General features: G+C 44.5%; 1 protein-coding gene and 1 non-coding gene across 2 annotated transcripts in view; one reads left to right on the forward strand and one right to left on the reverse strand.

Moving 5' to 3' along the window:
• ARC (activity regulated cytoskeleton associated protein) overlaps positions 1-599 on the forward strand; it is a 6,108-nt gene extending 5,509 nt beyond the window's left edge. Inside the window, exon 3 of the mRNA XM_005516875.2 lies at positions 1-599. This exon is cut by the window's left edge and continues 1,170 nt beyond it. The gene's annotated coding sequence lies outside the window, so the exon portion shown is untranslated.
• A 46,837-nt stretch (positions 600-47,436) lies between these two features.
• On the reverse strand, positions 47,437-47,520 carry TRNAL-CAG (transfer RNA leucine (anticodon CAG)). Its single transcript has one exon. It is a non-coding gene; the product is annotated as a tRNA-Leu (tRNA).
• Between the last annotated feature and the right edge of the window lie 15,537 nt (positions 47,521-63,057).

Here is a 63,057-nt window from a genome sequence, read left to right on the forward strand (position 1 = left end):
GTGCTACTTGGTCATTTGGTCCTGAGGTTTTTACATTTTCAGCTGGCTTTTTGGAGTGTGCAGAACTGAATCTCCTGGACTGATTTGATTTCAATTGTTGCTCCCAGCAAACTGGAGCTTTACTTGTAGCACCCTGGTTTTTATTACCAGCCTCTCCAGGAAGGACTGGTAGTTTATTTTCCTGGGGCAGAGTCACATGAATGAGAAGCGTGGATGTATTGTACCTCTGGAACTTTAGCAGATTTCAGCCACTGCATTTTTTCCTCCCTAGGCGATTTTACATTTACTGATGAAAACTACTTTAGAGTTTTTATTTTTACTAGAGATATTATTAATTCAAATGACCTTGTACAAGAGGCAAACACGTCGAGTCACTGCAGGTTGTAGGGGTTGAAGCCAAAAGGTCTTTGTAAGCCGACATCACCTGCCCTGGATCTGACTGGATCAGGCAGTTTATTCCTCATGTGTCATGTTGGAGTTACAAGATCACACCGAGCCACTAGAGCCTGTCAGTAGAATAGTGCTACACTCGATTTGCTATTGTAGCAAAGCCTTTTGTAGATTTATACAATAAAACTTTGAAATATCTGCTTCAGTTGCTTCCTGCCTCGTTCTCTGGTCTTTCTTCCTTGGTCTGTGGGTGACTCAAGTATCTGCTGCCCTCTGAAAACTTGGGGTTGTTGGGGTTACCTGGCTTATGAAAATCTTCCTTCTCAGCAAAAGCACGTGGTTGACACGACAGTTAAATGCACTGAGTTGTTCAGACCCTAAATCTGAGTCAGATGTAGCCCATGAGGTTGGGAGAAGTGGTCCTTTGTGGGATTTGGATCTTGTTGGGTACAGCTGAGAGAAGGACCTTTGAAATGAGGACAATCACATTCCCACCCATGTCTGAGAAGTTCACAGAAGAGCTGAGGCAAGACAGGACAAGGTAAAGAAACTAAACCTCAGTCAGCTCTATTTGACAGCCAGAGAGCCTTTGTGAGTGGGAAGCACCCACACCCAGCAGCGTCCCAGGAGCTGGGATTTGTTATCTGTTGCATTCTCAATTCCTTGGGTTTGTTACCTCTAAAACATCCCCAGGTTAACCAGGCTGGAGTCGGGGAGCACAACAGGGAGAGGAGCTCAGGGTGTTTTAAACCGAAATGTTTGTTTTTAGCAATAGATTGATTCCTGGCCCCTAAGGTGTTCAGTCCAGGGATAAAGCAGTCTGTCTCTGCAAATCCTTTTCCAGAAGAATCTTTGCATTCAGGTGGATTTAGCTACATTCCCTGCTCCATCCCTGGCCTTTCTCCAATGAAGGAAAATAGTCCAGGGTGGGATGCAACTGGCAATGTGGACCATCCACTTGGATGGGTCAGCTGGAGAAACAAAAGGAGTAATTCCATTTACTTCAGGGATTAAATGCCCAATGGACCTCCCAGAGATCCTTTTTGAGCTCAAATTGGAGAGGCAGAGATGATCTGAAGGCCAAAGATGCCTCAGGGAGAGCTGCTGACCTTGGAGTCTCCAGCTCTTTGCAGCTCATTCAACCACAAACTCTTGGCAAGAGTGTGAAGGAAATTTTAATGGTGCAGTTTGGTTCCACAACTGAACTTTGTGCCCTTAAGTGCCAGAATCAGCCAAAAAGTGGGAAAAAAAAAAAATTGAGGGGACAGACCAGTGACAAAAGTTCATCCAGTGTCACCCCAACCTGTGACAGGGTAGAGAAGCTACAGGTGAGCAGGTTTAGACTTCTCATGGTCTATGGACATGGCCAAAAATGCCATGAACAACATGATCCTTGCAGAACAAAACAGCAAGAGCTGCACCAGCCCTGCCAGAGTTCAAAAGTGTTTGGACAACACTCTCAGGCACCTGATGGGATTTTTGGGGTGTTCTGTGCAGGGCCAGGAGCTGGATTTGCTGATCCTTGTGGGTCCCTTCCAGTTCAGGAAATTTGAGGGTACTGAGCTCAGCTGGAGGTGCTGAGCTCTTCCAGCAGAGGGGGGCAGAACTCCACTGTACACTGTGGGAATTAAAACCAGGAAAAACACTAAAGAGGGGAAAATTTGTCCTTGTCATCATCCATCCCCACACGGCCCGTTCCCACAGGACACAAGATCAGGGGTTGCTTCCTTGAGGGAGGTCTGAGAGAATGAGGAAAGAGAGGTTGTGTGGAGAAGGGATGAGGACTGATGGCCAAAACTACGCTGGAGGAACATGGACAGGATGGGGATGGGATGTGGGGAAGGAAGGTGAGGCTGGAAAATGCCTGCCTCTACCAGGTAAACTCATAAGATTTCCAATTTTGTCCCAGAGTCTTCCAGGTTTGACTGTAATCATTATTATTTCTTTTCTTTCTGACAGTTTCAGGTGAAAATCCCTAGACAGTCATTGGACCTGCTCTCATTAATTAATGAAAAAATGCCTTATTACTGCTCCTGGCTCTCGGAGTAGGGCATCACTTGGAGTAGATGCAGCCCGGTGATGGATTAACTGCCTCAAACTATTGAAATCCCCTTCAAGATCAGAATGGGAACCATCCCTGTGTTTTCTGGGACAAGATGCAAAATGCAGAGGTATTCACAAACAGCCTCGAGCTGCACCAGGAGTGGGTTCAGATATTAGGAAATGATTCCTCACTGGAAGGATGGTCAGGCATCGGAACACTGGAATCACCATCCCTAGGAGTGCCCAAAAGCCTTGTGGATGTGGCACTGGGGGACAGGGTTTATCTGGCCACACTAGCCTAATGGTTGGACTCAAAGGTTTTTCTTCTCAAAACTCAAAAGGTTTTTTTCTCAAAGGTCTTTTCCAACTGTAGTGATTCCATGATTCCATAAATAGTGGAGAAGGCACGTGAGAAAATGAGAAATGAGAAAACATGAGAAAAACATCATTAATTCTTGATAATTTTTTGATAATTTTTGTTTTCTTCTTTCTTTCTTGTGACTAGACTGATGGGCTCCTTAATTTGCTTATTCAGGACAGCTTAAAGGAGCCAAGATGGACCTATTGCACATACAAATTATTTTATAGAATCATAGAATGGTTTGAGTTGGAAGGGATCTTAAAGATTATCCAGTTTCACGCCCCTGCCATGGGCAGGGCCACCTTCCACTAGACCAGATTGCTTTGTTTCCTTTTTTTTCCTTTATTTTTAGCCTCTTTTAGTCTTTTATCTCCTGTTTTAATCAAAGAGATTGCACCATCCGGTGATGTAAATCACATTTATTGACTTTCCAGGCAGGCCTTGTGTGTGTGTGTGCACAGCCCAACTGCTCCCCTGGATCTCCTTTTTCCACGTAATTAAGGGAGGCTGTGAAATTTCCATTATTGACACAACGGGCTCTAATGGCTTCACTTATCACATCCAAACTGCTCTGGTGAGCGCTGGGTGCTCCCTCCCATCATGGAGCGGGACTTTGTCCCAGACCTGCTCCTGCAGCACTCGTTTGTACCAAGGATGAGCTGCAGGCAGGTTTTGTGTTTTTACAGCTGATTTTTAATCATTAGGAATTGAAAGGAGGGTTGCTGTGTACATCCGGCTCGATTCTTGACACACTTTGTGGTGATTTTTATGGAAGACACGGCCACTTTCATTGCTTTTTTAGGATATATTTAGGGAATTTTAGGATCTTGTTAAATGAAAGTGAGCTGGCAGTGTCGGTGTGGCTTTCAGTCATTTCATCTTGGATGTTTATCAGCTTTCAGCTGGTGAATTCATATGCTCCTAGAAGGAGCTGGAGTGGGAATTTTACAAGGGCATGGCATGGTAGGACAAGGGGAATGACCCTTAAGATGAAGGAATTTAAATTTAGATGGGACATTGGGAAAAATTCTTCCATGTGAAGGTGGGGAGGCCCTGGAATGGAATTCCCAATAGCTGGAAGTGTCCAAGACCATTTGGACAGGGATTTGAGCAACCTGGTCCAGTGGAAGGTGTCCCTGCCCGTGGAAGAGGCTGGAATGAGGTGATCTCTCAGGTCAATTCCAGCCCAATCCATTTTCCAATCCTATGGATTTATATCCTGCCAAACCAGGGATTCCCAAGCTCACTAAAAGCCTTCATGTTTCTGGTACGGAGTTGATGAATTATTCCATCCCTCCCACATGTGTTCAGACAACACTACATTTAAAAAAATTGAAATAATGTAGAAAATCAGATTTTGTTTAGTCCTGAATCTTACAGAACCACTTGGTGGCATAAAGTGTTTTGTATTTTTCTGAAGTAATCGAATCTTGACATTTTCAAAATGAGCTTTTTGACTTCTTTCTGAAAAACACCACTTAAAAACTGACTTCAACTTGAATTAAAAAAAAAAAGAAAGAAAGAAAGAAAAAAGTAAGGAAAAGGTTAGAAAGCTCAAAAAAGAAGTGGAATTTACTGTTTTGGGACTTTGAGGCTTGTGCTGAGTTGGTGCAAGAAGAAATGTCTTTTTCCATCTTCATTTTAATTGACTGAAACATCAGGAGAGTTTCTCATCTGACCTGACTTTGCCCAATTTTGCCCTCTCCTGATTTGATTATTCAAATCAAATATATAAACTCAGATATTTCCCTTGGTGCAGGATTTCCACTCTCTGTGCTCTTCTGCTGTAGGAATTTCAGGGACTTGGGATATTCTGAGTGTCACTGTAATGGTGTGAAACCCTTCCTCACCCAGAACACATTTTCACAACAGGGTCAAGGGATAATCCCTCTTTGTGACCAGGATTACAAAACCTGTGTTACACACTTGGAAAATTGCAAATCCAGGGGAGGGCCCAAATTCACTGACAAATTTGACAGCAGGAAAAAAGCCAAACTTCAGGTTTTTACCTTAAATAACAGCCTTAAAATCTGTCCTAGGTTTGGGCAGTGATGTCAGGGCGGTGCTTGAGGAAGTCTGTGCTGATCACAGAATCCCAGAATGGCCTGAGTTGGAAAGAACCTCCAAAATCACCTCATTCCATGGGCAGGAACACCTTCCACCATCCCAGGGTGCTCCAAGCCCTGTTCAGCCTGGCCTTGGACACTTCCAGGGATCCAGGGGCAGCCACAGCTTCTCTGGGAAACCTGTGCCAGGGCCTCACCACCTTCACAGAGAATAATTCTTCCCAACATCCCTTCTAAATCTACCCTCTGGCAATTTAAAGCCATTCCCCTTGTTCTGTCCCTCCAGCTGCTTCTTCAAAGTCCCTCTCCAGCTCTCCTGGAGCTCCTTCAGGCCCTGGAAGGCCGCAGTAAGGTGACCTTGGTGGTGGCCCCAGCAGTTCTGGGTTAAAATGTTGGATTCAATGATCTTGGAGGTCTTTTCCCACCTAAACAATTCCATGATTCTCCAATCACAGAAAGACCATCAGCTCTTTAGTGCAACCTGCACTCCCTGCAGTCCTAGAGTCACTGGGGACATTCCAGATGGTGTTTCCTGGTTTTCCAGAGGAGGCAGAGGCTGAGGCTGAAGAGAGGGATTTGCTCAATATCCAAGGGTGAAGGCAGGAAGGAAAAGTGCCTGCAGACCCCTCTGTTGTGTGTAGGACCCCCACCAATATCCTGTTTTCAGAGCTCACACCTACCTCGTTCAGAGCTTCCCCATTTCCTGGTGTGGAAAGTGAGGGACACGGCTGAACTGCGAGTGCTGGAAGCAGAGGACAGGGTGGCCTTTCCCAGAAAACAGCTCCACTGCTTCTCTGTGCTTCTCAGTTTCCTCAAAAATCACCATTTTTTCCCCTCATGTTCAGCAAAGGTTCCTAAATCTCCTTTCAGTCAAGTAAAGGAGACACCAATTCATTATGTCCCAAAGATTTTTGTCCCCGAGGACTCCCCTACACAGAGAGTTCCAGGAAAGCAAATCCAAACTGAACCAAGGCATGGCTGTGTTGGAAATTACTTGGAAGGCTTTCAGACCTGTGTCTTCAATCTATTTCAGAATTAAAGTGACCTGAATGCAGCGTGGTTCACTTGCCTTCGGCTTGATCAGAAAGGCGTGTCTGGGAATGAATTAAGCTTGGCTGAATTAATGACACCTTTGATCCTCATTAAGTTTGGACACCCAGACGTTTAGGCCAGCCTAAATTCTTCCACCATAAAAGCCAGTGCTGAAGGCTGAGGCAAGGCTGGAAATCTGCACAGAAACTGCTGGAAAAACATCCAGGCTGAGATAATATTTTTTGCTAAAACCTGTCACCAGCAAATTCTGCTCTGTGGCACAATGGACATTTTTCTGGGAACCACAGAATGGTTGGAGAGACCTGAGGTAGTGGAGGTGCCCCTGGCAGGGTTTGGAATGAGATCATCCTGAAGGTCCCTCCCAACCCAAATTATTCTGTGATTCTGTAATACTGAGAGGGCAGGCATCTTGTCTTTCCCACTGATCCATGGGTGCCTGTCCAGAACAAGACCTCTCAAATATTCCCAGACTTTGCTGAGCAGCAGGACATTGCCTCCATCACAGTCATTCCAAATGAAATTCAAGTTAAACCTCACTTCAGCACAGACTGATGCAGCTTCACACAATGTCTGCACAACCTCAGCAACTGGAATGCTAGAGAAATGCCACGAAAATCCAGGAAATGTTGCTTCCTCTACACCTTTCCTACAGTAGGAACAGCTGCTAAATGTCTTATATTAATTTAATTAATATAATATTTAATATATTAAATATTAATATAAAATTAATATTTTATTTAATTTAATTTAAATGTCACATAGAACCTAGCAAAATCATGCAAAAATCTACATTTTTCCTCACAATCTTCACTGGATTTTTTATTTATTTTCTTTAAGTCAGGTTAGATAAAGAGGGTGATGTTGCCTCCTAGATCAAGACATCAAGAGGATGAAAAACAGGGATATCAATACAACTGATTTCTCATGGAACCACCACAGGAAGTCTGGGATGTTTTTCACCCATGTCAGCAGAAATCACTGCATCCTCTCTAGAAAAAGACAGGAGCTGTGCTGGCTAAAATCTGCAGTGTGACACAGGGCCCAGGAGAAAGGAAATCAAACAGGGCAAGTCTGCCTGCTGAGGTTATTTTGAATTCCTTTGACCCAGTGAACTCAGGCAGAGCTGCCTCTCCAGGAACTGGACATAATTAGGGCCTGTTTTCCAAAATCAGCATCCCATGGATGTGATATCAGTTCTGTTTGCCATCCAAGAAAGAAAAAGCTCCATTCATTGGACACAAGCCATACCAAACTCTCCAATGTGTTCAAGGCACAGAAGAAAAATCAAAATTTCTGCCCCTTTCCACACTGATGTGGCTTTAGGCATCCACCTTTTTCTGCTTTTGTGAAAGATTCTCCCCACAGCTCACAAAGTCATTGCTTAATCTGGATTTCCTTGAAATGCTGACTATCAGAAGAAATGAAGGAGTTTTGTTTTCCCTTCCTGCTCAGACATTTGTCTGCAGCTTTACCTGTTTGCTGAAATCTGGGTGTGATCACAGAGTCCAAAGCTGCCAATCCAGCACCTTTGCCAGGGCATGAGAAAAGTTTAGAGGGGAAAAAAATAAAAAGCAATAATGAATTATTCTCAAAATAAATAAAATAAGGAAGTCCTGAAATGCTCTGCCATGAAGGAGTTTAATAAACATTCAGAGCTTGTTCCTGCGTTGCTGAGGCTTTACCTCTCAGAAAGTACATGTCAATCAGGATTTTCTCTGCTGGAACCCAAATCTCTATGGAAACCAAAAGGAGGTGACGGTGCCTATGGAGAGGTTTTCTGCATAGATTCCCATCCTCACAGTTTACATTTGCTGGAGATTTTATTGCCACTGCAGTTCTGGAAAAGATAAATGTTTTATCTTCCTTGGGATGCAGATTCTGACATTGTTCCCTCTCCTTCCTTCTCCCTCCTTCAGCCTCAGTCAATGAATCCTTAGGTTTAACTTATTTACTGCCACATTAGGAAAGATTAAATTATTGAAGTAGGTGAAAAACGAATCTGATCCAATGGATGCCTTCCACAGAGGATGTCAGGATCTAATGAGGATTTTCAGCCTCACAGGATGGATTTGAACATGGAGGTGTAAGCAGCTGGGATATTTTGGGAGTAGACAGGGGCTCCACTGCAGCACAAGTGTTTGTGGGAGAATGTGATATAAAGAAGTTTTTCAACTCAAAAAGTATCAGATCCTGACTTCATTCAGCCCTGACTTCTTGGAAACACAGCCCCAAATTTTCCTGTCAGGCAGCTGATCTCAGAACCCTCCAGCATCTCATCCTGAGCATCCCAGAAGAGCATCCTGCTCACAGATCCTTTTCTTGCCAGAAGCCAAGCCAGGAAACAAAGCCCTCAGAGCTGCTCTGTGGGTGGGTGTTTTCCCTTTCTCTTTTCTTGCTCAGTTTCCAGCTCTTGAGCGAGAAAAAAGAGAAATTGGTGAGTTATTCGACATCTGAGGAGCTGAAGGGGTGAATTCACCACTGGAAAAAAGTTCAGGAGTTGTTCTGTGCCTGCCATGGTGGAGCCTGGGGTTTGAAATGGAGTTTGGCTGTGCACGGGGTGGAAAGATTGGAGACAGATCTTCAAATCTAAGAGCTCCCACGCAGAGAATATGAGGAGGGCAGAGCTGGGGGTTGCCAAGGGAGCATGGAGGGGACAGAGTGAAGGGTCAAGGGACAGATAATAAATATTTTCAAAATAAATAAAATAAGGAAGCCCTGAAATGCTCTGCCATGAAGGAGGATATATCTAGATGGATATAAAAAGCACCGTGACGTGGCCGTGACGACCGTGCAGTGAAAGTGGAGGTGAGAAACCACGAGGAGCTTGGCCCTGCTCCTCACAGAGTCATTAAATCTCTGCCAAAAACCAACTGCAAATCAACGGGAGCTGGGGGCAAATCAACGGGAGCTGGGGTAGGGGTTTAATAAATGTCCCTGTAGGAGATACTGGGAATGGTCTGAACAGCTCTGAATCCTGCTGCTTGTTGGGCCGTAAATATGATCCACAAGCTGTCCCCTGCTGGTGAAGATTTCCCTGCAGCTCATCCCCTGCCATGGGAAGGGAAGTGGCCACCCACCCATTGCTGTGTTACTGCCTGAAAGTGCCAGAGGTTTTCATGGAATCAGAATTGGAAGGGACCTTGGAGACCATCTTGCTCCAAGCTTTCTGCCATGGGGCATCTTCCACTAGACCGAAACCTCATCCAACCTGGCCTTGGACACCTCCAGGGATGGAGCAGTCACAGCTTCTCTGGGCAACCTGTGCCAGGGCCTCAGCACCTTCCCAGGGAACAATTCCTTCCCGGTATGACATCTATCCCTGCCCTCTGATAGTGAGAAGCCATTCCCTGTGCCTTGTCCCACAATCCCTTGTCCAAAATCCCTCTCCAGCTCTTCTGGAGCCCCTTCAGGCCTTTAAAGGGCCTTTAAGATGTCCCAGGATCTGTTCCCCAAGTGGAACATCCCAGCTCTCCCAGCCTGGCTCCAGAGCAGAGGGGCTCCAGCTCTCTGAACATCTCCATGGCCTCCTCTGGACTTGCTCCAACAGATTTTGTTCTGGCATATTCAATGGCATTGCAGAGGGAATTCCAGGAAACTCCATTTCGTCCAGGAATGATATTGTCCCGCTGCTTTATAGGAACATCATTTATGGCACTCTGCAACTCACAAATCATGTCCTAAACTATTTTTAGAGCTCTTCAAGTGGTGGAGACCTCACATTTTCTTAATGTAGCTCCTTTTTTCCACTGTCTGGAGAGAGCAAGGCCCCTTCCTGCTTGCAGAAGCCTTTTCTGTGCTGGAAGTTTCATAATATGGGAAATTAGGTTGTAGAAATTGGTGTAAAGTTTCTCCAGATTCCTTCCTGTGACTGACACTCTCAGATCCAGGAGGTTCATTTTGGCTCCTTCCCCTTTCACTGATTAGATTGTCCATGCAACCACAAAACAAGGCTGCTGTTCTGATCCAGCGTGTTTTCTTCATGTTGATGTTAATAAACATATAAAATACTTTCTGCACCAGGAGTTTCTCCTTGCACACCCCTTTTTTGTCTGATCTGTCCTCCCACTCATCAGTGTTATTTCTGATGCAGTAATTCCCTGTTTTACACTTTAGAAATGTCTCTGCTCCGCTTGGACCTGTCCTGTGTCTCCTCAGTAGGTGCTTGCCCAGACAGAGCTGCTGCCACGGGCTTGCATTTTGCTGATGGAATATCTGACATCACCATCCATGATTTTGGAGGGTGTTTGTCTATACCCTACAATTAAATCTCTCCGTTGTCATAATTTACACCCTTTTGGGACCTCAGAGATTGAGCTTTTCCCTTTCGAAATCTGAATTTCAATGAGACGATTCCATCAGTGCAAGGACCACCCCTGAAGAGAATTCCCCAGCTCCCACCTGCATCTCTTTCCTGGGAATATTCCTCTGTCCGTGCCTTTGCTGGGACTCTTTTCCGAACGCCCAAGCTGAGTTTTTTCCAACCGATACATTCTCAAACAGCAGCGCAGAGAGATTTCCGGTGGGGGTGAGCTCAGATCTGCGCTTAGGGAATGATCTGTACCCCGGGATGTGTGAAAAAATGCAGGAGCCAAGTTGTTCCTGAGGCAGGACGCTGCTGAGGGTGCAAGGGACATGAATGGCTTGGGGAGCTAAATGAGATCCGAGCGCTTCCATGGCTGCTGTTGCTACGGAGACGCTTCCTTGGCATCTGCATAACGAGCACTCCCCTGCCATTAACTCGGGGAGAAATGAGGCTCCCAGGTACCAAGTGATGAGGAGACAGAAAGACAGAGCCGGAATTTTAAGAGGGAAAACTCTCAGAGGCTTCAGCAACCAAACAAATTCAATGCTCCTCACACATGCGTGGATTGAGAAGGGGTTTCCACACCGGTGCTGTTCTTGTGTGATGGAGCCTCTGAGCCAAATGCAGAGTGAGGATGATGAAGAGAGATCTGAACCAATTTATTTTTATTTTTTTTTCCCTGCATACAGCAAATATATATAGGTCAGGAGATTATATTCTCTGCATTTGGGTGGGGTTTGTCTTTCCTGCTCTTCCCAGCAGGAATTCTATGCCATGAGCTATTTGGGGGGCTAAGAAAGAGGGAGCATAAAATTATCAAACACTTTGGGTTGGAAGAGATCTTAAAGATCATTCACCTGCCCTGCAAAGGGACACTTTCCACTAGACCAGGTTGCTCAGAGGCCCATCCAACCTGGCACTGATAGGAAAGGTTTCCACAAATTCATCCAGAACTTTACACACATCAAGAGAAAGATCCAGACTGTGTGAAATGGGCTTTGAATCCAGGCCCTGTCCCTTCAGCCCTCCAGAGAAGGGATAATTCCACATGTGCCACAGGTGTGGGGCTGGCTCAGGACTTCAGGACGTGCAGGACAGGAAAAGCTGGGGCAGCTGGAGGAGATGGAGCAACATGACTGCAGAGAATTTAGAAATTCAGACTTGGAATTGTCTCTCAAGGGGTTTTCAGACCTTGGAGAACCCATTTCTGTAAGACGTTTCCAAGAGGGTCCCAGGCTGGTGTCCCTTGGGTTGTCTTTTCCTGCTCTCCTGCTGTGCCTGGCCTTTGGGCCAGCTCCAGAATCTTCTGGAAAAGCAGCTGTCGTGGTTAACAGTCCATTCCATAGGTTTTTTTCCACTTATCTGGAGTGACATGCTGAGCATTTTAAAATGTCTCTAATAACTATGTCCAAAGCTGCCCTTGGAAGAGAGAATATTGAACTCCCTGATGTCTGTGTTTATCTTTTCCTTGGTTTGGGATTTTTCAAGGGAAAACAAGGCATTGTTCTGCAGTCCCAGTCTGCCTTAGCTCCCACTTTTAATCAAAGACATCCATTCTTTCACCTCTAATTATCTACAATAGTGGCTTAATTTGCATTGTGCCCTTTTCCTGAATTGACACCGTAAAAGCATTTTCTCATTATTTCCCTAACTTTCTTCCCTATCATTAATGCCGCCAGGATGACTCAGTTCTAGACAAGGATTTTTGTCTGAGAACCTCAGGTTTCCTGTCAGTCCCTGAACCTTTCAGCTGCCTGTTTGGCATGATTAAAGATGCTGCTTTGTTGACCTGTTAATCACACACTTTTCCCAGGGCTGGACTGCTGGGATGCCTTTCAAACTGGGAAAATGATGTTGAGAAGTCTCTGGCTGATCATTAACTGCTCACAGTGAAGCTTCCAGAGCTGTTTGTGTTCCTGTCACAGGTGCCCAGGCTGGCACTTCAACACTCCCACCCTCAAACTGCTCTTCTCCAAGACACAAAGTCATGGAATGGTTTGGGTTGAGAGAGACCTTAAAGAGTCTCTGATTATTCCATGCTCTGCCAAACCTTCCACTATCCCAGCGTGCTCCAAACCCTGTCCAGCCTGGCCTTGGACACTTCCAGGGATGGAGCAGCCACAGCTTCTCTGGGCAACCTGTGCCAGGGCCTCTCCACCCTCCCAGGGAACAATTCTTTCCCAATATCCCATCTATCCCTGCCCTCTGGCAGTGGGAAGCCATTCCCTGTGTCCTGTCTCTCCATGCCCTTGTCCAAAATCCCTCTCCAGCTCTCCTGGAGCCCCTTTAGGCTCTGGAAGGGGGTCTGAGCTCTCCCTGGAGCCTTCCCTTCTCCAGGTGAACATTCCCAGCTCTCCCAGCCTGGCTCCAGAGCACGGTGGATGTTTTCTTTGCCACACAACCCGAATCCAAGTGTGGCTGCAGCATAACAAACACTTATTTCTGACAGGGATTAAGAATTCTCTGGGATATTCTAAAACTCTTTCCCCCATCCCTTTAAAACAAACCACCTCAACTCTCCTGCTTGGAGTTTTACAGACTCCTAATAAAACCTTCCTAAATATCCTCCCAGGCTGGAGCTTCCCGTTCTGTCTCTGAGGTTTTTCTGTGCTGCAGGGGCTTTTATCTTGTCTGTTCCTTTGAAACTCCCCGTCTGCTGCCTGTTCCCAGCTCGCTCTCTGCCTCACATATGTGAAGCTTGAATACTTTCCCTCACAGCTCCTGCCTGTTTACTGCAGTATTAAAAAGAAATAACAAAAAAAAACCCCAAGCCAGGCAAAAATGATGATTAATGACCTCATGCAAAGACAGATCAGCCGTCCACAATGTGTATCAGCACCACGGCTGAGCCCTCACAGTTCTCTTTTTCTCTTCTTTTGTGTGAGTTGCCTTTTTCTGTTTTTATTTCTTAGATGGTTCTAGAGGTCTGTCATTATATTCTGAAACTCTCCCTCCCCCTGGGACAGATGGAGCTTATCAAAATGATAAAGGGGAAAAGAGGCAGCATTAGTTCAACTCTGCTAATAGAAAAAACATCTCTGGATGTAATTGGGAATGTGAACATGGGGCAGCTGGAGAGGGAAGGGGTAAACATACCAGGATACTCCTTCAGGGGGAAAAAGGGGCCTAGCCATAGCCATAAAAACTCTAAGGGTGACCTTTGTCCCCTCAGAGCCACTTACCAAAAAGGACAAAGCCAAAACCAGGCAGGGAGAGCCCCATGGATGTCCTCAAGTTGAACATTCCCCAACAAAAAGCCTCAGAGCAGCAACAACAGCTGACAATGGATGTCATCTGACAGCCTTGGCCACCATCAGGCCGGGATCCAGACCCAGCATTTCTGGTTTTTCTCCCAGTTTCTCCTTCTCCTTGAGTGGGCAGGAGAAAGAGCAGCGTGGGAGCAGATGGAGCTCCAGAGGGAACAGGCGAAGCTTCCCTGAGGACAAGGACACATATGGGCCACTGCAGCAGGAGCTGAGGGAAGAGCCTGAAGGGCTTCCTGCAGGAACCCCCAGGCAAATCCCTTTGTTCCCTGGCTCTCCATTTCCTCCCCTGGTCTTGTCTGCACGGGTTCTGTTGGGTGAAGAGGCACCTTTCATTGTTCAGCTCTTGATCCCACAGAGTCTCGATTCTGTTCTGGGCCATGGGATGGTCCTGGAACACCAAGAGCAGCTGTTCCTGTCCAGAAGCGGGAGGAATGGGATATCTTCCCAATATCCCATCTAACCCCGCTCTCTGATACTTTAAAGACTTCCCCCTTGTCCTGTTGCTCCATGACTTTGTCCCAAGTCCTTCTCAGCTCTCCTGGAGTCCCTTTAGGCACCAGAAGGGGCTCTAAAGTCTCCCTGGAGCTTTCTCATCTCCAGGCTGAACAGCCCCACCTTTCTCAAGCTTTGCTCACAGGAGAGGCGCTCCAGGCCTCAAATAATTCTTGTTGGTCTCCTCTGGAATCGCTCCAGTGTTGGCAGCCCAGGAGCCCACAGAAACCAGAGCTCAGTCAGCAATAGTTACAGAGCACAGGTTCGGACAGGAAATGGGGAAGAATTCTTCCCTGCGAGAGTGGGGAGGCCCTGGAATGGAATTCCCAGTGAAGCTGTGGCTGCCCCATCCCTGGAAGTGTCCAAGGCCAGCCTGGACCGGGCTTGGAGCAACCTGGAATGGTAAAAGGTATCCCTGTCCACGGCAAAGGTGGGACTGGATGATTTTTGAAGTCCCTTCCAACCCAAACAATTCCATGTTTCTCTTGGTTTTACGGTGACTTCGGTGGAGAAGACAAAAAACTTAGCAAGAAGCTCCTATATTGTCTTTTTTCCTAATTCATCCCCTCTGGAGAAAAATAAAAATTGCAGCACAAATAGGCCTGGCTCTGCCTGCAGATCTGGTTTAAATCAGGATGCAGTTTATAGATAATAAACCTTGTTCAGCAGCCAGGTCCAGCATGGTTAATAAGACATCAAATGGATCATTTTTTGAAATGGAATTTCAATCTCAGGCTGGAAAAAGGAAGGCCATGGGAGCTCTAAAATCAAGCAACAACCAGGAGGTGCAAAATCATCTGTTATAATCCAGAATATTATTTTTGCCTGAATCCTAAATGAAAATTGAGTCTCACTGGTGAATTCTGGTGTTACTCTGAGTTTTATGCAATTTTTTATGTTTATTCTCTGCCTCCTTCTTTCAGGAAAGTCATCCACAGAGCAGAGTGAAAAGGCACTTAACTTTGAATCCAAATGTTTTGGAGATAGCTGATATTCCCACTTAAGAAACTGAGTTTGGTTTTTGCAAATTTTAAAAACAAAAACAAAAACCAAAAAAAAAAAATCTGCCTAAGGGTAAGGTTTGTATTCAAGAAGAGAAAAGAGTGGGAATCTGGCCCTGGAGTTTTCCGCTGCATGTTTTTCTTGAGGAGGAAGAACAGTCAACGTGTAAATGCATTAATGAGATAAATAAGGACAGGAATTGTACAGGCTGTTCCAGGCTGGAGAGAGACATTCTCGAGGAGAGAAAAATACATTTTGTGCTAATAACTTGTGTATCAGTATCCAGCACACAGTTCCAGCTGGGATCATATATATAGGGAGGGATAGGGGTTGCTTGGAGAAGAAAAGTTAGTAAAAAAGTATTTATATATATTAATAGTAACAATAACAATAGTTTATTATAGCCACCTTAAATTTGTCATATCTCAGAAACAAAAAATAATTAAACAAAGTTCCCTCTGTTTCCAACCTGAATTGCAGATTTTTCCTCCCTAAAAAATGGTTTGATTATTTTCCTTTGTCATGTAAACTCCATAATTTTTTGCTAATTTACACCCCTGAGATTTCCAAAAATCCAGCTCGAAAACTGGATTTGATTTTTGATTTGGTAATTTGGTCATCGTCACTGGCACTTCATATAGTATTTTTTCACTCCAAACTGAGGAATGAACATGAGCTCAGCTGGCAGTTACACAAAAGAATCCCTGAACTCTGGTTTTCCCAGAAAAATGTTTTGTGCTGATTCCAGAGAATCAGTTGTTACCACCTTCCTGACTGGTAAATGCAGGACAACACAATATCCTGGGTATTTTAAGTGCCATTTGACACCTGAGTCGCTGCTGTTCTCCACTGACTTTAAAAGAATATTTATGAAAATAAATAGCCAAAGCTCACCTAAACCCTGTAATTCAATAAAGGTAAATTCCTACCCTGTAGGGCTGAATCAGGGTATTGGCATAACACGAAAAATCCCACACAAGCAACCAACAACACCAAAAAAACCCAAAAAACAAACCTCAAAGCACAGCAAAACAGAAGGAAAGGTGGTTTTGACTTTCATTTTAGGAACAAAGAGGTGTATTTGTTTCATCTGCATTAACAGGGGTCTTGCTTAAGTGCAGAGTCAATTTGAAGTGGTTCATCCAAAAGACTTTTACAGATCATGGGCTCCATATATGAACTGGTTTTACCCAACTCCAGGACACTGAAAAGCTGGAAAAGACTTTCCAACTTCATAAGAGCCTCTCCTGACTTCTGCAAACTGTGGCCTGATCTACTTCCTGGGACAGGTTATTAAATTCTCCCAGCAGTTCCTATATCTGCCCGACAGCCAGAGCTTCTGCAATATTTCTCTTTTAAATACTCCCAGCCTTTTCAGAAAGTCTCAGCTGACAGAAAAGGGAATCTATTCCCATGGTTATTTGGCCTAATAATCCAAGTTTGTACTGTATTTTTAGTTTGCTTATATTTATGCTTGGCTTCCAGGCCCTGGATTTGGATCTGATTTCATGCAACAAATGAAAAATCACCCAAACCATTGAGCTGTTCTGGGTCCTTCTGCTCCTCATGGATTTTACTCAAGTTATAGGTTCACAGAATCATTTAGGTTGGAAAAGATGTCTAAGATCATCGAGTCCCACCACTAACCCATGTCCCCAAGTGCCACATTCTCCAAGTCTTCTAAATCCCTCTGGGGCTGGTGACTCCACGCTTCCCTGGGCAGCCTATTCCAGCATTTGACAAACCTCTCAAAGAGGAATTTTTTCCTAGGATCCAGCCTCAATCTCCCTGGCATAACTTGAGGTCATTTCCTCTTATTCAGACTAGCATTAAATTACAGATAATTGTCCCATGTCCCACACCACCTTGGAGTGGAAAGGGACCTTCTTTATATCCAATTATTCCTTGTCAATTTGAAGCCATTCCCCCTTGCCACTCCAGGCCCCTGTAAATAAATCTCTCCATCTCCCTTATAGGCTCTGTTCAGGTACTGAAAGGCCACACAGGTCACTCCAAAGCCTTCTCTTCTCCAGGCTGCACAATCCCAATTCTCTCATTTTAAACTCCCAGCAGAGCTGCTCCATCCCTCTGATCAATTTGGCAGCAGTTTGTGCCTCCAGTTTCTAATGGGATAATGCAAGTGGGATGCCACTCCCGAGCTGGATCCCTCCCTCACCAAATGGGATGTGAAGGAGCCTCTCCTGGATGCTCCACAGCCCAAGCCCTGCAGAGCCTGACACCACCTGAGCTTTGCTTTTTAATTTCTTTGTGTGATCTCTGTCAGCTCGGGGCATCCTGGGTGTGCTCAGCTGAATCGCGGCTCTTCCCCAGAGCTGCTCCCCTCGGTACCAGCCCTGCCACCTCTTATTAACACCTTCCCAAAGGTAATCCAGGCAGACACCCCATCCCAGTGCAGCCCAACATGGGTCATTTCCGTGGAACAGCAGCATTCATTAGGAATGAGCACTGGAAAAATCCGCAGCGGGCGGACGATAGAGGAGTAAATGGGGAGAGACTTCAGAGCACACCTCATGAATCTCTAATGGGTTTGCTTGCCAAAAGGAATGACAGCTTTGATGGAATCGTGCTTTTTTTTTTTATTTTTTTTCTCCTCCCATTGGAACAGCGAGTCCCAGACTCTGAGCACAGCACAGCTCCTTCCACGGGCTCTGAAATGGAGATGAAAGCAAATTGCTAATCAATTGTGGGTTAGCAAAGGCGCCGTGCTGAGAGGCAGCTCAGGTGGCACCAGGCTCTGATGTTCCTCTGGACTTTCCAGACTGAAAGTTTGTCTTTTAAAGAGGCAGCAAGAAATGGGAGCTGGCTCTTCACTCTGCCTGTGAGAGCCCACCTGGAGCGTTGTGTCCAGTTCTGGGTCCCTGTCAGAAGGATGTGGAGCTGCTGGAGTGAGTCCAGAGGAGGCCACAGAGATTCTCCAAGATCTAGAGCCCCTCTGCTCTGGAACCAGGCTGGGAGAGCTGGGAATGTCCATCCTGGAGAAGGGAAGGCTCCAGGGAGAGTTTAGAGCCCCTTCCAGTGCTTAAAGGGACTCCAAGAGAGCTGGACAGGGAATTTAGGAAAGGGTCTGGAGTGCTAGGATGAAGATGAATAATTTTGAACTGATGGTTTAGATGAGATATTGGGAAAAAATCCTTCCATGTGAGGGTGGGGAGGCCCTGGCACAGGTTTCCCAGAGAAGCTGTGGCTGCTCCATCCCTGGAAGTGTCCAAGGCTGGATTGGACAGGGCTTGGAGCAGCCTGGGGTTGTAGAAGGTGTCCCTGCCCATGGCAGGGGATTGAATGAGATGATCTTGAAGGCATTCCCCCATTCCAAACCATTCCATGATCCTCTGATTCTGACAGGGACCCCACAGCTACTTGTGGAGGAAGTTCTTTTCTTTCCAGCTATAGCCAAGCTTGAGACCAAAGTTCCGGTGTTGCTTTTAAAAAGTGATAAGGAAAGGAGAAATTACATATTTATAAAGTCTAAGAGTTGCTGTGGATAATTCTGTATACTTTAAACTTACACACTGGAAAGTTTCAAGGAAACTTCTCCTGCCCTGAAGAGGCAAGGGTCCAAAACTAACCAGGCTAATGAGGCCAAGCCAATAAAGACATGGAAAAATTGAAATTCTTTATCTGTGATTTATTGGGGTCACGCCATCCCATCGGGTCCTTGTGGAGTCCCCTAGTTGGGACTTCCTTTAAAAGGATTTTAGATCCTTTTGGGATTGTTTGCTGGGCAGTTGGGCTCTGGGTTGCAGGCCTGTAGGAGCTGGAGGGTTTGTAGCCTTTTTTTTGCAGGAGGTTAGGGTAGAGGATTTGTTTAGGCAGCTGATGAGTGTCTGGGGACATTTTAAAGTGTCCCCGTGGCCTGAAAAGGGACCTGGTTACCCAACAACTCTGAAAGGGCTTTATCAGGCAGCAACAACCCAAGCAATTAACACCACTGCTTCTCATTAAAATGAGCCCCTTGAATGCAATTAAAGGCTGCATCAGCTCCTGCAGCAAGGCCAAGGGGCTGCCAGGGTGTCAGCTGCCCTGGATGCCCATTCCAAACCCTTGATTAAATCTCCAGCAGGCATTTTTCAACTCTCTCCCAACCATCCTTCCCAAACCCAGGATTTTGCTTTTTATTCCTGATTTTCCTATGCTGAAGACAATGCTCAGAGCAGTTTCTCTCTCTTTGCTTTTGAAGGACACCATGCCTGAATTCCTGACCTCCAAGATATTCTCCTGCCTCCCACTGCATTGTTGACTCACCAGAATGTCAGGATCTCACTGCTTTTCAGGTATGCAGGACACCCACACTTGCACTATTTGCTGTTTTTAGTGCTAACACCACGAGATAGACTCTAGGAAATGATAATTTCTGTCTTCAGATTTGGACAGAGCTAAAATCTCCTCCTGGGTCTGCACCAGGTGCCTACACAGAGGAACAGAGCATTCTTTTTTTCATGTTTGCAGATTGCTTTGAGTTGTCTGAATGTAAAACATGTCTTGGGAAGAAAAGAGGCAGCCTTGGATGAATTTAACTACTTGGCAATAGGGAGAAAATGAGTGACCTACAGCAAACGCTGTCATCCCCAAGTTCAGCACCTGTGAGTGATGAATTTGTGATTCAGCCCTAATCAATGTACAGAAAGGTGATGTAGGACTCTAGTGCTCAGCAAGACACAGGGGGCAAACCCAGGCATTCCCAAACATGATTCATCCCTCAGCATCAGCTGGTTGCTTTTGGGATGAGAGGAGTTACCCTCTGGAAATGCAAATGGAGCTCAGGGTGGCTGTCACAGACGGCTCCATTTCAGGAATCTCATTCCATGTGTACAGAGGCACAACAGGGCCTGGCCAGAGCCAAATGCTGCTGTGAAATCTGTAGTAATATCTACATTAATAAAGGGAGCTGCTTCTGGGTGCAAGCTGTTTGTTGGCTTCTCTGGGTGCTAAACTGATTTCTCAGTCCCGTGGCTGCTCCAGCTTGCATTCCCAGTGTTTATCTCCAAAGCAGCCTTCATGGAAAGCCTGGGAGAAGATGCAAGGTGATCTGCACACAAAATTATAGAATCACAGAATATTCTGTGTTGGGAGAGATCCACAAGGACCATCAAGGCCATCTCCTGACCCTGCACAGGACATCCCCAAGAATCCCACCCTCTGGCTAAGTGTTGTCCCGATGCTTTTTGAGGCTTGGTGCTGTGACCACTTCCCTGGGGAACCTGTTCCAGGGGTTAACCACACTCTGGGTGAAGAATCCAAGCTAAACCTCCTCTGATACAACTTCAGGCCTCTCCCTTGAATCCTGCACTGGTCACCAGAAAGAAAAGATCAGAGCCTGCCCCTCCTCTTTCCTTCATGAGGAGGCTGCAGACCACAATGAGGTCTCACTTCAGCCCCCTCTTCCTCAGCTGAACAAAGTGACCTCAGAGATTTTCCTGTGGCTTCCCCTCCAGACCCTTCACCATCTTCATGGCCCTGCTGTGGTCACTTTCTAGTTCCTTTATATTCCTTAAATTAATTTACAGGCATTGTTTAGAGCCTGCTTTGAGAAAGTTCTTCAGGGCTTTGCAAGACTTTTCCAGAGCAGTGGGCACCACCAAACTCTCACTCCAAAGGCTCTCATCCATGTTTGTGGATATAAGGATCTTACTCCTTGTAACAAAAAGGCCACACTACTCACTGCTGCCAAGAACCCAAAGATTCACAACTCCCATTTGCAGTGGGTGTTTTTTCCCCCTCAGTTTCATATGATTCAGAACTTTTTGATGGCACTGTCCTCAGTCTTTGCACTGGCTCAGTGGGGTGGGTCTGGCTGTGGGTCCTCATCTGCAGGACACCAGTGTGAAGAGCATCCTGTCGGGGTGGGACATCGGTGGCTAGGTTCTTGTCCCCAGGACTGAGACTGACGAGAGAGAGGCTGTTTCCTTGTGTTCAGGCTTAGTTGTTCATTCTTTCCTTATCTATACTACAAATATACAGAGTACCAGGAGCTACATACACTAAGATAGAGAGGTGCAAAATGGAGAACAAAGAACCTCTCCAAGGTCTTTTATGTGTCTATTTGTCCAATAATCAAATGCCAAGTTACTTTTCCTAGTGACCCAATGACCCAACACGTCTGTGCTGCACTGCAGATTTCTTTATCCAATCTCTCATTATTACCCAAAAACCCTTAGAAGAAGAAGATGAAGAAGGACAAAGGGACAATGCCCTAAATCCTCCATATTGTCTCTTCATCTCTCATATCACTTAAACGTTAAACTCTTTCTCACCCAGTGACTTAAGAAATCTCTATCTAACCTACACACTCACATTCCCAGTTTCTCCACTTTAAAAGCTGTCTCCATGGTGTTATGCTGAACTCAGTGCTCTCTTGGGTGTCAGAGCCAGGCACCACGAATAAGAGCCTATTTTCTGTACCTCTGACCCCAACAGCATCCCTGGACCAGCATTTGTGCCAAGGCTGTGCCAACAACAGGTATGGCTGGGTAGCACCGTGTGAGCACAACTGTTCCTCCACAGGAGGTGAAGACATGGCCATCTCAGGCCAGCTTGTGTCATATAATCCTGGAATGGTTTGGGTTGGAAGGGACCTGAAAGATCAGCGCGTTCCAACCCTCTGCCATGGGCAGGGACAGTTTTAATTAGACCAGGTTGCTCCCAAGCTCCATCCAACCTGGTCTTGGACACTTCCAGGGCAGCCACAGCTTCTCTGGGCACCCTGTGCCAGGGCCTCACCACCCTCCCAGGGAAGAATTTCTTCCCAGTATCCCGTGTAAACCTATCCTCCTCCAGCCTAAAGCCAGTACCCCTTTCTTCCCATGTGAGCTTGCTCCTTGAACTGAGCCATCCCCCCTGTTTTTTGCTTTCTCGTGCCTCTGAAACCTTGAACTCCTGTTTATTTACAATCAGCTGCTCTGTTTAACTGCAGCACTGCTGTTTCTTCTCTGCTGTGCTCCAGGATTCGTTTCCTGGCATGGAACAATCCATTCTTTCCATCCACTGTTCCCTCTGCCGAAGGTATTTCCCTTTACCTCTCCCTCTGCTTCCCCGTGGTGTTTCTTTCACTGGAGATCAGCCCCAATCACTCGGGCTGGTGGATCTGCAGCCTGGACTTTACTGAATGAGTCTCTCTGAAGCTGTTATCAGAGCTCCCTCTCTCTGCTCATGAATATTCATGAGCCAAGCCACTGCTCAGGAGCTATAAGGGAAGGCAACAGTGCCAGCCAGCAGCTGCTGCCGAGACGGATCCCAGCCTTCAGCTATAATTACACCCAGAGATGGGTTGTCAGAACAACCCTCACTCATGGATTAAGGGCATTCCTGGTTTTTCAGGCGTGGAGAGGGAATTCACTTATCGCCAGCAACGGTATTTCAGGCTCGATATTGCTCCCCTCATAAAAGCAATGCTGCCTGTTGCATGCTAAACGTGACAGCAATAATACAGCAAAAATATAAAGAGTGCAGCCAGGGGTGGGGCAGCTGCTGCAGTGAAATGGAGTGGTAAGAATTGACTGAAGCACTGCTGGGCTCAGTTGGTCATCAATAAATGCTGTCTCCCTACACATGCGAATTATAAGATCTGAAAACAAATGTAAGCAATATTGATTATTTATTTTATTATTATTTGTTAAGCCTGAAGAATTCACAGCAAGGCCTAAATCCCAACCCTTATTGCCTTGGGAAATTGTTATCCATCAATAACCCTGGGAAATGGCATTCTAGGGAAGGACATGGATATTCTGCATCAGCTGCTTTGAGTGGCACAGGATAAAGACCAGCTATTCAACTGGAAATCAGCTCTGGATTCTAGGGAAGGATGGCAGATCTTGCATTTCTGGCTTAAGACTTGAAGAGCTTCACCTCTACTTTGTCACCTTATTCCCAACCAAATCACTTGTTGCACTCCAGCTTGGTTTGTTTATTCATTTTCTGTGAGAGAAGGAGCAGGAGCTTCCCCCTCCTCCTTCAGATTAAGGGCTTGGAGCAACCTGGTCTAATGGCAAGTGTTCCTGCCCATGGCAGGGGTGAGGAATTCTGTGATAATCAAGGTCCCTTCCAACCCAAATGAAATTATCTCAAAGGTCCCTTCAACCCAAACCACTCTGTGATGTTATGGTTGAATAAAACCAGCAACACCAAGCTTGTGGCTGCCTTTAGCATGGGACACCCCTCTGTCCTGCCAGCTCTCCTCTGCTCTCCTGCTCTGATGATTGGTTGTTCCCTCTGGCATCAAAATCAGGAGAATTTTGGGCCTCCAAAAACCTCCTTTATGTTCTGTAACTGGATTTTTGGTTTGGGTGTTTGTTGTTGACCTGATTCTTTACCCAGTGGGTGGTCAGGAGCTGGAATGGGCTCCCCAGGGAAGTGGTCACAGCACCAACTTTGCCAGAGCTCAAGAAGTGTTTGCACACCCTCAGTCACGTGAGTGATTTTTTGGGGTGTCCTGTGCAGGGCCAAGAGTTGGAATTGATGAACCTTTGGAGTCCTTTCCAACTCTGGGTATTCTGATTCTAATCAAACAATCTTCTTAAACACCCTCCTATCCAAGAGATGCATATGAGAAGCATTTTGGCTTCAATAAAAAAATGTCTTTTCGTGAAGCAGGGCTTTAAAATCTGGAAATGCTCATCAGGAAAGCACTGGGAAACTTGGATTCTCTTCTCTGAACCATGAGAACGGGACTAAGTTTGCTGTGGGGTGCCCACCTGTGCTGGCTGAGTAAAGATCCTACAGCAAGTGGCCTGAGAATGGACTGAAATATAAATTGAATTGGATTCTGGCAGGAACCCTTGGATCAGCACCTGTGGACTGCAAAGCTGAGTATCCAGGAGCAGAGTTCACAGCATGGATAAAAGCCCCGAGGTCAGACTCATTCAGAATTCACAGCTTTAGCCCAGGTTTGATAATGGACAGAGATAAACCTCTCATCTCTGAGTGATTTACACCCCTCTGCAAAGAACTGAGCCAAAAGTGTTCCCAGCAAGAACTGGGAATGAGTCACCGCAGTGAGTGAAAGGAATGAGGTAATTCAAGCCTGGTTTGACCACAGGCCATCAAGTTTTGGATGTCACCGCCCAAATTTGACTCTTCTCTGAGTCAGACACAGGGATGAAGTAAAATACAATAGTTTAAACCATCTTTGAAGTGTTTCAAGTGAATTGAGGCACCCAAAACCAGCCGTGCCAGCAACTCAGCACTGCCTTGTATAGCACAGCCATGCTACTGATTGTAATGATGGAGAGGCAAAGGGGGCCCTGTGATACTGCAGGTTTCTTGTCTCGGTATTCTCTCTTTTGTGAGTTATTTCTCATTTTTTGAGGATGCATTTCTGTATCATCATGTCAGTCTGGTTCAGAACTATTTAATTTTGAATTTTTTAGTAAACAAGCAGAGACAAGACTTGCACACAAAGCTGTCTGCCCTCACTTCAGCGGTTCAGAACCACCCTTGATCTCCTTTTGCTGCTAAAGGCCTGATCTGTATTTCATTTAAGATTTACCCACTGTCAAGTGGAAGTGTCCTTGGTCTCACCAAGCCCTCCAGCTTTGCCTCACTCTGTGTGACAGAGATATTGGGAGAAGGTTCCATGCCACAGATAGGACACAGGAATTTTGTGGATGATTAAAAATAGGTTTATTGCTAATAAAGTGTCTAAATATTGCCAGTGTAGTACCTAATTTATAAGTCTATCATATAATTACAATAAATTATTTTATAATAGGGTTGTGGTCACATCTTCAGGGCTGTGTCCAGTTTTGGGCCACTCACTTCAAGAAGGACATTGAGGGGCTGGAGCATGTCCAGAGAAGGGAATGGAGATGGAGAAGGGTCTGGAGCACCAGGAGCAGCTGAGGGAGCTGGGAAAGGGGCTCAGCCTGGAGAAAAGGAGGCTCAGGGGGGACCTTCTGGCTCTGCACAACCCCCTGATGGAAGGGTGCAGCTGAGGGGGTTGGAGGAAATGACCTCAAACTACCTCAGGGGAGGTTCAGTGAAAGAAATGGGCTAGGAGACAAACTCCTGTTTTATGCCTTTCTTAGGATTCAGCTCTTGGGGTGGGAGCCCAAAGGGCTGCTTGCACCACAGCTGTTCCCACACTGGCAGCTCCAAGGGGAAAGCACTATTCAGCTTTAGCAACACACTCTGCAGAACTGCAGCTTCCATCCTCGTGGAAGTAACCAGGAGGACTGTTGTCCTGGCTCATTGTCTAGGGTCGTCAGTCCTTTCCAGTCCTCTTGAGGTCATGGTGATGCAGGAAGATGGTTTCTAAGCAGGCTAAGGTGATGCAGAAAGACGATCTTTCATCATAGCTTGCTAGAATATGTTTCTTTGTCCTTTTATTCTTTTGTTAGCTCGTTGTTTTTGTGTCTTGCATGCCTTAGTTTGCATATTATTCGGTTGCACAGCTCCCTGGGAGTTGCTTTGTCACATAGTAGCAGGGAAGTTAGGGATAGAGGAATGTCTCATAAGAACTCTTAAAACACTTCAAAAACTGGTAATTAACATTACTAATAACTATCGGAGTAAAGAGGGGGTACAACAAGGTTTACAAATGGGGTAAGAACATTAACTGTACATAACTAAACACAGTATTTTAACTGGGGTGGATTTCTTGAGAGATTTTATTCATGACATTCAGGACATCAGGAGGAATCTCTTCATGGAAAGGGTTGTCAAGGACTGGAATGGACTGCTCAGACAGTGGGTAGAGTCACCATCTCTGCAGGTGTTTAAGAAAAACCTGGGCATGGCACCCAGTGCTTGGTGGTGTTTAGCCTCGAGTTGGAACAGATGGTCTCAGAGTTCTCTTCCAACCCAATCGATTCCGTGACCCTGTGCTACATTTCTGACTTGCCCAGAGGCAAAGTGACACCCAAGCCATGTCCCATGGCTGCCATGATGCTGAGGGCAGCTTCTGTCTCCCACAGGCTTTTCCTGGGGTCAGGAAAATGAATCCACAAACACCAGAGGTTGGATGTCCAAAAAGGAGACAGAGGAGTGCTTTTACTTTATTTGAATAAAGGGAGAGGCCATGGGGCATTCCCCTGGGGTCTCCCCAATTTTTGGAGGATTCAGCCTCCTTTTTATCCTAATTTCTTGGCCATGTCCCTCTCTCTTTCCCCACTGGCTGAGGTACTTGAGAGGCACAGACTTCCCGGAATGCCTGATACCTAAGATTCCCCTCTAATCTAACCCTCCCTCTTAATTCTTATGGAATTTATGGTTTTTCCCCATTATTTCTTTCATCTTTCAATATCCAATTTCATTTATCAGCAAACCTACAGTTTGTTTGTAAAGGCAAATATCTTTTTTTCCATTCGTCAATCAGTGGAATCCATCCCATTGTTTCTTTTATCTCCCAGTGCTAGTTTTATCTACCAGCAGACCCACAGCTTGTTTGTAAAGACAAATCTGTCATTCCTCCCTCTGGCTTACACCCATTCAAACATTTTTTCCTCCTCCTCTCCCTGCACCAGCAAAAGATGCAGCTTGTGAATCAACCCCTAACCCTGGCTCGTTTCCCCCAGTATTTACAGCCCCTTCTAATCTTTACAGCCCTCAGCCAGAATATCTGTGCTTATGGAATAGCTGCTGATGATTCTTTTTCCCTGAGAAATAACTCAAGCCCTGAGGGGTCTCTTGGCACCCAGCAGAAAACATTGCTGCCAAAAAAGCAAATCTAAATGCAAATTTAGACCCATTCCAGGACTCTTCCTGCTGGCATGAGCAGTCAGATCTCACTTCCTCTCTTCTCTCCATTATTAGACCATGGGTATTTCCTAGACATCTCCAATGAGAGCCTGGGAAGAGGGAATGGGGGTAAGATTTTCCCTGTCACAGTTTTGTTTATCAACAAACAATGTTTATTTCTTACTGGCAGAATGCTCAACTGGGAACTTGGGACAAGGGGGAATGGCTTTAAGCTGAAAGAAAATAGATTTAAATTGGATATATATATGGATATTATATATATATGGATATTATATAGAGAGAGATATTATATATATGTATATAAAACATATGTATATATGTATATATAATGTATATTTATTATATTACATATTATATGTTATATATTATATATTAAATGTTATATGTAATATGTTAATGTTATATATTATATGTTATGTTATATATTATATAGTATATAGTATATAGTATATACTATATACTATATACTATATATTAGATATTATATATTTATATACTATATTATATACTATATTATATATTATGTTATGTTATATGTTATATATTATATATTTATTATATGTTATAATTAGATATTATATATTATATATTTTATATACTATATTATATATAGTATATTGTATATAGTATATTGTTATATGTTATATAGTATGTAATATATATTATATAGTGTATCCAATATATTATATATATCATATATATTGGATATTTAAATTGTTCCCTGTGAGGGTGATGAGGCCCTGGCATAGACAAGTTTTTGACATCCCTGGAAGTGTCCAAGGCCAGACTTGCAGCAACCTGAGATAGTGGAAGGTGCCCCTGCCCATGGCGGAGGTTTGGAGAAAGATGATCTTCCAGGTCCCTTCCAACCCAAAATATTCCATGATTTTATGATTTTATGGACCTTTATGACTTCTGTGACTTTTCCCACCTTAGGTCTGGCCTTGCTGTGTCTTCCTTTGCCTTCCTCCTTTGCTTGGCATTGCACTTGGTCTTTGCTCTCCATGGTGGCACTGATGGGAAGAAGGAATGAACTCTGTATTTTCCCCTCAACTTCTCCTGGAAGGAAGACAAAACCACTGAGTTTCTGTTCAGTGCTGATGTTCAGACTTGCCTTTCTTGTCTGGATCAGCTTTAACCTGATGCAATATAAGCCTTTAGACTGTGGCTAACAGCAGGAGGTTCATTCTCTGTGGATGAGGAATCATGAAGACCTGAGCTTCAGACAAGTTTTTTAATCATGAGAAGTCCTGGAGAATGGATAATTTTTCTCTCCGTGGCCTTCCAAGCATTTTGGAAAGGTTAAAGTATCCTTTTTTCCTCCTTCCTCTTTGAAGTGATGGCCTTATTAATCCTCGTGGATCTTGATAGGAAACAGGCACTGATGAGATAAAGAACAAAGTAAAAAAGTAATAGGTATCTACCTAAAAAGTCAAGCAAGCAGAATTTAGATATTTATGTTCAAGAATCTTTTATAAAAGAGTCTTGCTTGGCTTCTCTATGATCTTAAAATATATGAGTACTGAGGTTCTGGTGTCTGCAGTTCATTATTCACCTAATTCTGAGCTAATCAGAAGTGAAAGCACCACCCACATTAGATGAGACCCAGAAAAAACGGTCTTGTGCTGATAAGTTTGAGTTTTGTGAAGTATTTTTGCTTCCAAGGGGTGGCACAGAGGAATGGCAGTGCCTGCACAGTGATATCTCCTCTGACCAGCTGATAAGATGTAAACAGATCTTTGTTTTCACAGTTATTGAACTTTTCAGAGGGAAGAAAAATCTTTTCCAGGTTGAACTCTAGAGACAGGGAGTTCAAAACAACAAACTAGTCTCAGACTGGAATGCTGGTTTTGTTTACCTTGGTTACAAAAGACAAAAAAAAATAATTTAAAACGACAGTTCTGAGTAAAAGATTTTTTTTCCCTCTTGTGGCATTAAAAAATCATAGCCTAACTCAGCTGATGCACACAGGAACCAAAATACCTCTGTAAAATGAGTAATTAAAAAAGGGATGTTCAAATGAGTTAGAGACAGGGGTTCAGCAGTTTGGGAACAGATTGTCCCAGTGCCCTGGTGCCAAACAAAAAAACCTTGGGAAGAGGTCTCTGCCTCACTGCCCTGGGATTTGTTGGGGTGTCAGACCTACACTAGTCTGCTGGCAACTCTTCCCTTTCTCGTTTTCCATGTGTTTTCCTGGCCTCTGCCCAGTGACCTCCGTGCACAGGAGGCTGGAGGGTGTGTGATGATTTGTGGCAGGAATTCATTGTAATTGTGCCATCAGCAGGGAGCTGGGAGGACTTGGGAGCTGGCAGGGGCAGGTGGATAATGTGGGAGCTTTGGCCTTGGGTGAGATGATCCCAAGATCCTGAGGTCCTCAACAAATACCATCCTGAGAAACTCAACATTCCTGGCAATGAGTATTTGCATCCCAGAAAACCAAGTGTGTCCCAGGAAACCTCCAGAGAAGCTCCAGCAGGTTGAGGGAGGTGGTTCTGCCTCTGTGCTCCTGTGAGTCCTGCCTAGAGCACTGTGACAGCTCTGGGATCTATGGATGTGGATGTGGAGCTGCTGGAGTGAGTCCAGAGGATGCCACAAGTTGATTCCAGGACTGAAGCCCCTTTGCTCTGGAGCCAGGTTGGGAGAGCTGGGAATGTCCAGCCTGGAGAAGAGAAAGCTCCAGGGAGACCTCAGAGCCTCTCCCAGTGCCTGAAGAAGCTCCAGGAGAGCTGGAGAGAGGGATTTGGGAAAAGGGGCTGGAAAGACAGGACAAGAGAGAAGGGAAGGAATTCTTGGCTGTGAGGGTGGGGAGGCCCTGGCATAGGTTTCCCAGAGAAGCTGTGGCTGCCCCATCCTGGAATTATCCAAGGCCAGGTTGGATGGGGCTTGGAGCAACCTGGGATAGTGGAAAGTGTCCCTGCCCATGGCAGGGGGTGGAACAAAGTGATCTTGAAGGTCCCTTACTCAAATTATTCCATGATTCTCTGAAAACATTCTGCAATTCCCACCATTTCTTAGTTCTTTTAAGTAGATATTTAAGAAATGCTTAGTGTTTGCTAGTCTAAAATATAGAGGTGTATGAACACAAACATGCAAACAAAGAAAGGAAATTTTTCCATAAGGAAAATGATCCCAAAACAGGGCTACAGGAAGGAGCATCTCTTGGGTGAGTATCAGGGATTAATCCTTTCTATTATTTCTCTCTCCATTCTCAGACTGTAATTTTATCATTTGTTGGGCTGTCCTGAAAAAGCAACATGAACACATCTCACAGCTCACTGCCATCCCTGTGACATCCAGAGTGCACCAAGGGAATGCACAAACCTTGTGCAAGACCCCTGAGATGGGATGAGGGATCATGAGCCTCAAGGGAAGCAAGGAAGATGAGGGGAGACACCTTGTAAGATGCTGAGTGATGGAGAAGAGATTCTGTAAATGGAGAATTTCAGGAAAAGCTTGGGCTAAAAACTGGAGTGGGAAGCAGTGAAGGGCAAGGGTAACCCATCACGTTTTGGGCTGGCTTCAGAACAAAACATAAGCTTTGTAGAGAAATTTGTAGAGAAATTGTAGGAGTTGGCCTACGAGACTTAATTCACGCAGCTGGTTCCTTCCTTGTCTTATTTATGGGATTTACAAATTGAAAAGATAAAGAAAAATAAGCTGTGTTTACAAATGAACCACAGGGCAGTTTTGACCATTAAAGGTGTGAAAAAGGGGACTGTGGTGCTGCACCACCGCAAAGCAGAGAATGTTGTAGTGAGAGCAAAGTTTCTGTAGTTACATTAGCTGGGAGTTTGTTGGGAACATCACAAACCAGCCCGCTCACCTTCACTCAGGCAAGATGGAGCAACATGAAATCCATGCAGGCAGGAAAAGAAAACCTGCAAGGACTTTCAGAGCTAAAGAAGAGTTTCTTTTAGTAGCAAAGACTGGGAGAGCTTGGCTGGAGCTTGAAGCTGAGTAGGAGTGGGCTTGGTCTGCAGACTCTGCCTCCAGACAAGCAGCAGGAAAGAGGAAGAATTATTTTAGCTGCAGGATGAAGCTGGCACCAGGACAAAGCTAAAAACTCATCTCAAATGAATGTTGGCTGGAAAGGAAAATATTTCTAAGCATGAAAGGCAAAGAAGGTTTTGGAACAGCCTCCCAAACGCCCACCAGGTTTGGGATAGGTTTGAGATCCACGTGTGAGCAGGACTACAGAAAAAACATGGAGCTCAAGGAGCAGAAAACTCTGTTAAGTCAGTCTGAGAAAGACATCCTGGCAACTAAAACTAAAAGAGGAGAGTTTTAGATTGGGTATTAGGAAGAAATTCCTCCCTGTGAGGGTGCTGAGGCTCTGGCATAGGTTGCCCAGAGAAGCTGTGGCTGCCCCTGGATCCCTGGAAGTGTTCATGGCCAGTCTTGGAGCAACCTGGGATAGTGGAAGGTGTCCCTGTCCATGGCAGGAGGTTTGGAACTGGATGATCTTGAAATTTCCTTTCAATCCAAACCACTTAAGTACCTAAGTCAAATCATGCTGTAAATGCACAAATCCTCATGGATTTGGGAATTCTCTTTTGTATTGTTCCTGCTCTCTGGTCTTGTTCCACAAGGACATGAATCCTTCCAAACTGCTGCCTCCATTTCAGTGCTATGGGCACATGTGAAGATTAAGAATTTTCCTTTGAAAAATGTTCTGGAGATATGAAAATAAAGCCAAGGTTTACTTCAAATATATAAACATTCACTCAAAGAGCAATGGAACAGATTCCCAAGGGAAGGATTGGAGTCACCATCCCTGGAAGTGTTTAAAAAAATGAGCAGATGTGGCATATGTGGGTATGGTTTAGTGAATGTGGTGGTATTGGATGGAAGGTTGGACTTGATAATCTTGGAGATCTTTTCCAGTCTTCATGGTTCTGTAATTTAAAGAGCACAATTTCCCCACTCACAACTTTAATGTGTTTACACGAGATAAATATCGCAGCAGTGTTTCCATTATATTTGATTAGGGTTTTTTTCTTTTTTTTCTTTAATGTAGTCAAAACTCCATTTGTAATTTTGAAGGATGCTATTAACTATGGCAGCCTTAAAAACCTTTTATTTGTGTAAGGCCTGGGTAAACATTTTGTGGTGCTCAGGAGCACAGCAGGTTTGTCTCTTTGAGGAGCATCCAAATAAGTCTCAGCTCTAATGTCACTAGAAAACTTAAATTCTGCAAACTGAATGGTTTTAAAGTTTTTCCAAGGAAGATAACAGTAAAAGTGGTTGTCATTTAAATTGACTGCAGGCTGGAGGAAACCCCCAGGAACAAAACTGCAGTCTGGGGAAGCTGGAGATGGTTCATTCACTGCCCTGTTCCTTTGGTAAATTGGCTTTTCAACCATGGTGGTTATAGGAAGAAAATAAATCTTTTGCAAACACAGAATCTTGGGATGATTTGGGTTGGAAGGGACCTTAAAAATCATCTTGTTCCACACCCTGCCATAGGCAGGGACACCTTCAACTATCCCTGGTTGCTCCAAGCCCTGTCCAACCTGGGACAGCCGCAGCTTCTCTAGGCAACCTGTGCCAGGGCCTCAGGACCAAGAATTCCTTCCTAATATTTAATCTAAACCCACCCTCTTTCAGTTAAAAACCATTCTCCCTTTTCCTGTCACTCCATCCCTCATCCAAAGTTCCTCTCCAGCTCTCCTGGAGCCCCCTTAGGCACTGAAATGAGCTCTGAAGTCTCCCTGGAATTTTCTCTTCTCCAGGCAAACAGTCCCAGATCTCTCAGTACGTCAGCAGAGGTTTGGCTGGTTGAGACAATGCAAAAGCTGAAAAAGTAAAATCTGGATTATTAAAAGGAGGAGCAAGAGTCACTCCCCGAGTGACAAACCTGAGTAATTCGGTTGTCATTGTCTCCTGTGCAAAGATTCCATCCACCACTGCTACTCAAAAACTGTTTGTGGGGAGATGAGAATTTGCATTCCTGTATCTGTTATTTACTGAGGAGAAAAAATCCCATTTATGGATGGGGTTTTTTCACTACCCAGAGCTTGGTGTTCATCATCATGAAATAGGGGAAGAAGGAAGGCAAATGGAGCTTTGCCTGCTCTATTTTGGGTTTTCACTTGGGGCTGGATGAATAACTCTAGATGTGGGATAAAATATCGAGTGTGAGAAGCCTTTTGTTCTCTTACACCCTGCAGGAAGTCACACAATATTCCCTATTTGCAAACAAGGAGTAACAACTTGATGAAGCTCCCTAAAAAATGTGTTTGCTTTTGCACACCCCCAAGGAAAAGGGATATTAGCTATGACTCCAAACAAACTGTAAGAAATAATAATTTTTCAGGGGCGGAAAAGACCTTTTTTCATCTAGGTTTTCATGCAAAGAGTTTGTATTTGTCAGAAGTCTTCAAGTTTTAATTAAAACCAGGAAAGCCTTAGAATTGGATTTGAAAGATTTTTGAAAAGAGAGAATTTTCACGTTTTGAAGGTCAGCAGTTTTTATTTTTTAGCAGATTTATCCAAAAAACGACTTTGTTTTTCCAACATCTGAAGGCATTCTGGGTGAGAATTGTAAAGTGTTGTGGAAGGAAGGTTTTTTGATGGAAAGCCAGGAATCATGTATAAAGAAATACTAAAGAAGGATTGAGTTCTTTCCAAATAAGATTAATTCAGCTTTTCTTTTATCTTTTTTTTTTTTTTTTTTTTTTTTTTTTTTAAATTCTGAATCCTTTTGATACGGGGAAACCTCCAGAAATATAAACTGGATTTACATATTCCCATTTTGTGTGTTTTCAAAAGTGAAATCTGGCTGACAAGCATTAAAAGTGACAAATTAGTAAAGAAAATAAACCAATGTTCTTTCCACCCTCTATAAATAAATCCCTGGGATATGGAACAGAAATCTGTGAAATCACTTGCTGTAAATGTAAGTTCAGGGCAGCGAACATAAAGGAAAATTTAGATTTTTATTTCATCCAGCATATGCACAAAGAGAGATCTCCATGGCAAAATATCCATGCTAAGCAAAACCAGCCTGAGCTGGAATTCACCTTTAATGTGGTGACAGCCCAACAAATGTCAAAATGCAGCAGAAACAGAAACAAAACGAATCCCTGGGACACCAGATTTTGCCAAATCCTCTGCTTTTACAGATTAATATATTAATTATATCATGAGAAGCATGACAGCAGTGATTAATATCTCTACAAGGAATGTGCCCTGACAGCCAAATCATGATTCCCCATCCCTGGAAGTGTCCAAGGCCAGGTCAGATGAAGCTTGGAGCGACCTGGAAGATGTCCCTGCCTGTGGCAGAGGGGTAGAATAAGATGATCTTGAAGGTCCCTTCCAACGCAAACCATTCTATGATTTTCCCATGTATCAATTGTTAATTCCACCAAATTTATGGGAAGGAGTTGAATTCAGAGCTCCATGCCTTTCCAGGAGCACCAGGACGCGCAAAACCCAAGAGCTAGTTCTTCCCTGTGTGGTACAAGTCAGGAACTACCTTGAAACAGCTGGTGCTGCTGCCCAGGGAGCCGTTCATCCAACTGGAATGGGGAATTCAGGAAGAATTTCTGCATGGAAAGGGTGGCCAGGCATTGGAAGGGGCTGCCCAGGGAGGTGCTGGGGTCCCCATCCCTGAAGGTGTCCAAGGAACCACTGGAGACAAGATGGGGATCGGTCACAGCTTTGACTTGATGATCTTGGAGGTCTTCTCCAACCTCAGTGGTTCTGGGATTCTCTGAATTGCGCTCCTGATGGCCGCAGCATCAAAATTCCCTACAGCCAGCTCCAAGAAAAACTCATGGATTTGATTGAGACAGAGCCCACAGGACACGCAAGACCACATGGGAAAAAGCCAAAGGTTTTCTTTTTCTCGCAGAACTTTTCGGTGCTGACACTTTCTCCAGATGAAATATAAAACTTTGAGGGACTTGTTAGAAGACTGAAAAATGTCAAGTGATGGTTTGGGATTGGAGTGAAGGGGAAGGAGGGGATATTTGATTTGTTCATTAAAAAAAGACAAATCCCCTGAAAGGAGACATTTCTCATGGAAATATCACTCCTTTGAAACCAGACAAAAAGGCTTCTTTGTCTGAGGTAGAGATTGAGATCAGTCTGAAACTGGGGTTGAACTGTGAATCCAAGACCTGCCTGAGCCACTGGAGGTTCACTGACTCACCTGGCACCCAGGAGAAATCCCACAATTTCTGGATCAGGCTCTGAGCAGTCTGATTTAGTGGAATTGTATAATTTTAAGGTCCCTTCCAACCCTTCTATAATTCTATACTTCCCTGTTTCCATGTGATGTTTATCACACGAGTCTGTGGTTGAGAGGAGCTGCAGTTTCTCTCTTTCTTACGTGTCCAGAGTGGAGTTTACCCAGCTTTGCTGGCCAAAAACTAGCAAAAAAAAACCCATTATCCTCTTTTCTCACCCCAGAAAAGACCCATTTTCCAGATGGTTATAATATCATTCCTGAATTTTCTCCATGCCCCATAAGCTCTGAAAATGCAAAGGATCCTCAGGAAACCAGCCCTGGTTCACTTTTGTGGGAAGAAAAGGAAGAGGAAAAGGTATTTAAAAATTACAGCAGAGCTCTGGGGGAAGGGAGGTCTTGAAAGGACAAGAACGGATTCCTCTTCTCAGTCCTAATTAGGATTTGAGATATCTCTGTGGGTTAATGAAGAGCAGACATGTTGAAATGTCAGTTATGTACGCGGCAATTTAATAATCTCTTTCTGGAGAGAGTTATTATGGGATATTAATGGCCAGTGTCTCAAAATCACAATGCAAAATGAACCCTGGCATTGAAACTGAAGAGTGAGAAGGAGTTTTTTTTAATGGATTAAACATGTACTTAATACCTAAACAGGCCAGAAAAAGAAAAATTAAGGAAGAAACAATTGGAAAAGAGTGAATAATTAATAATAAGCACAAACCATCATCCCAGGAACCACCAGAGCAGCAACATCTTTTTCTCTAATGCATTTTGTCTAATAACATTTTCTCCTTCTCTTTTTGAAGATCAGTTAATTGAACTTAGACCTTAATTTAGTTGGTTTTGACCCTTTAATTGCCTCCTTCCATGTCCTGAAAGTGCAGCTTTGCTTTCTGGAAGGGTTCCCTTTGAGGTGCTGTGTTTAATACTCTGAAATGCCCTGGGTTAATCAGAATCACTGGTTTGGACCATGTTTTTGGTTCCATCAGTGTTATTTTATCCATCCCTTAGACAGCAAAAAATCTTTCCTGTGAGGGTGGTGAGGCCCTGGCACAGGTTGCCTAGAGAAGCTGTGGCTGTCCCATCCCTGGAAATGTCCAAGGCCAGGTTGGACATAGCTTGGAGAAACCTGGGATAGTGGAAGGTGTCCCTGCCCATGGCAGGGGGTGGAACACGATGATCTTTAAGGTCCATTTCAACCCAAGCTTTTCTGTGATTCCATGATGCTGGAAAATTATAGAGGTAAGTAGAGGCAACTAAAAAAATTGTCAAGTTCCCAAACAACAATCATTTTGTGTTTCTCATTTTCTTAAAATCTGGCAGCTGGAGAAGCAACATTCCCTCTATATTACCCTCAGAGATTTAAGAATAAGCTTATTTATGGTTTGGGGTTCCTTTTTTTTTTTACCAACAGCAAAATAAATCATTCAGGGTCTGTAATTCCTTGTACAGTGAGTTTATTCCAAATTAAAATTTAACATGAATTCCTCAGTTTGGATGGCCCTCTGTTCATATCCTTCTGTTCCACTCTGCTGGGGGATATCTGTGCCAACATTCCTTGCACCATGGCAATTTCCTGTTCTGGGAATTCCTTGAAATTACTTAGAATGGTGCAACATTACTAATCCCATTGCTCTCATCCCACAAAACGAGAGAGACACCTGCAAGCAGGTGGGATTCCCTGTTTGCTGTAGCGTTTATTAGCTGGCACCGTTCACGGGCTGTCTGTATTTAATTCCGCACATTCTGCTTCGATTCACTGGCATCAAATAAAGATCATAAAGGATCAAGGCTCCAAGAGAAATAGAGAACTTAATTTTCTGCAAAAAGTCACCCTCATGTGACTTTTTTTTTGGGTTTTTTGGGTGCATTGGGTGCTGTGAAAACATCAAAATGATGTAGAGTTGGTAAAGCGGGATATTTTGGGGTGCAACTGTTGCCACGGTCATGTTTGAAGATGCTGAGCAGGCAGCCAAAAGTGTCACTCATTGCAGCACCCCAGCAGTACCAGTGACACACAAAGAAGAGCAAACAGAATTGGGATCACTAAAAATAGAGCTCTCCTGCCATAAATTCCAGATTTATTTCCTTTGTAGGAAGGACAGAGCAAGGCTCTGAAAGCGCCATCCTTCTTGATCTTCTGTGCAAAGCAACCAGGGGGATATTTTTGTTTGGTTTGATGTTTGTTTTGGGTAAAAATAAACTGGAATAGGAACACTGCTGCTTGTTCTGACAGCAGGCATGGTTAGAGAGATACAGAAAGATGAGAGCACAAGGAACAGCTCCTTTTTTGGGCATCTTAAATCCCGTTGTCTGTCGTGCTAATTGTTCTCAGAAATGGTCTTTTGGTGTCAAAATAAAGTAGTTTGGCCTCAAAAGGAAGCCCTCTTTGAGACCAACTTCCACAGAACATGGCAGGTGAGGCCCAGGCCCAGGTTGCCCAGAGAAGCTGTGGATGTCCCATCCCTGGAAATGTCCAAGGTCAAGGTGGATGTGATTTGGAGAACCTGAATGTTGGAGAAGGTGCTGAAAGACATCCCAGCCCACAGCAGGGGGTTGCAATGTGGTGATCTTTAAGGTCCTTTCCAAACTAAATAAATTCTGTTCTCAGCACTTCTCAAGGCTCTTTTTCAATTCCCACAGCCCTGACACGAGCACTGATTTTTGCTTTTTTGCAAAGTTTTTTTGAAGATGGGCTACTGAGGATTCAGGGGAGGCTTCTCCATACTAACAGATTCTCCAAGTGGCAGATTCCCAAAACAAAGAGACACAGCTCAGTGACCTCCAGGCTGCTGGGCTCAACGGGTTTTGGAGAGTTTGGTCTTGAAGTCCCCTGCCCAGCCCAATGCTGCTTTTTAAAGAATTCCGTTTGGAGATTTAAAATGTGTGAGGAGCTGAGAAGCAAAATCAGTGTTTAGAACCAGAAATCAGCAAAAATAGTGTTTAGAACTTGCCAGAACATTCAAAAATCACAGTGTGGGAGGGAGGGAGGGAGGGAGGGAGGGAGGGAGGGAGGGAGGGAGGGAGGGAGGGAGGGAGGGGGGGAGGGAGAAGGGAAAGGGAAGGGGAAGGGGAGGGGGAAGGGGAAGGGGAAGGGGAAGGGGAAGGGGAAGGGGAAGGGAAGGAAGGGGAAGGGGAAGGGGGAAGGGAGGAGAAAGGGGAAGGGGGAGGGGGAGGGGGAGGGGGAAGGGAAGGGGGAAGGGGGGGGGGAAGGGAAGGGGGAGGGGGAGGGGGAGGGGAAGGGAGGAGGGAAGGGAGGGGAAGGGGAAGGGGAAGGGGAAGGGGAAGGGAAGGGAAGGGAAGGGAAGGGAAGGGAAGGGAAGGGAAGGGAAGGGAAGGGAAGGGAAGGGAAGGGAAGGGAAGGGAAGGGAAGGGAAGGGAAGGGAAGGGAAGGGAAGGGAAGGGAAGGGAAGGGAAGGGAAGGGAAGGGAAGGGAAGGGAAGGGAAGGGAAGGGAAGGGAAGGGTAGGGTCTAAGTTTGCCTCTGAAATACTGCAGGAACCAAAGCAATTTCTCCAGTGATTCATTATTTTTGTGTGAGACCAAAGGGCAGATTTCACCTCTTGGTGTCTCACAGGGGCTGGAACATGCAACAGATGAGGCTCTACTGCAACACAAAAGAAACTAAAATAAGAAAAAGCAAAGCTCACAAAATCTACCAATTAAAAGTGAACATAAATATATTGAGTTATTCAAATGGTGGGGATCCATGGGGGTATTTGTACAAATAAACTCACCAACACATTTTTCCTTGAGCAAACAGGAAGGTGGCCCTGGAGCTGTAATGAGATCTTTCATGTCCCTTCCTACCCAAACTGTTCTATGATTCCATGAGCTTTCAATGTCTCTATCAACACTATCCCTCAAGGTTTTTCCATCTATTCCTCAGTCTTCCCCACTCCCTAATTCTAAGAATTATTACTGGGATACAAAAATTGGGTTCATATCCTGTTGCTTACTAAACACCTTAAACAGCTCCTGTTTTGCCCCTTGGCTCACAGTTATAAAGAACAGGCTTGACACGTTTGTTTTAAATAGGAATAAGCAAATATACTCATCCTGGTAACATGTCAGAGCATGAGACTGATCCAGGTAAACAAGGAACGGGTGACAAGATGTCTGGAAGGGTTTGGAGAGGACCTTCAGTGCCAGTGTGATAGGTCCTGGAGTCACAGAGACCTTTGAAGTGGATTTTCTCAAATTTTGAATGAAAGTGTGCACAAAAAAATCCTCATTGAGTTGTTTTTGTTTCTCTAAAGGTTTACATTGCTGAACTGCAGCTTGATGAATGTGTTGTTTAAAGAAAGGTCTTTGTATCTGCTGGAGAAAATGAGAAAAAAAACCAAACAGGATTTGAAAACAAAGATGTCCTTTGATAATTTTCTTATAAAACAGATCTATTTCTCCCATCATTAGTCTGGCAGCTTCCAGCATTTTCTGCATTGCAACAAAACTGAAGTTTTGGGATCCCTAAGGAAAAACCTCTTCTCTTCTATATTTCATGAGGCTTTGTCACACATTTGCTGTGAGTTTCCTCATTTCTGCTTATTCTTGACTTTCCCACCTGGCCAGATCCCCCCTGTTTTATCTCTGTCTCCAATGCACAGTTGGAAGTGGAAAGTTCCCATGTCAGAGTGTTCAGCAGAAAATTACTCAAACAAATTGCTTTTCTCCCAACTTCTCTGCCCAAAACTTCCTAAGAAACATAAACACTGTGAAAAAAGGAAGACAAGGATTGTACTTTCACACCAGGGAATCGTAACCTTTTTTTAACATAACTCTAACTATTTTTCCAGTACCATTTTTGCTGTTGTTTTTGTACTGTTGCTGCAGTGGCTTTTTGGGTTTTAGACACCTAAAAATGAGCATAACTTTTAACTATTCATTTACTGGTTTGTATTTTGGCTGGTTCACTGTCAAGCAGAATTTTGGGTCATTCCTCTTCTCCACTGATGGGTTTCTTTCATGTTTTTGCAGAATACCTCATGCTTGGCACACCACGGGTTGGACAACACTGATTTTCCGAACATCCAGACTTTCAAACTATCTCTTATTACATTCATAACCTGTGCGTTACCCTCAGTATAAGTTATGTTTCTACCAGGACTTCCAAAAAAAGACCAGAGACTTGTCTTTATCTCAGGATAAAGATTTTCTATCAAAGCAAATATGATTTTAGTCATACATTGAATAGAACAGTGTCAGTGGGCAGAGATTTTCTCTTCTATCCTTTGCCCAGCTGCGTGTAAAATAATATTTGTTTTCCTTATTTGAAGAGGAAAATTATCTTATTCACCTTTTTGTGAGTTATTCAAGAGAGTAAAACAATGGCACCATGAGCATCAGAGTTAATGAAGTTTATTTCCCTTCAGACTTGTGTCTTGTTGATTTTGAATCTTGTGGAAGTATAACCCTTGAGAACCTTTGAGATCTCTGCTCTTTTGCCAGAGGTGTTTTGATTTAGATGAATTCAAAAGCTGCAAAGAAAAACACACAGAAAAGGCAACAGCCAAACACACACAGGACAGCCAGGTCATCCCATCTAAATCCAGCTCAAAAATACTTTGGGATGCATCAGACCCTCAGGAATGGTCTGGAAGAGCATCCTTGGGGCAGGCATCAAGCAAAAACGATGTTCTGCTCTGCCTGCCCGTCTCCCACCAGGATCTCTGGGCTGTGGTTTGCAGTCCTGGAGAGGGGAATGTGGGAATACGAGACTGGAGGGATTTGGGTGCAGATCCAAACACCTCCATCCTGCTGTCTTCATCCGTGTGCCATCTGGAGATCTGTCAGTACAGACAGCAATGACTTCAGAATTCACAGGATCACCAAATCATGGAATATCATGAGTTGGAAGGGGCCCACAAGGAGTATTGAGTCCAGCTCTTGGTCCTGCACAGAACATCTCCAAGAATCACCACGTTCCTGAGAACATTGTCCAAGATTTATGTGGGGCTGTCCAAAATCCTCATAAAAAGGGCCTCTCCAGTGGGTCATTCCACCCATTTAAATTCAGTTCTTCCAGCCCTTGGTGTCAACAATCCATCCAAATGATTCTGGTTTGGAATGTTTACTGTTTTAGCTGTGGTAGGATCCGGACCCAGAGCAAAATCCCACTGCAGTTAAGGACTGAAGAAACAGATTGTTCCTGCCCAGAGCAGTTTGCAAACAGCATGAAGAGACTCAGACAAACAGTCCAAACCCAGGGATCTCAGCACACCATCAGTTCCAGTTTTCCACAGGCATTGCCCACAATGACCATTAAGTTCCCTCACTCAAATTCAAAGAACTGAATGTGTGTTCCAAAACAATTTCCAAGATGAGCTGCTCCATCAGCTTCCCAAGGAAATCCCTGTCCTGAGTTCCTGTTCTGTCTCTCCTGAAGACAGGAGTGGCATTTGCCTCCTTCTGCTTCTGGGAACTTCCATGGTCACCATGACCTTTCAAAAGTAAGCGAGGACAATGCAATGACATCAGATCCCATGGATCCATCCTGTCCTCATCCATGCATTCCATAAGTCTGTTTTGTCTTAGCGTTCACTGACTGGATCCTCCTTCCCTGAGGATAAATCTTCCTTGCTCTGCTCCAGGAAACTGGGATTTCTGAAGGCTGATTTTACCAGCAAAGACGTAAATGAGGAGTACTTGGGCAATTTCCATGTCCTTTGCCATGGGAATTCCCATCCTGCTGAGCAGCAGCCCCACGTTTTCCTCACTCTTCCTTTTGCTGCTGATATTCCTGCAGAAAACTTGCTGCCCTTCATGTCCCTCACCAGATTTAATTCCAGATGGGCTTTGATTCCCCCCTCCAGTCGTATCCATCAACTCTCTTTTACTGATTCTTTTCTGCAGATGGAATTACGTGGAGATCTACAACACAGGGAACACAGTCCCAGCTCCAGAGCCCATATTTGTTGGTCCATCTCGCCAGGATTTTTGCAGCTTTGCCAGCTTACACCACATATGGAGTCTTCTCCCATGGGGAAACATGGAAATGTTTTGTCCAAATAAAGACAGGGAAACCTGATTGCATGGGGTTTGGAGGCAGGCTTGGTTTGGATGTATCCCGTGAGGAGGTCACAGAAAAAAGGAAAGACACAGGGTAAGGGCTGGATTTGATTTTTCTTTATGGGATGTCATGGCAGGAGTGGTTTCTTCTGTGTGAATGTTTATGTAAAGATCTGCTGGGGTTTCTGCCAGCTCATTTGGAACAAGAAAGATGCCTGTGACACCCTAAATCCCAAGAATGGGGGTCTCAGGAAGAGACAAGGCTGGAAAGTTAAAGGGCAGGATATTTCCTTTGGTTTTCTTTTTAAATGTCTTGTTGAAAGGAAGCTCTGATTAATATTTTTTTCATGGGGAAAGATTTCTGTATTAGGACAAGGCTCAGTCAGAGTCCACTAATGGGTTATCCATGGAAATCACATTCCCTCCAGCAGGGACATCACTTGCCTTCCTTTTTCCTCTGTAATCATATTCATTTCTGAATCAGTGACCTTTATTCTTTCCAAAATTCAGCTCCCCAACAACACAAGGAGGCAAAAAAGGTTTTTCCTTTGCCTCTCCCATTTCCACAGGTTGTAAATTTTCAGCTTTCCCAGGATATCATTGCCCAGTGTAACTTTTATCAAGGACCATTAATGCCTCAGGTTTGGAAAATCACCAAATTTAAGATTTTTGAACACTGATTTTATGTTACTCATATTTTTTTTTATCCCCAGTTCTTATATTTCTCCTGGTTATCTTCAGTTTCTCATTGGATCCTGGAGAGAGGAAGCTGTTCCCAGAACACCCAGGATAACAACTCTTCCATTTTAAAGTATCCAGACCATGGATAACACGTTTGAAAGCCATAACACCAATGATACAAGGTACATATATAAAATTCCACTGCACACATCCAGACACTTTCAACTCAGAGAGATTTCCCACAGGAGAACTCAGTTTCTCCAGCTCTGATTTATTCTGATGCCTTATTCCTTTCCATCTCCATTCATCAAGGCTTGAATGGGATAACAGCCTTAATAGATGCTAATTAGCAATATAAACCATCCACTATGCAGTAATAGCAAAATCAGACTGAAAAAAGCCCTGTCAAAATAATGGTTGGGCCTGATGATTGAAAGGGGGAAAATGCAGTTGGATTCTTAATACTGGAGTGCAACCGAGAAAGAAAAAAGAAATTATTGCTTTTCCCATGTAAATTATAAGCAATTAAGAAAGGCATGGAATAAACCTTGGGACTGAAACCCCTTTGACTTTCCTGTGTCAGCTCCTCCCTGTGTTTCGGGCTGCTGTAGGAGTTGAAACACAATTTTTGTGTTTTTTATTGTCAGCTTTGGTTTGATTTCTTGCTCAGGCAAGGAAGAACAGCCCAAACCAGCACAGATTTCCTGCTGGGAAGAGGAGACACATTCTGGATTCAGCTCAGGGCCTTCCTTTCAGTGGGTGCAGATGTTTTGCTTTCACTTGGAGGATCGGTGTGTGCTAATTGGGGAAAGGACAATAATTAGTCAGGGTGTGTGGGAGGTGATTTGTCTGGATACCACCACAGAGCCTCTCACAAGGCCCCAAGGCTGGAGCAGCCCTTGTGAACTCCCCGTAATTGCCTGGACAATTGGTTCACTGCAAACACCTGAAATTTGGGGTGTCTTCCTCCTCTCCCCAAATCCTTCCTGCTCAAACATGGAACTATTGTGGTACATTTGGAAAACAGGCAAATTCCAGGGAAAAAGAAGGATCACTTCTGGCCATGCTATGAGATTACATCAGATCACAGGACGGGACTGCAACAGAAATTATTTCACCCACACATTGCCTGGGTTGTGCAGAGAAAACCATTCCATCACATGTGAACTTTACTTGATTTTTCATATATTTTATACCTTCAAAACCCATAGAAATTAATTGGTTGAATGTTCATTGGTCCCAAGTAATGCAGTTCTTAGTATTTGGGTTCCTATTGGATATGGATTTCTTTGCCTCCTTTGTTCATTAGGTTCTCAGTCTCTTTTTTTCCCTTTTATCTCTCTTTTCCCAGACCAGGTGTCTCACCTCAGACCATGCCAGGGGTGATGGTTGGAGTTGGTATTCGTTAATGGTAGCTAATTGTTGTTACGTTTTCTGTATCTTCTTGGCTACTCTGGGTCTGCTGAGATGTTCAGCTCATCAGACCTCACCTGGTAAAACAAACTTTTACAAAGAAACTTCAATTCCCTCCCCACGAGGAAAAGGAGAACAAAAACCCCTGACTAAAGTTCTATAAAACATTTTGAACTTGGTATCATTTCCAACAGTAGGGCCTGAGGGAATGGTCTGAAGTTGTGCTTTGGGGAGGTTTGGGTTGGAAATTAGGAGGAGTTTTTCACTCAGAGCTGGTTGGGCGCTGGAACAGCTCCCCAGGGAATGGTCACAGCCCCAAGGCTGCTCAAGAAGTGTTTGGATAAGGTTCTCAGGCATGGGTGGGATTGTTGGGATGTCCAGGACCAGGAGCTGGACTCGATGATCCTTGTGGATCCATCCCAGTTCAGGATATTCACCCTGGGAACGACATTCTCAAGTATTACTCCAATGCCCAATGTTTAAAATCTGAACATGTTCTACCCACGTTCTACTGGATGATTTTAAAGGAGAAAACCAGACCATTAAGTGAACTTCACTTATCACCAGGCTCTCCTGAAGTCCCCTGGCCAAGAGTGGATCTCTGCTCCAGAATATTTGGATGTCAATCAAAGTGCTGGCTGTCTTGCAAGGATCAGCTGCTGAGATTATTCTGACTTCAGGGAAAACTGCAAAATTCCTGTGAGCTCAAATGTTAAAGCTCATCAGAAAAGGAGCAACTTTTTCCAAGTTGGTGTCCACTTAAAAGTCACTGGAACAAGCAAATTCCATGTTCCTGTCTCTGTTTACCCACCTGCCTGCCTATCTATGCAGCTAATTTTCCTCCAGAGCTTCAGAGTTCCTTCTAGGTTGCATCATTCTGTGGGGAGGATTTTACACCTCATAGGATCAGAAAAAAAAAATCTCCCCCACCATCCAGCCTCTGCAAGCCAGATTTGGGGAGTAGGATATTAATTTCCTATAAAATTCCATGTGAATTCTGGTTCCCTCTATGTCTGTGTGAACACATATTTATGTGTATATATAAATATACATATGTGCATCTGTGTATATGAACATACACACGTGTATATATAAATATATATAAAGTCTGGAAGGCACTGGAGAAATTTTTGGAGAGGTGTCTTTCTCCTGCAGTGAATGTTTTCCTGGAAAATTCAACCAGTTTTCTTCTCTACCATCAAATTCCAGCATTTCTCCCTCATGGTCCTGTTTCTGAGGGGTCTCTAAATCTGACTCAGTGTATCCAGAGGAGATTTTGGTGCCTTCCTGCCTAAGAACCCAGCAGTCAGAGTAAATTCCAACCAAAAGTCTTTTATTACATAATCCTGTTTATGAAAAATTAGTCTACAGATGGTGTTTCTTTTCAAGTGAATCACTGAAAGCTAGAATTATTTTTTCAATTGTTTCTATTTACAAACAACAACAACAAAATATGATTAATTATCATCAGTTATTCTGTAAAACCCCAGATATTTCTGGAAAGATGACGTTTTTAATATAAATGTTACATAACAGGAATGTCTACAGAGGAATGCATTAAATTCCAAGCAGTTCAGGCTATATTTTCTTTCGTTTCCCACTGCTCCTAATAACACTCTTTGTTCCTCTCTAAGTCAGTCTTTCTCATTCTCTGTTGGTTTTACATTCTGTAAATGCCTGTGGACAGTTCTGGTCCCCCGGTCAGGGATTAGACAAATTGCACACATTGTTTCCTTTTACTCATCTCCCTCCTGACTTCTGAAATCCTTGGAGTTGCTCTCCACCATCCTCAGCAGTTTGCCAACACTTACTTGATATTTTGATGTGCTGAACCAGCACCATTCCACAGTGGGAGTCAGATGATCCCAAAACACTCAATCCTTTCTGTTCAGCAGCAGTTTTGGGGGAAGCATCTCATTGCTGATTGCGCCAGAACATCTGATTTTGAGAAAGCTGTTGCACTCGGATATTCTGATTAGGGACAAGGCTTTTCCTCTTCTCCCACCCAATTAATGACAGGAAAAGGGGGAGATGGTCTCAGGTTGCACCAGGGGAGGTCCAGGTTGGATATCAGGAAAAAAATATTCACTGGAGGAGTGGTCAAACATCAAAACAGGCTGCACAGGGCAGTGGTGAACTCTGACCAGGACATAAAAACCGTGTTGGTTTCATATTCTCAGCTGGACTTAGGCTCCTGCAGCAGCCAAATCTTTCCTTCCACAATGTCTGTCTCAAATGAATTTTATTTTTTTAACTTAAAGCTTGAAATTCATCACTTCCCTGATGTCAGCTCTGCACTTTTTTTCCCTCTTCCCCATAGCAGAAAAGGTCCTTTGGCAATGATATTTAAAGGATATTTATCTCTGCATACCTGAGACTACAGAAAGTGCTGCTGCCTTGTTCTTATTAAGAAAGTAAAGATGGGATGATCCATTTGGTCCAATTTCTGTGCCTTTCAAGACAAACCAGTTTTCCTGCTCTTTTTATGCAGCTTTGTTTGCTGGGCTCCCCTCTTTGCCTGGGAGGCACACGAGGATCTCAAAGATTTGCTACTGGTTTTGAAAATGAATGATGGAAGAAATCCAGGATCTGGGATTTGATTGCAATGGAGGTAAGCAATGACCAAAAAATTCTTGTGAAAGAAGAGTGGAACAGTTATTGCTGAGAGTTCCTGCTCTGACAGATGAGGATATTTCCACTACCAGCAGTACCCAAACACTGCAGGGCTGGATATAACATTCTCAATAAAAGACATCATCTCAAGGAATTTGCAGCATAAAAGTTATGAAGCCTCACATGCATTAGGGAAAAAATGGTGCAGTAAAAAGATTGTTCTGGGTTTAACTGCTGCAGCTGCTGCTTTTTATTTTTTTTCCTTGTCTTGTTTAGGTTTGAAGAGGATTTCTAAGTTTGAGAATCACAGATCCAAGATCATCACATCCAGTCTTTGAATGCTGCCGTGGCCACTGAATTGTGTCACAAAGTGCCACATTTATTCATCTTTTTAAATTTAGCCCACTGATCCAGCCTATCCATGTCCCTCTGTAGAGCTTCCATGCCGTAAGCAGATGGATTTTAATCCCAACACTGGCATGGTGCCCCTGGGCTCACCCAGGGAGCCTGGTTTTTTCCCCTTCCCCTTCAAACCGTGTCAAAATCCCTCAATCAGCCACAAATGTCATGACTTAGAACCCCTTTCCCCTTTGAGACAGGTGAGACCCACCTGTCACCAGCAGCCCCAGTGCCTGTGAAACACTGGAAAATTCCAAAAACAGCCAAAACTCCACCGGAGCCAGGTGTTGGTTAGTGGGAGGAGCAATTTTCAACCTCATCACTGCCAGCATGAACAAGCAATAGTGCCTGTTAATCCGGGGGCTGATTTACAGGAATGTCTCTTGCACAGGGAGGCAGCAGAATTCCCTGTGGGATGGCTCTGGCCAGCAAAGAAATTGTCAGGAGTGGGATTCGAACCCACGCCTCTCAAGGGAGACTGCGACCTGAACGCAGCGCCTTAGACCGCTCGGCCATCCTGACTCCTGGGAGAGGCTCTCCTGCATCCCAAAATTCCTGGGAAATTGTTTTCCATTGAATGTGTCCTTTTAGCGTGTGGAGCATTTCCTTGGGCATCCAGGATTCTCCTGTGGGAGGCAAAGAACAGCCTGAGCTCCGGAACCGCCAGGAGAGCGCAGCCAGGGAGGAGTCGGTCTCGTCTGCCAAGTAACAAGGGATAGGAGAAGAGAAAATGGATTAAAATTGCACCAGGAACGGTTCAGGTGGGATATTAGGACAAATTCCTTTAGTGGAAGGGTGGTCAAGCAATGGAATGGGCTGTCCAAGGAAGTGCTGGAGTTACCAATCCCTGGAAATGTTCAGAGGCGTGTGGATGTGGCTCAGGGATATGGTGTGGTGGGGAACAGAGTGCTGGGTTAGTGATGGGCCTCAGTGATCTCAGAGGTCTTTTCCAAGCTTAATAATTCCATGAAAAGGCTCAGAGTTCTCTCTGTCCTCACAATTAAGTTAACAATTAGTTAAGAGGTTAACAATCATCTTAGGTTGGGCCTAACCAGTGCAAATACCAAAACCCAGCTTAATGAAGGAGGTAAAAAACCCAAAGAACCCGGAGAATCAGAATAAAAGATATAATAATATCTGGCATATCCCCTTACCTCTGCCAACTCCTTTTCCTTTCTTTCCTTTTGTTTTGCTTTTTTTTTCTTTCCCTGAAGAGTCCTGGAATTTGTCCAACAGACTTTAGATGAATTGACAGTGGCATATGCATGAGCTGATGGCTGCGTGCAGCAACGAGGTTTTCTCCTCCTCCAAAGCTTGGTGCAACTCCCCAGAGAGGATCTGAGCAAGGTCATTTATTCCCTTTGAAGGTGGAAACAGGGGAACAGCAGGACTTTGCAGAGTCCAGAAACAGGGCTGAGGAAATTCAGTTTCAATTGAAAAAAGAGGGGATTTAACTGCAAGAGAAAGGGAAATTGAGGTAAGCAACAAATCTCCCAGAGTGAGCAGGAGTGGCTCAAAAAAATATATCTGAGAAAGAGAAAGACAGGCAAAATAAATTTCACCCTTTATGCAACAGATGCTGGGGGGTTGGAACTGGATCTTCAAGACTTCTTCCAACCCAAGCCAGGGTGGATTCTGTGATATTTTAAGGAGGTTTGGTGGTCTTCCATGGCCCTGACAGTGGTGAGAGTCTTCACAGAAGAGAGGTGATATTGATAGAGGCAGAGGGGGAGAAGGCTCAGAGCATTCAAGGTCCCTTCCAGCTCAAACCATCCTATGAGTCTATAATTCTCTATAAAACCCCATTTTAGAGGATTTTACATGGAACTTCTTTACCTGTATTGTTACAGATGAAAGCTTCAGCATCCCTTTTAACTTTCTCCTGCCGAAGAATTTCCTGAGCTTCTAAGGGAAGAGTTGCAGGATGTCTATAATTATCAGCTGCTCCTGCCCGCATTCCTGGCTGATGGGAAGCTGTTAGTTTTGAGCCCTGGCTAATGGGCCATGTTGGAGAGACAGAGGAGATTCTGGCACTACAAATTCCCAGCCTCAGTGCTTTTGATGGCTGCAAAGCCCTGTGTCACCACTGCCCACCACAGGGATGTGGCCTTAATGACAATGTCCCTTTGCCCTGGGAGACATCAGGGGCAGAGAAGGGAATCAAAACTCCTGGGAATTGAGTATCAACCTGCCACCAAAGCAATGTGCCTTGCTTCTTTTATAAATTTAAAGGCAGAAATGGAGAAAAAAGGAGGAGAACAAATCAGGGCCTCCTGTGTTGGCTTAAAAGACATCCTGGTCAACCCCTGTTCCTTGAGCTTCTTCAGGCCTGGTGACATCTGGATGTGGGTGGCCACGGGTGAGTAAGAAAGGTGTTTTGCAGAGCGTCAGCTGGTGAGGAACGAGCTGTTCGAGGCTCAGAGTGGGAAACACAATGCCAAGGGGTTTCCATTGGGTAAACATTCCACATTTGGATTGTTTTGTATGAGAATAAACAGCCGGCACAAAGGGAGCTGCCAACTCCCCATCAACACCGTGTCCTTTTAAGGCTTTTTTTTTTTTAACAGCTTTACAGACTCCCAGGCAGGATCGTGTAGCAGTTTTGAAATCAATGAGGCATTTGCCATTTCCCTCTCACCTTGCCTGCCTTCGGATTGGCACAGCTCCACAGCTCAGGTTTTCTGCCTGTGGACCTTTTGGCTCCATCCTTAAAATAAAGGATGCTTTGGCTCAGTCTGGCTTGGGAAAGGAGAAGGGGCAGGAAAGTCCTGTTTGCTTGTCTTGGCAGATGGGTCGTGGACTCAGAAGGAGATTTTGGAGGATTTGGGCAGTCACCATCTGCTTAGAACAAGGGCAGAGCCTCACTCCAAGGTCAGGCACCTTGAGGAAATCTCCTTCACCAAAGTCACTCATCCTGGGGGACATCTCCAGGGTTTTATGTCCCCAGCCCATGTCCAGAAAGTGGGATTGTTAAGCAATCTTGTTTCCTATGTGAGAAGGGATTCTTGACGAGATTGTCTAACACTTTGTCCAATTCCATCTTCATGGATTCATAGAATTGTTTGGTTCAGAAGGGACCTGCCATGGGCAGGGACAATTTCCACTGGACCAGGTTGCTCAGAACCCCTTCCAGCCTGGTCTTGGACACTTCCAGGGATGGGTCTTGAAACCCTTCAGGCCTGGGGACTCCACCATAACCCTGGTCAGGTTGTTCCAGTGTTTGATTGTTCTCACTGTAAAAAAAAATATAAATTATTTCTTAACTTGAGATGGAACATTTTTGACATGTCCACATTCGATGCAGGCTTCCACTGCTTGACAGAGATTTATGACTCTAATCAATGCTTATTAAGAAACTATTTCCAAAATCTCTTATTTTTCATTTATTACCTGAGGCTGGGTGGAGAAAGGGTGTTTATTTCTCTAATTTTCTAAGCTGTGGAGGGATTTAAGTGCTCATCAAAAAGTGCAATTAAGTCAAAACCACTTGCTTAAAAGTATCCAGAGCCTTATCTGCATGAGAAGAAAGGTAGAGGCTGTTTGGCCACAGCTTGAGATGTTGGACGGGGGTTTAAATCACAGCCTGTGCAAACCAAGCTGTGGAGGAGAGGAAAAAAAATTTAAAAGAAGTCTTGTACATGGATTTAGCTGAGCCTGAAGTGCCAGAGGCACCTGTGAACAGTGCTGTCCATCGGAACGTGTCCAGGGCGCTGGGATGTCCCTCCCTGACCCTCGGAGAGGAGCGGGGACAGCAGCGGCACAGTGTGTCTGTCCATGAGCATTGCTGCCCTCTCCTGGCTCCAAAGCACACAAAACCAAGGAAAATCGGCTCGGGAAGGATGAGGATTGCAGCAGGGAGCGTAGGGATGGATGCAGGACAGGTGGGACCTCTAGAGATTGAGGCTGCTTTTGGGGCAAATGGGGTCATTCACGCTGCTGGCAGATGTCACCCCAATAATCCCAGCCACGGGGTCCTGCTGACCAGCTCTGTCGTCCCGGTGGTTTTGTCACTCTGCAGGGATCACAGAATCATGGAATAGTTTGGGTTGGAAGGACCTTAAAGATCATCTCATTCCACCCCTTTGCCCTGAGCAAAGGGACACTTTCCACTATCCCAGGTTGCTCCAAGCCCCATCCAGCCTGGCCTTGGACACTTCCAGGGATCCAGGGGCAGCCACAGCTTCTTTGGACCAGGCAAGGCAGGATCTCTCTGCACAGGACTCCAAAGCTGCTTTCAGGCAGGGGAGCAGGGGTTTCAAGTGTTTCCCCATGAAGCTCAGACCTTCTTTGACCTTCCACATATTTGCTCAAGGTTTCCCTCACCTGTCAAGCAGTGGGGCTTTGCTGTGACTTCCCCAGAACACAGCAAGGGACTTGGAGCTTTTCTTCTGCCAGCAGCCACTGTCTGCCCTGAACAGGTGTCTCTTCTCAGAGAATCCCAGAATGGGTCAGGCTGGAAGGGACCACAGTGGGGTCATCTGCTCCCACCTCCCTGCTCCAGCAGGACCATCCCAGAGCACAGGGCACAGGATTGTGTCCAGATGGTTCTGGAATGTGTCCAGTGAGGGAGACTCCCACCCTCTCTGGACAATCTCTTCAGGGCTTGGTCACTGCACAGGACCAGAAGTTTTTCTCGTGTTCAGGTGGAATTTCCTGGGCATCATTTTCTGCCTGTTGTTCTTTTCCTATTGCTGGGCCTCACAGAGCAGAGCCTGGTCCATCCTCTGACTCCTCCTTGCAGATATCGCTGCACATTGATGATTTCCCTCTCAGTCACTTTATTTGAGACTGAACATGTTCAACTCTCTCAGCCTGACCTCGTAGCAAAGATGCTCCAGTCCCTTCATCATCTTTGTTGCCGTCTTCCGTTCTTCTCTCTTCACTTTCTCTGCTGCAGGCCCAGGTCTAGAAGACCAAATGAAAGAGCTGGCACATGTTCTTAATCCCAGAATCAAAGTCTTTTAAAAGGAATTTGGTCCATATGGACAAAGTCTCACCCTCCTTTTCACCCTTAAACCAGGGATTCACATCCCTGACACCTCCTGGGACTTGTTTGGCCTGATCAAACTTACAAACTAGGCCAGAACACCAACAGGGAGAGGTTGGCAAGAGAAAAAGACCTTTGCAAAACATCCTGAGAGTTTTGCTTCCAGTGATGGGAACATGGAAGTCTTATTTGGGTCTGACAAGCTGTTGGCTCAGAAAAATCCTGCATTTGCTGAACTGTTAACACGAGTCTCTGGAAAGATGTGCTCGGGTTTCTAACTCACGTGGCACCTTCACATGGAGCTTCAGGAAGAAAGAGGATCATCCCAACCTTTTCCATGGGAACAAGGTTTCCTGGAGCAGTGTTGTGTGTGAGGGAGAGGGACAAAAGTGTCCTGTTGTGGTGACAGGATGTTCCTCAGCAACCTGTCCCTGAATTTAGTGGGGTAATGTCTAAATATTCACAAAATTGGCTTAGCAAATGTTACCTCTGTCGGGGGCAACTTGATTAATTCCATTTTGGAAACCCCTCAGCTGAAATACTCTCCCTCTCTTTTCCTTCACAGGGAAAGAAATAAAACATTGGGAAATAAACAACCACTTCCATTAACCATCACTTTTTCTCCAGTCAAGCAATGAATTACAAATATCTCCCCCACCCCCACTTGAACCCTGCTGACTGTGGGCCAGTCCTAAGAAAAGAGAGTTCTTCAAAACAGAAGAGATAAATGGTAACTAATCACATGAAGAATGAAAGAAAAATTAAAGGAAAGCTCTGAAAAAACAAAAGAAATTTCTAAAAAATAAAGAAAGCTTCCCAAATCTATTAAGGAATGCTTAGACCCTGAAGACTTTTGCATATGAGGCTGTGGAGAGCCTGCATCTCTGGATAAGTCACATCTCCACCCAATGAATTTCATATTTCTCCTTTCCAAGTGCCTCTCCAGGAAGGCATCTCCACCAATCCCAAGCACAACTTCTTCCAGCACAACTACTCCTTCCAGCAGCTCGGAAATGAAGACGGGAAATTCATTCCTGCAGCAGACAGGAAGACCTGGAAGAGCTGCAGAGCTGTCCATGCCTAACTGTGGGTCAGCTGAAGCCAAACCCTTCTCCCTCTGGGTTTTCTCCTGTACTCACCAACCCCCAGCAAATGCCAGGAGCTGCTGTTCCTGGCAGTGCAGCCAACAGTCGTGATTCCTCGGAGCTGAAAATAGGACGGTGCTGGCGGCAGCTGATGCTTTTGCTCACAGCTCCCAGCTGAGTGGGCTACCTCCAAAAAAGCAGATGGCCAGGGAGGAACTCCAGCAATTTGCTACAAAGCAGCTAAAAGTCTCCCTCGCCCACAGCTCTGAGAGCTCAGCATTTCATGACATCTAGTGGGCAAGGCAGGCACAGTGACTTGTGTGGAGAGAAAGCCTCGGAAAAAACAACAAATAAATTGGCCCCGGAGAAACGCAGGTATGGAATTAAACAGGAAAATAAAGAGAGCTGATTTCCTCCCTTGAAAGAGTTACAACCTCAGCAGTAACTCCAGGGGGAGACAGGGGAGAAAAACAGAATTGTGGAGAGGGCAAGTGATATAAGATCAGGTAAGCTCAATAAAGGCAATCATATTCAACCCCAGCCCTCCTCAGCCTCAGTCTGTCCTGTCTCCTGGCTGGAAGGAAAACGGAGCTCTCTGAACTGGGGCATCACCCAGAAAGTGCCAAAGAAAGGAGAAAATTTCTTAAGAGAAATTTGTGGATCTATATTACAAAATCAGAGGGAGAAACCAGGAGTGTTGTGACACTGGGACACATCACCCAAGTGTGGGATATGGAATCCTCATGGCAGGATTGAGGGGCTGGAGGGTGTCCAGGGAAAGGAATGGAGCTGGAGAAGGGTCTGGAGCACCAGGAGCAGCTGAGGGAGCTGGGAAAGAGGCTCAGCCTGGAGAAAAGGAGGCTCAGGGGGGACCTTCTGGCTCTGCACAACTCCCTGCAAGGAGGGTCCAGACAGCTGAGTGTTGGTCTCTTCTCCTGGGTGACAAGTGACAGGACGAGGGGAAATGGCCTCAAGTTCCATCAGGAATGTTTAGGCTGGACATCAGGAATGAATTCTTCACTGAAAGGCTGGCCCAGCCCTGGAACAGGCTACCTGTGGACGTGGTGGAGTCACCGACCCTGGAGGTGTTTAAAAGATGTGTAGATGTGGCACTTGGGGACATTGTTTCATGGTGGCCTTGGCAGTGCTGAGCTAAGGGTTGGACCTGATGACCTTTGAGGTCTTTTCCAACCTAAATGATCCTGTTCCCTGTTTCTGTGTTTCCCCATTGTGCTTTAGAGACAGACTGCAACAAATTAAAATCACCTGCATGTTCAGTTTTTAAACCTTTTTAGATTCATCTTCCCTAGTCCAGACAGTATCATTAGGACGAGGTGCCCAACTTCACAAAAATCCCAAGTTCCCTCAATTTCCTTAAAATAACTTACCTCCAGATATTTATTTGGAGGAATCTGTCAACATCTGACCAGATGAAACCCACCTCAATGCATCCTCACCCACCTGCCCAAGGTTTTTGCAAGGTTTTGCAAGTTTTAGCCCAGGGTTATGCTGGAACTCTATGGATTGGGAAAAAAAAGGGTGAATGCAAGATGGATTTGCAGGTCTGTGGTTCTCCAGTGTTTTGCAGTTGAGTCTGAGGGGAGAGATTAACCCTGAAGCTGCCAGAGAGACTTCTGAAGCCATGGAAGATGAAATCAGAGATGAGGTAATGCCATGAAGCCAGAGAGGACTGGTTTCATTCTTTAAGGACCTGACTGTGTGTTCATCACATCCTGATCTTTCTATTTTCTGCCTTTTTTTATCCCTATCAGTGTCTCTAAACACCCTCCCTCCCTTTTCAGTGGCTCTAATGCACATCCACCCTTTTCCTTTCCTTTTCTACTGAATCACTCACCCCATTCTCCATCTTCCTGTAAGGAGCAAAGAGAATTTGTTCAAGTTGCAAAATGCATTTTTTTTTGCCCTTGCCCCAGGATTTTTCCCAAACCACCTGTTTGGGAGAATCCCAGGAGCTCCTGTTTGCTTTCAGTGATCACCTCAGTGATTGCTGCTGTGTTGTCTTTGCTTTCCTGGCTGTTCCTTCCCAGAGCTGTTTCTGTTCCAGGTTTTCTGAGTTGTAGAGGAGAAGAAAAAAAAATTTAAACTAAATAACTTCTTCCTTTGAGCCAAACACAAATTAGGCAACTGAGCAGACAGAAATGCTCACTAGTCCAGGGGAGAGTGGATTTGTAATCTAAATTACTGTGGAATAAAAGCATCATCCTCCCTCTGTTCTCTAATTTAAACATTGTCTCTTGATCGTCTTCCCTTTTTGTTTGACTAATTTAGTTGCCTTTGGTCTAAGGGCAAGGAAATCTCATTTGCATATTGTAGAGGACATTAATTACAAGTCCTTTTACTTCTAGCCCTTCTCCTCCTGACTGGAAGCCTCAGTCTGACTGCAGCCCTGGTTCCTGCGAGGGTCATTAATTATTGAGCCTGTTCAGTTGTACCTGAGCATAATGAGCTCAGGGATGAGCTGTGTCTCCCTGGGGCCTGGCTGGAAGGAGAGGACAGGCAGCAGGAAGGGGATGAACCACAGCAATCCTAATTTAGGAGAAGGTGTGACTGTGAGAAGAACAGTCACAAAACCATGGAATGGTTTGGGTTGCAAGGAACCTTAAAAATCATCCAGTTCCAACCCCCTGCCATGGGCAGAGACACCTTCTGCTGGACTAGGTTTCACAATCTAAATTCCAGATCCACAACTTCTCTGGACAAATTGTTCCAGGGCCTCACCACCCTCACAGTTAAAATTTTTTTTTCCTAATAAAGAATTTTTTCCTGCTAGCTAACCTAAAAGTACTGTCTCAATTTGAAATAATTCCCCCTTGTCCTGGATTATTGGGAATTATTGGGTGGTGAGGCACTGGCACACCTTGCCCAGAAAAGTTGTGGATTCACCATCCCTGGAAGTGTCCAAGGGCAGGTTGGATGAGGCTTGGAGCAGCCTGGGATAGTGGAAAGCATCCCTGCCTTTGCCATGGGGGTTGAAACAAGTTGCTTTTTCAAACCCTTCTAAGGCAAACCATTTCATGATTCTGAGCCTGAAATGCCCTAATTCTGACCAAAATTCCCCATCCCACAAAGCCTGGAGTCACTAGATCCAGGAATCCAACCAAGATCTCCTTTTGGCTCTGCCATGGTAGGGGGCTGATGAAACTCCAGCAAAAAATTCTGAGAGAACACTTCTGGGTCTTTCTGCTGAAAATTAGCAGCTCTGGTCTACCCTGATGCAGACTGCCTTTATGATAAACTTATTTTTCTAGAATTGGGTAATCCTGTGCAAATTTCCTTCACCTATCTCATCCCCTGGAATTGTCTAAGACCATGTGAGCTTATCAAGGCACAAAATCCAACCAAAAAAACCAAGAAATATATTACTCCAAAAGTATAATATCCTAAGCCTTGGGGAACTTCATTTAACTTTTCTTCCAGAGCAGGTCTGGGGATTAACTTCAGCCTTCTTGGCTCCTCTTAGACTAACCAGACCAGACGGATGACCTAAAGTTTATTTTGTAGGACTGAAGAATATTCAAGCTCTTCCCTTTCTGGAGAACACCTGGGCTCTGATTGTTAAATCCTTCAATGCTTGTGCAGAGTGGATGAGTCTGGACTTTAGGCTGAACCTGGAACCCAGCCTGACCCAGTGTGTGGATTTATATTTTGTGCTTCTGGTCATGGCAGGTTTTAGTTCCTTAGGAAAATTCCCCTATCTAAAAAAAAATTCCCTCTTGGAGCCTTGCTCAAAGCCATTTAGAAGAGAGCTGGAGATAGACGGAATTGTCTTTAGAGGTCATGTGGAAATCCCCAAATATAAGAGGATCTGCTCTTCCTGTGCTCCACTCTCCTCATTAGGAAGTTTCTCCTGGAGGTGCAGAGCTGTATTTTTGGTGTTGACTCCTGCCAATTCTCCTCCAGAAGACGACAGGAGGCTGGATGTGCCCTGCAATGTCTTTTGGCACTGACAGCAAGCCGGGGATGTTATTTACAGAGGTTTGTTGTGACAGTGCAGGGGGGGCTGAGGGGCATTTGCCTGTGAATAGCAGCGAAATTTAAGACTCTGCTGTGTTTTATTTATGGCGTGTTTCCAGATGCTGGGCACAGAAATCATTTGCTTAATAAATAATACAAATAAACAGACATCCAACGCCTTGTGCTTGCAGCCCAGACAGCCACACATGGAGTGACAGCCTGCCAGGGAGCTGGAGGCTTTGGAGCAGTTCTGTTTTCATGGAATCCTTCAGGTTGGAAAAGACCTTCAGGATCATCAGGTCCAATTTTTGTCTGAATACCATCACATCCAGGAAACCACATCTCCAAATTCAATGCCTGCTCATTTTTGAGCACTTGAGGGATGATAACTCCACCATTTCCCTGGGCAGTCCATTCCAGTGCTTAACCATCCTTTCAGTGAAGAAATTGTTCATGATATCCAACCTGGACTTGCTCTGTCACAGCTTGAGGATCTTTCCCCTCATTCTATTCTTTCCTGGGAGAAGAAACCAACCCTCACCTCACTCAGCCTCCTTTCAGAATTGAAAGAAAAATGAAAGCTCTGAAAAATGAAAATAAATTTCTAAAAAATAAGCAAAAAATAAGAGCATTAAGGTCTCCCCTGACCCTTATTTTTTCATTTTTAAGGTCTTCCTCAAGTCATTACTGTAATGAGTAACTAAGGGCTGGACAATTTTTTTTCCAGCTGTTTTCCTCTCTTTCCAGAGCCCCATCAAGTATCACAGGGGACCGTGAACAGCACGTTACCCCCAGTGCTGGATGATGGGATTTCAGTATCTTTAGGCACCAGAGTTAACCTTGGGAAAATTATTCAGGGCACTAAAATCTGGGAATTTTAATTTACACTGTCAATGTAAATTGACAGGCTTCCCAGAAAAGTGGTGGAGTCACCATCCCTGGAAGTGTTCAAACGGGGTGTGGATGAGGACAGGGTTAGAGCTCTTTTCCAACCTTAGCAATTCTATAATTCCATCATTTCAGTGATCTCCCAGGTCCCTCCAGTCTGGTTTCAGAAGTGATGGCCTGGTCTTTGGTTCCTGGCACTTTTTTAGGTGTCTGTAAGTGTCTAATGGGTTTAGGAGGGAATGGGGCTCCTCTTGACTCCCTGTCCTGTTGACCAGCAATATGTAAATTATAGATTGGTGGACTAAAGTTTCAATAAACTCAGTGCCAAGGCAGCTGAATCACACTTAGGCTGTAGAGAACTGGATGATCTTGAAGATTTTTTCCAACCCAACCCATTCTGTGATTTATCTCATTCTAAACCAGAGTGCACTTTGATTCATGCTCTAAACTCCATTCACTTTGTTGATTGAATTGTCTTTAATTGTAATGAGAATGAAGATGATTAAATTAAGACAACTAAGTTACAGACACCCCAAATTATGCAGATGAATCCCAGTCTTTTCCTGTGCCTCAGTTTCTCCACAGAAAAAATTTAATTAATGTCACTTTCTTATCTTGTAAGGCTAAATAAAAATATAAGCATATATTCAACAGTAGAGAAAATGAGGTTAATATTTCTCTGTTATGTCTTCATGGATTGAAATGACTGGTTGGGAGAACACATCAGGTCTGGCTAAGATTAGACAGATAAAAAAACATATTTAAGGCATTTGTTCCTCCTCACATGTGGATTCTGGATGGAGTTCCAGAGCAGAGTTTTTATTCCCTTTTACCTTTGGAGAGAACACATTTTCTCCATCCATAAGGATGAAGGAAGAGTCGTGTCAAGAGCAGAGTGACAATGGTAAATGGATAATAAATGTTTTCACATGAACTGTTCCAGCTATGGCTGGGGTGAAATCATTCCAGGAGACAGCAGGAACAGCACAAAGTAATTTGTAATCTTCAGGACTGCATGTCCTGGGACACCCAAACCCAAAACACATGTTAACACCAGGACAGGGAGAATTTAAATGCTGCTGTTTAAAGTCATTAAAGTTTAAAGGAATGTTGGGCAGAAAAAAGAGACAGAGGGTGCTGAGAAATTCCTAGGAAAATGAAGGAAAATAGAGAGAAAGTATGGAGACTGGAAAACAGAAAAAAAAGAGAAATATTATTTTATTTTTAACATTTGGTGTCTACTCTGGAGCCTTTCTTCTTCTGTTTGAGGTAAATATTTAAAGTTCAAAAAAAATGGAGGAATATTTAGTGCAGCCACTGGATTTTATACCCAAAATCCCACATCCACTGGCTCTGGAGGAAGATTTTGGTGACCCAGTTCAGATGGAACCCTTTACATAAAACTACATAATAATTTAGGTTGGATATCCTCTTTCAAAGTAACCAGTCCAAAAACCTGCTCCAAATAGGGCCAAGCAGTTCAGGTCATCCAATTTGCAGTCAAAATTTTAGTATCTCCAAGAGCTGGGATCCATCTTCTCTACATCCTTCCCTGAGGGAGTGTCATACAGTAACAAGATTTTCCTCACCTTGAGTATGGGCACATCTTCTACCCCCAGCTTCCCCTTGTAAATCCCTGTATATCCAGCTTTCCCAACCTTCTTGGTTGACTCAGTGTCTTTTTAGAACTGGGGAACCCGAAAAAGGACACCATCTGTATTTCTCTTTCTTTCCTTAAGCAGCAGGAGTAACCTGGCTGAGCCTTTCCAGGTTTTTAATCCTATTCCCTGAGTCAAGGCTGTGACAGGAGAAAATGTGACCAATTCCTGGTGTCTCCCCTGCCCTTCTGGCCTTTCTCTGGTGCTTGGCACTGAACGGCAGCTTCTGTTGACAGTGGCATCAGAAGGCCCAAATGCCTTTTAAAATCTGTTTATAATTACTGTTATAATTACTTGAATGACAGTATTGCGAGCCACTTTAATACATGTTCATTATCACTTGGCCCCTCTGATATAGGTTACAACCTGAAGGAATTGAAATTAATGGATGGCCTGGGTACCATTCATCAGTGATCAGCAGAAGCCACGGGATGTGCCAGAAGCAGTTTCCTTCACAGTGTGAATGAGAGGGAAGGGAAAGTTCTCACTTTAAACTTCCATTTCAATACACTTAAAAGCCAGATTAGAACGAAAGAGGTGTTTCTTTCTCTCAGCTTGAAACCTGAATGCAGAACAAAATAATTTGATTCCATATTTGAAGGCGTGTCCCACTGGGTTATTCAGTAATCAAAACACATTTGCTGTTTTCCCTTTGCTTTCATGGATACACACATGGAAGTGTGTGGGTACTGCCTGAAATCAACCTGGGCATTGAAGGAGCTGGCAAAGCTTGACCCATTCTCTGTTCCCAAACCGCCCCAGCCAGGAGGTGATGGAGTGACTCCACTGGGGCTGCTGCAGTGGCTTTAAAGGATCAGGCATCTGCTCCAGTGTGCATGTGGAGAAGGAGAAATGTTCATTTTCCCCTCAGAGGGACAGAAACAGGCACATTCATATTGGTCTTTCCACCATTCTGAAGAATCCAGTCTGATTGTTTATCCCAGACTCAGCTAATTCCCAGCAATAACTTGTCCAGGACAACTGACAGGGCTTTTTACAGAGCCCCTCTGCTTCATCTCTGGGCAGTGAAGGGTGAATGTCTTCTTCTCTGGTTGACTAAAAGCCAGAGGGAGAGAAGAACAAAACTGGTGGCAAGTGGAAAGCTCAAGATGATGGAAGAAATTCCTGTTGGATGAAATTCCTCTGCAATTAAATATTTGTGCGCTGCAGACTTCTGTCTTGAGGGGGAAAAGAGTCAAGTCAGCCTTTGGACTTGTGCTATCTGGATTAAGAGATCAGAGCATCTCAGGGGGGAAGAAAAAATTCCTCACCCCAAACCAGAGCCAGCATCCAGGAGACCAGGACACTTCAGCAACCATCCTGGCAAATGTCCATGCCTGCCTCCATCTACTGCTGCCTCTGTTTTAGGCAGACTGTGATTAAAGATCAGCATGAAACAGCTCACCGATCATCCAGATAAGCCTAAACAAGCTGATAAAATCATCTCAGACCCTGACAAATGTGTTTCAAGGGTGTTGGTGACATCAGATCTTCTCCCACAGCATGGATGTGCCACGGTGGGAAGTCTGGTCACTTTGAATCCAGCTCCAGCCTGGTGGGACCAAGCAGCTGCCATTGCCAGACCAGTAACAAACCCAGGATCACCAAGTCATTCATTAAGGTTGGAAAAGACCTCTGAGATCATCCATGCCCACTTAAACCACATTGTGAAGTGTCATTTCTACTCGTTTTTTCAACAATTCCAAAGATGGTGTCCCCAGAACTTCCCTGTGCAGCCTGTTCCAATGCTTGGCCACTCTTCCAGTGCAGAAATGGTTCCTAATACTCAATTAGGAATTCAATAATTTTTCCTATTATCCAGCTCATCACTGGACTGGTGCTATGGGCAGCTCACACAGCACAAAGAATTGCATTTCTACTTTCTCGTTTTCCTTCTTGAGAAGACCAAAATGTCTTCTGCCAACAGTTTAAGGGATGCTTTAGGGAACACTTGGGTCCAAGAAGTGAGTTTTGAGTGAAAATCAAAATCTGAGAAGATGAAAGATCCTCTGCAGTGAATAAGTGACCACTTTGCTCCTGTGACATGGAAACAGATTTCTTTCTTTCAGTCTCTACTGGCCTGAGCAGAAATGCTGGAAATACAGCTGGAATTGTTTGTGCTTATATAATCAAGCCACATCTATGCAAAATTGCTTCTTAATGACTCATCACAGCGCAGTGTTTGTCTTCTCTCGCCAACTGGGTGACTGAGAGGAGTTGTTAGACCTCAGATTCTTCCCAGGCAGCCTCTGTAAACATTTGAGTTTTATTAGCTGTTTGTAAATTATATCAAAATACATCAGGCACCCATGGCAGGGACAGAATGGCGATTGCAACATGTAATAAATAACAAGAGCATGGGATGAAAACAGATATATACATTTTAAAGTGCACCTGAGGCACATTAGAGTCATTGCATAATGTGTTTTGACTTAATAAGAGGATGCACTTTGCGTAAAGACAGCGCTTAAAGTGGCTTTCCCTGACTGATTTATGAAATGTAAATGTTTACACATCCACTGTGTGTCTTGGGGCTTGGAGGAATAAAGTCAAAACAACCTTAGGGGTGGGAATACATTTCGCTGGGTACAGGAAAATCCTCCTCTCACTTCCACTGGCACATCCCTCTTGACCAAGATGGAATTGTGATGAGTTGTCCCTGAGATCAAAAATGGGGCTCAAAAGAAGCAGAACAGAGGCACACAGACTCAAAATGCACATTTCTTCTCATATGACAGACAAAATAATGAGATGTTTGAGCAGCTTCCACAGGGAGATGATGATTTCCCTGACATTTGATTTCATTGAGATGCAATGACCTAAACCCCCCCCAAAAAAGGGAATAAAAAGTAATGGTCTGTGGCTGTAAAATCAGATATAATGTACATGATTATGTGTATAAATTATACACATATTTTAAATTTATAAATTATAAATATATAAATTATACAGGTATATAGATATGTGTATCCCCAGGGAGGGGGTGGACTCACCATCCCTGAAAACATTTTAAAAATTAGTAGACCTGGTACTGGGAATGAGTTTTATTTGGAATGGTGGTGTTTGGTTGAAAGTTAGACTCGGTCTTGGAGACCTTTTCCAAACTTAAGGATTCTCTCACTCTCTATATCCTAAGTCAGAGAGACAATTCTCAAATAACAAAAGGAGAACAAGCCAATAATTCTTGCTAAACCTGGAATCTCTCACCCTGGGCTGAACAAAGGACAACACTTTCCTTCCTTCCTAGAAAAGACTTTCTCTAAGTTTAGTTCTGCAAACTTTTGAATTAATGGAGTCCAGACCTCTCTGAGGAGATTCCCACTGACTTTGGCAGGGTTTAGATCCAATTCAGTATCCCCAAGTGGGAACTGAGGATTGACTCACCTTGATTTAATACCGATCTTTTAAAAATTGTGGGCTTATTTTGAACACACTCTTGTAGTTAATTGCTTATATGATGTCACCC

Source organism: Pseudopodoces humilis, chromosome 1 (genome assembly GCF_049639895.1).
Source record: "Pseudopodoces humilis isolate 2021_Gansu_Grassland_sample_001 chromosome 1, ASM4963989v1, whole genome shotgun sequence".
Lineage (NCBI taxonomy): Eukaryota > Metazoa > Chordata > Aves > Passeriformes > Paridae > Pseudopodoces > Pseudopodoces humilis.